This window comes from Sander vitreus, chromosome 5 (assembly GCF_031162955.1).
Source record: "Sander vitreus isolate 19-12246 chromosome 5, sanVit1, whole genome shotgun sequence".
Classification (NCBI taxonomy): Eukaryota; Metazoa; Chordata; class Actinopteri; order Perciformes; family Percidae; genus Sander; species Sander vitreus.
The window spans coordinates 28460901-28524235 of NC_135859.1; the positions used below are offsets into that span (position 1 = coordinate 28460901).

General features: G+C 40.4%; 4 protein-coding genes and 2 long non-coding RNA genes across 6 annotated transcripts in view; 3 read left to right on the top strand and 3 right to left on the bottom strand.

The window, feature by feature from the left end:
• The first annotated feature begins 1205 nt into the window (after window positions 1-1205).
• On the top strand, window positions 1206-23878 carry hs3st1l2 (heparan sulfate (glucosamine) 3-O-sulfotransferase 1-like 2). Its single transcript, XM_078249811.1, has 3 exons — window positions 1206-1304; window positions 21561-21952; window positions 22552-23878. Exons 2-3 carry the CDS (start codon window positions 21695-21697, stop codon window positions 23215-23217), a joined length of 924 nt encoding a protein of 307 aa, XP_078105937.1. The 5' UTR covers window positions 1206-1304; window positions 21561-21694; the 3' UTR covers window positions 23218-23878.
• A 10533-nt stretch (window positions 23879-34411) lies between these two features.
• Window positions 34412-36702, bottom strand: h2az2a (H2A.Z variant histone 2a). Its single transcript, XM_078251382.1, has 5 exons — window positions 36593-36702; window positions 35470-35547; window positions 35234-35347; window positions 34987-35116; window positions 34412-34786 (listed from the first exon to the last, which is right to left on the bottom strand). The coding sequence occupies exons 1-5, from the start codon at window positions 36593-36595 to the stop codon at window positions 34725-34727; spliced, it is 387 nt and encodes a 128-aa protein (XP_078107508.1). The 5' UTR covers window positions 36596-36702; the 3' UTR covers window positions 34412-34724.
• Window positions 36703-37470: 768 nt separating this feature from the next.
• LOC144518590 (transcriptional regulator protein Pur-beta-like) lies at window positions 37471-40346 on the top strand. The gene is made up of 2 exons (XM_078251381.1): window positions 37471-38496; window positions 39049-40346. The coding sequence occupies exon 1, from the start codon at window positions 37557-37559 to the stop codon at window positions 38487-38489; it is 933 nt and encodes a 310-aa protein (XP_078107507.1). The 5' UTR covers window positions 37471-37556; the 3' UTR covers window positions 38490-38496; window positions 39049-40346.
• Window positions 40347-49974: 9628 nt separating this feature from the next.
• Window positions 49975-53766, bottom strand: LOC144518592 (uncharacterized). The gene is made up of 5 exons (XR_013502015.1): window positions 53458-53766; window positions 51519-51650; window positions 51139-51275; window positions 50809-51019; window positions 49975-50714 (listed from the first exon to the last, which is right to left on the bottom strand). It is a non-coding gene; the product is annotated as an uncharacterized LOC144518592 (long non-coding RNA).
• A 2462-nt stretch (window positions 53767-56228) lies between these two features.
• LOC144518593 (uncharacterized) lies at window positions 56229-60427 on the top strand. Its single transcript, XR_013502016.1, has 7 exons — window positions 56229-58452; window positions 58631-58699; window positions 58795-58889; window positions 59283-59409; window positions 59551-59663; window positions 59735-59811; window positions 60054-60427. It is a non-coding gene; the product is annotated as an uncharacterized LOC144518593 (long non-coding RNA).
• Window positions 60428-62694: 2267 nt separating this feature from the next.
• ckap2l (cytoskeleton associated protein 2-like) overlaps window positions 62695-63335 on the bottom strand; it is a 17532-nt gene continuing 16891 nt past the window's right edge. The window contains exon 9 of the mRNA XM_078251384.1: window positions 62695-63301. Coding sequence (XP_078107510.1) covers window positions 62992-63301 — 310 coding nt within the window. The 3' untranslated portion in view covers window positions 62695-62991. The remainder of the gene's footprint in view (window positions 63302-63335) is intronic.

Here is a 63335-nt window from a genome sequence, read left to right on the forward strand (position 1 = left end):
GTCCTTAATCTATTTTATCCTGTTTCTAAAACTTGTGTCTCGAGTATCATATGAAATTGATTACGTTTTTTTTTCTTGATTCTTTTGCAGCAAGCTAAATCGTCTCGTTTCAAGTCTTGTTTCGAAGACAAGAAATGAAAAGTTACTTGTTTAGTTCGTTCAAACTAATAATGCCATCTTTCACAAACACTCAACTTCACGTCATTTAGCAAAAAAATTGTGCTGTTAAATCACATTGTACATCTATTACAGTAATATGCAGTTTGTCCCTGAAAAGATTTGAAAAGTGAAAAGATTCCTTTCTCTCTCCACCTAGTGCCTCACTTTTAAATTAAATGTCTGTGTAGCGTCAAAGTCATGAAAAACAAGGAAAGTGCAAAAATATGTATGTGTAATATGTAGGAGTCAAACAAAAAGCAACAGCTCAGAGAAAGAGAGAGAGAGAGAGAGAGAGAGAGAGAGAGAGAGAGAGAGAGAGAGAGAGAGAGAGAGAGAGAGAGAGAGAGAGAGAGAGAGAGAGAGAGAGAGAGTGAGTGAGCGATAGAGTGAGAGAGACAGAGAGATGAGCCTATCAGAGATATTTGGGTTGTTTTGTTGCCTTTGTGCTGTTATGTGCCAGTTCTCTTTAACTTATTTATGATTCAGGGGACTCACAACAACAGCAAAACTGAAGGGAAGGTATGAGCAAGAAAGACAACAAAAGAGAAGTTAAAAACTGAAAATCAAGCTGGAGTTGTATGGAGCAGAGAATGAGGAGTGAAAATGTCTTTGCTCCACGAGTCCTTCAAGGTGATTAGATGAAAGAAAAGACCTGATGTGAGAGAAATAAAAAAGACAAGAAGGGGGAAAAAGGAGGAAGGAGAAGAGATAGTGGGGTCTTTCCCTGAGGCGAAGATGTTGGTGTACAAATCTCTCTCTCTCTCTCTCTCTCTCTCTCTCTCTCTCTCTCTCTCTCTCTCTCTCGCGCTCTCTGTCAGTTGCAGCAACACGCTCACCGGGGTTGGCAGCACAAAGCAGAGTCGCTCTTTTACCACCTTGCACACACACACACACACACACACACACACACACACACACACACACACACACACACACACACACACACACACACACAGAATCACTCTCACACACACAATGCATTACACACTCCCGAGACACACACCCTCAGACGGGAGCTGAATCAGAACTGACGAGAGGAAGGAAGCAAGGAGGAAAGAAGAGACCGGTAAAGATAAGATAAGAGAAGACTAAGTAAAAGATTTAGAAGAGAAAGTAAAGATACATTTTGGAAAAACATCAATCAAGTAAGACCTCTTTTTTATCTCTTTCATTAACTCACTGCTTGTACTTCATTATGGCACACTATATATAAAAAAAAAACACTACTTGACGTTCAAATAAAAAACTGCGTAAAAAAAGTTAACCTCACTTTCTGGAGGTTTTTGACCTTTCTTCTCTCTGTGTAGCTAGTTCATAAAATCACGTTTTTGGAGGCTTGTTAGTTTATGTTTTACCTTTGAGTGTACAGTGCAGACGTAGAACAGAGAAGAACAGTTGTTTGATGTGCCTTTGAGTCACAAATGCTGACGTGAGGAAATAATGGGGGTCATTCATCAGTGCAGATGAAGTCAAGGAGGTGTTTTTTGTGTGTGCGCATCCAAGCATACACACAAAATCAGAGACGAGGAAAGTGAAAGCAGAAGGAAAATGCTTTCAGAGGAATTTTTGAAATCCAACAAAGAGTCTCTCAAAGACCACTTTGGTAGAGTCGCAGGGACTCATGGTCATCACATAAGAGCCCTTGTTGATGACTTCTGCTTGCTGAGGTTTAATTTAACATGAGCATTTGTTCCTTTTCTTTCGTTGACGCTAGAATAAATTACTTTTGCGCTCTAAAAGAACACCAGTTTTTTTTTATATATATGTTTAGTTCAAAAGGAAGTGAAAACTTGTTCTGCTTGTAGTTTGTATATAAATCTTATGATTTGGACTCTGTATTGATGGTAATCTTCATTTGATTGGTTTGTTGGTAGTATGATGTCAGGATGCCTTTTTAAATCTTAAACAAGTTGTGTTTATGCCCAAATCTAAACAGCCTTAAACATAGCGTCGTCATATCATAAAACTGATTTTAATGTGATTTGTGATGGTTTTGGAAGCAACAGATTAATATCGTTCTGCTGATAGTAGCGTCAGTTAAGAAAATGGGTCGTCCTGGAGGACATGGACGAACAATGTATTTTGGATTTGTTTCGAAGACTAACGTGTAAATAAGTCTTCGATTTTTGCAATCCCTGAACTTTTGTTGTGTTTAATTTAATGTCTCCCTTCTTATGTCATACATGACTAGAGCATGATTTAGCCGAACCTTGTACACGTGAAAGCTAAAACAAGGCAGTAATTCACCACCAGCAACACTTATTGTGACACACCTACATGACTAATTGGTGAGTCTGTACCATTGAGAAGACAATGCCTACTCTGGAGCGTCTAAAGAATTCAAACAGATGAAACACCCGGAGCAGATCCAGGTCAGAGAGGCTGTGAAGGGACAGACATGGTGTGTTTTGTGTTTTTGACCCTCACTGTGTTTATCAAGAGCTGATGTGAGCAAAGGAGGAGGAGAGAAAGAGAGACAGAAGAGAGGGAGAGAGTAAAGGGATGAATGGAGTCATTGTCTGGTCTATGTGTGCTGAATGGGGGGGGGCGTGTTTTGTGTGTCTCAAAACAAACTGTGAGCAATCAGTGTGGAAAAAAGAAATCAGGATATTTAGCTGCTGAATGCTTCATGATATTCCCTTCACTGTCTTGGAGTGTTTGTTGCTGAAAAACGTGTGTCTAACTGCGTGTCAATCACTGCTCATGCACACGCATTAATTCTCCCTTGTGGGGGAGAGGGGCTTAGGAGACTGTTTTGGGCTTTAACAGAAAGGGGGGAGGGACTGAGAAGTTGTTGATGTTCACATTTTTTGGCTAAATCCTGGATCTTTGCAATCCTACCTACGGCACCTTTAATCCATGTTCAATACAAAATACTGATTACGAAAGCTTTGACTTGCTTGTGGTAAGGTACAGGCTTTAAAGCAACAAAAACTAAAACAAGGTAAATCATTGCAGCTAGACTTTTACACTGAAAATCCTTGCTTTCATATAAATGTCAATGTTAAACACCCAAAAAGTTATGTGCACCGTGCACAATAGTGCGAAATGACGTCACAGCTTAAAAAACTTAAAACTTTCAACCAACAGTGGTTGGTATATGTATTTTCTGCTCTGAATGTTGCAATTCAAATGAATAAAACAGCCATTTAAGTGTCTCCTGAAGGAAATTCAAACAATGCCTCATGCATTATTTCTTTTAACAAATATATATGGTAAACGTCAGTTATATTACACTTCAGAAGAGTTAAAGTGCTTCACAAAGAAAAAAAACAAGAGGATCACAAACCGCCAAAGCAATTAAAACGGTAAACAAGCGAATCAATTACAAAGTTATTAGAACATAAAAAACTGTCGATAAAATGCAGACAAGCAAAGCAGCAGGGATAAACATTTTACCTTAAAGCAATTTTATGGGGTTTCATGGCTTCCCTTCCGAATTTAATCAGTTCAATTTCCCCAATAAACTGATTAAGATTACGCATTTAGGAAGCTTCGCTGACAGAGCTTCACAGCTATAGCTTAAGACACAATCCTAATTCTGCAGAAAGCTGGCACCCCGGGGCCATGCAGAGGGAAAGAACAATTGTTTTTTTAGAACGGCACTCAGATGTATTTTCTGTTAAAAAAAAACAAAGAGATACAGACAGTGGGGAGAAGTATGGGGGAGGAGTGGGAGATGGAGACAGTGACGATTGAGAATTAGGGACAAATCAAGCAAAGTTCGATGGAAATATGGCGAGACAGCATGAGCAAGAGCAATTTGGATCAAAAGCTAAATGGATTTTTTGGAGAAAATTAGGAACATGGGACAATTTTAAAGGGATATAAGAGCCTGAGAGCGACACGGACAAAGATGTGTCAAGTCCATGGGTGAAGGTTTGACGTCTGTGTGTGTGTGTGTGTGTGTGTGTGTGTGTGTGTGTGTGTGTGTGTGTGTGTGTGTGTGTAAGGGGGTCTCTGCCACCTTGGTAGCAGAGTACATTATGGCTGTTTGGGCACATTAAAGGGCATTAGCTGGAGGAGCAGGCCTGAATAATGCATGGTCTTTAAATATGAGCAGAGTGCATACGTCCTCCAAAGCGCACTGAACCGGGCTACACACACGCACACACACACACACACACACACACACACACACACACACACACACACACACACACACACACACACACACACACACACACACACACACACAAAGATCTCCTTTTTCAGTCACTCTTACAGCTCAAAATCATAAAATTTGGCAAACTGGAAACGTGCTTATACTTATATTGTGTGTGAGAAAGCACGACTGTGTGCATGTGTGTGTTTAAGCAGCTGAGTGTGTGATTAAAATATATTTAAGACACCTTCAAATCCCTGCATGCTGACATAAAAAGAGGCAGCACACGGTCAGTGCGCTCCATTGAACGATCCTCAGGTCTAACAGGGTAGCCAATGAGCCCATTAACGTCACACACACACACACACACACACACACACACACACACACACACACACACACACACACACACACACACACACACACACACACACACACACACACACACACACACACACAATGCACTTACAAGAGAGTCATATTCAGATGACTTCCGACAGTTTTAAGTGTCTTCTTTACGACTGACTCTTCTCAGAGTTTTATCATGGCGTGCTGAATTTGCAGCCTAATCCGTTACTTAACAGTTTTGTTCCAAAGTGAGATATCATTCGACATCTACTCTCACTGAAATTACTGCAGGCATGAAAGAGAGAGTCACGTCTTCAGCAGGGGTTTATTTTTTAGCAATGTAAAGGTGAAGGTGGATTGGATGATTCTCTACTTTTATATGATTGACAGATTAATACGAGGCAACTTGAGATACTTTTAAAACTTACACTTCTGAAATTCTAGGTTCTTATCATAAGGTTCTACAGGTTTGTTGCTTTTAAACCTAAAATTTGTGAATGGGCCACTGAAAATTACCACTTTTGCAACAATGTTGTGAAAATGAAATCTGTAAGACAGAAAAGAAAACCAAATGATCTTTGTGGAAAGCACAGTCATAGTTTCCCACAAGAAATTAAATGCAAAAAAGAGATTTCCATTCCATCCGTTATTTTAATAGTATAAATTAAAGTTGACTAAATGTTCAGCTTTACTTCCTTTAAGCCTAAAATTTATCACATAAGAGTGCAGCTTCAATGTGGCCTGAAAAAGAAGAGGTCTTAAGTGAATTTCAATCTTCTGCAGGTTGATTTTTTTATAGTGCACTTCCATCAAAACGTCTGCCTGAAAGGTTGGAAACAGGTTTTAGTTTTAGCATGAAACATAAGAAAATCCTGTTATGTTCCTTTATGACAGGATGTAGTGGTGCATAAAGAGCTGGAGCCAGAGGGAGGCCATGCACTCAGGAGGTCAGTGTTAACTGTGTTTGTAAAACCTTGGGGTAGAAGTTCATCAGCCTGGCAGCCGCCCGCGCTGTCAGGGTGAAGGTTCACAGTGACTCCAGCTTAGCAGGGACACACACACGCACATGCACATGCACACATACATGCACACACACAATGGCCGTCACACCTCAGCAGCTCTGAGGTGACAAGAACTCCTGGTGGATGGCAGATGGAGGAAGCCAGCACGACCACGCAATTGTAATATGTGTTATTATGGTCCCACCCTGTTTTCTGGCTAAGACCTGCAGGTGTGGACAGCCAAACCAAACTGTGACTTCACTCCCAGTTTAACCCCAGAGAAAATGAGAGAATCTTAAAATGTTGTCTTAAACTTAAAGCCAAATCTTAGAGTCAATCACCATTTCACATCTTAAGCTGCTCATTTTCAGGCTGTAGCTAGGTTACAATGTTATTTAGGCTGCATCCAAAAACCTGTAGTCTTTCTGCAGTCAACACAACTTGGATAGCTACATTTAATCTTTAAGGTTTTATTTTTAAATAAGCCAATGGGAACATAACGAAGCATCCAGAGACACTTCTCTAACCACTCCGTATGCTCCAAGCGATCCTCACTTAAACAATAAATTGCTATATGTTATGTCTGTCACAGTTTAAAAGCCAAAAAGAAGTGACAGCACAACACACAATATTGTATTAAAGCAGTATGTTTTGAAGAAAACTAGGAATGACAGATCAAAGACAGAGATACATTTGACAAAATACTGTGGATGTTTTAGATGTTTTCGTAATTTTTCACAGTAAAATCTATTGGAATCCAAGTGTTGTGAATCCAAGCTGACTACTGCAGCTAGAGGTGAAGCATTTCTTTTACACTGAACTAGAACCTTGAGAAAGAGGTTACAAGCCTAATCAAACACTGTGAAGGACTACAATGACAACACTTTGAGAAGTTTATTGCAGATCATAGAGTTGAATGGACTCATTTCAGCTTTATTAACAATGTGATACTGCATTGATCCCTGGAGGAAATTTTCCTTTTGTTTGCCCGCCTGCACACAGAGCTCAGAGGTCAGCTACAGAGAAGCTGCCCTGCGGCTGGCTCGGGTTCAGTGTTGAGCTCAAGGGCACAACAGCAGGATTAGTTGTCTGTCGACACAGTGGGCTCGAGCCCAAGTTTTCAGGCCGAGGGATGATCTTCCCACTCACCATGAACGAGGAACATCACTCCACCTGAGTGGAATACTGATACAGTGACAATTATGTACTACATAATTTCATAATATTGGAAAATGTGTTATTTTTAATAGAATAGTAGTTACAGGAGTAGAAAAGTTTGCCGATTTAATGATGTGATGCTTGATCGTAAATTTATGCTGCATTTTAATCAGGTTCCCTGAGGTTTTAAGTGGTTTTCGTGGTGCATTTTAACAACTCAGATGCTTTTCTAAACTACCAAAAATCGGAATTATGGCTGAAACATAACTCTTTTTTGAACAAAAGTGATAAGCAGCCTTCAACCTCTCAAATCCGTCGAAGCCTTGCCTCATCCATACTGATAGTCTGCACCTCCCCCGCCCTGTCAATTAACATCAATACACCCAATCTCCCATATCGACCTCCTCTGTACAGTAACAAAGTCATTACACACGAATCCTGGCTCGCTCCCAATATTTAAGAACAAAAAAATATCCAAGCGAGGTCATGGAGAGCAAACAGAAAGACTCCAGAGGGGGGAGCAGCGCTTTAGATTTGCAGGGTGACCTTGATGGATTCCAGACAGTAGGAGGGAGCTCAAATCGCAAGCTGGGTGGCAATATGTGTTCGTGTGTGAGGCTAGTGATGGCTCTCATTAATTCCCAGTCGAGGAAAACGGCCTGAGGACTGTGTTTTTGTGTGTGTGTGTGTGTGTGTGTGTGTGTGTGTGTGTGTGTGTGGTGTGACAGGGAGAGAGGAGGTGGTGTGTGGGGGTTAAGTACGAAGGCAATGAAGCCATTTAAGAGTCATAAAGTGCTTGGTCAATCAAAACGGCCCCCTGCTAAGCACCTCATGTCCTCCGCTGTGTGCAAGTGTGTGCGTGGATGCAAGAAAAAGAGAGACAGAGTGCATGGCACGTTTCTGCGTTATGTGGGGGATTGAGTTTGTGCATCCATGTGTATGTCTGTGTGTCATTTGTGTGTGTGCTGCTGTGGGGGTGAGCCAGCCAGTCGGGAGAGTCAGTGGGATACTGAGCTCAAAGAGAGAAAGAAAGAAAGAAAAAACGAAAGGATGCACCATCAGTCGAGCTCTGTGGGAAAAAAAGCCATGGAGCGGATGCAGTGATTAGACTGTAATTTGTCCATCTACACTACAATGTGTTTGAGCATGTAAATACATGTGCATGCATTTACACTTACGTCTACGCCTGTGAATCAGACTTTGAAGTCACTGCAGGACTCTGTCCACAATGATCTTCCTGTTTGATTCATAGATACACTTTTGGCAACAGTTAAAACTGTCAAATTAAAAGAAACTAAAGTGACCTGCGAGGTAAACTGTGCAAACAGCATTTAATCACACAGTTAGGCACGAAAGCTCACCCTGTCCTAATGATCCACAGACACAGAAGGGAACTTTCTTTCCTCATCTGTTGATTTTCTTCCTTCTAACACACTTAAAATAGCCTAAAGAAACTGTACTGAATGAGTATGTGATCAAATGATTAAAAAAACACATAGCATGATTTATTGACTGCACATTTCTTGCAATCATCCCAACAAAACTTTGTATTTGTGCTCCAAATCAAAAGCAAAAGAGAAAAATCTAATGTTAATTCCTGCCTTCTCTGATGATTCAGGACTCACCCGTTGCTGTTTTTTTAGTTTAATCTTAAAGCTTAAGATGGTAAATTTGACACAAATGCTCTAAAATTGAGCTGGGACTGCTAAGCAATGACACCATCAGTACCCTGACATGCTATTTACTAATTTCTATTTGTCTCACGGTTACTTCTGCTGAAGTTAAGCGAAATGTAATTTAAACCAACAAGACTGACATGTTTTTCCTAAAGATCTTGACTAGTGCATCTTTAAACAGCCCAAATTATAGCTGCTAGCCAGGGTATCTGTGTCTCTGTGTTTCTGTGTTGCCTTTAGAGATGAACAGTTGAGACACCAATCAGACTAATCGCCCATTTTGGCCAACAAAGCCACCAGCAGCCGGTTTGGTTTATTACTGTCACCGTAGGGCACCGTTTGGCCGTATCACCACACCAACTGTGGTATCATCTGTAAGCACCACCACCCTCCCTCATCCCCTGATTCTCTCACTCTCTTTTTCCATCCTTACTCTCAACCTCCTGGCTTTAATAATCCTCTGTCTCTGGGGTCTTCTGCCCAGGTGAGAGAGTCTAAACAAACGTTGCCATGGTAAGCTAGAAGCAGGAGCTCAAGCACACCTGATAATGCTAGTGCACCATTTCTTCCTCTCTCTCGTCTCTTTCTCTACATCCATCACTCACTTTCCACTCTGCTTTCTCCAACCTCCAAATCCATCCTTTTTTTTATATAAACACCATCTGCTTTTTCTCTCTATTTTAGTCTCTGTTTTGTTTTCCTCTTGCAAGTACAGCAGTTAACCCAGAAAAGCCACAGTTCAGCACGCAGATAATATTAGGGCTCGGTGGCCCGTGATGATATTGACCAGACAACTTGCCCGCACCCATCTGTCAGCTCGCCCTCATTCCAGACGCCCATATGTACTACACACAAAACGTACTGCAAACGGCACTGAATTCAGCTGAAAAAAATAAGTTGATGGTGTCTGCTGCCCCGGAGCTGCTGACCTCGCCAATGTGCCAAGAGGGACAGACCCAAATCCTCCCATCTCTCTTCCCCCCAAATACCACACACACACACACACAAAACAGTCCCCCATCTTCCGATTGTCCCGTCGCTCAGTGACAGTCGGGTTAAATCCACTCTGACGGGTCAGTCTCCTCTCACTGTCAGGCCAAGCTGTCGAGGCCACTGTCACTGTGAGAGAGACCACATATGTTATGTCTGTTAGAGTGGGTATGTGTGTAAACAAAGATGTCGGCTGTGGGGTGACGATAGGGAAGTGAATAAAGAGCGCCTATGAAGCTTCTTAATTTTCACTATTTTTACCTTTTTCACTATTAACACCACTTGTTCACTACTCCTTAACATTTTATTCAGTCCTCCCAAAATCCAATTCATGGTATTTGTAGACTCTATTGTAACCTTAGTTAAACAGTGGGTAAAATATTTTTGCAAGAAGAAGAGCGGAAGACAGAGAGAGAGGATCAAGACATGAATCACAAAAAGTGAAGTAGGGAAAGAAAGACGGCCCCATCATGTACCTGATGACCAAGGATCGCCAGGCAGGCTGCCTCTCTCTCACTCACCTCTCCAAAACCAAATGGCACCTGCTGGGCCCTGTGCCAGGTGGGCCATGTAAACACACACCCAGAGACACACACCCCAGACATTCAGACATATGAGTAGACTGTATGCCCAGACACTCAGGCCAAACCCCCTTTTAATTAGAACAACATTTACACACACACACTGTCAGCATGCTTTTCTTTTCTATTTGTCTCTCTCTCTCTCTCTCTCTCTCTCTCACTCTCACACACACACACACACACACACACACACACACACACACACACACACACACACACAGATTCCTTTGATAAAACTGGATTTCCTAATCAGACGCCCCCTGAGCACCTTCTGATAAAACAGTACTGTAGAACCCCCACTTTTTCTCCTGCACACATACACAGACACACGCTCAGTATTCGTGCTCTACACAAACACACACCAGAGAGGAGAAGGAGCAGGCGCATTTTGGTGTTTGATACGCAATACGCATACGCTTGACCCAGATCTTGGAGCGTGCAGGAGGAAGGGGTATCTGGGTGTTATGCATGTGTGAGTGAATAAGATGATGAGTGGGTGAAAGGGCGGTGGGTGAGGGCCGCTGGGCTGCTCAGAGAGTTTTTTTTTCCAAAGAGTCTAATTCAAAAACCAGCGGGGGGCTGATGGGTAAAAGATGGACAGACCTCAGCAAAGGTCAGAGCGAGCGAGATAAAACACAGAGAGAGAAGTCAACACATAATGAAATGATAAGATTACATGAGGGGTGGTGAGGCTGTCAGCAGTCTGCCAGCCATGTTGGAGGTCCTTGATGGGAAGCTACTGTATTTGTAAACTCACTATATTGATGTTTAACTGGAATTGAAAGGACACGGTTACATTTTTGTGCTGCTTTTAAAGGAACCCGCCGACTTATTGGGACTTAAGCTTATTCACAGTAAGCGCCAGAGTTAGACAAGTCGATACATACCCTTCTCATCTCCGTGCGTGTTGTAACTCTGACGTCCCCAGCACTAGATAAGCCTAGCACAGATCCTGGAGGTAACCGGTTCCAACTAGCCTACTGCTTTGAATAAGTGACAAAATAACGCCAACATGTTACATGTTACTATTTACATGTTGCGATTTGTATAATCACAGGGTGTACAAATAACAAGGTCATGTGAGACACAGCCGTCTTCTAACCGTATACAAACTGGGAACTATATTCTCAGAAAGGCAAAGCACTGCTACTTCTGCTACTTGGGCGGAGTGATTTGCTAGCAGCACCTGAAGCCCCTTGGTGAGGAGCAGAGAGTTCACTCAGAGTTGGAGTAATAGAGTCAACAATTACTAGATAGTAAAAGCATAGTGACCTTGTTATTTGTACACCCTGTGACTATACAAATCACAACATGTAAACAGGAACATGTTGGCGTTATTTTGTCACTTATTCGGAGCAGTAGGCTAGATGGAGCCGATTACCTCCAGGATCTGGGCTAAGCTAGGCTAGCGGTGAGTATCAGACAGAGTTACGACACGCATGGAGATGAGAAGGGTATGTATCGACTTGTCTAACTCTGGGGGTTACAGTGAATAAGCTAAAGTCCCAATAAGTCGGCGCGTTCCTTTAAAGGTGAAATATGTAATACTGACAGCTAGTGTTTAAAATAGTTACTGCAGTACAAATTCAAAATACTGGAGAGAGTCGTCCCCCCCGCAGGCTGAGACCGCAGCATCCACAACAATGCTGCTAGACGCTTGTCTCACATAGCCAGACATTGCTTCACAGCACAGCGGAGTAGCTAACGTTAGATGCTGGCTATATTGACAGTCATAAAAGCCCGTGCTAACGCAGAGCTCTGTACCCAACTGACAGAATTTGAATTACGGTATGAACCGCTAAAAACACCACAACCTGGCTGTCCTCTCCACCCGACGGACAGACACTTCCTAGGCTTAGAATTACGGTAGGAACCGCTAAAAACACAAAAACCTCGCTGTCCTCTCCACTCAACGGACAGACACACTTTCTTGGCTTAGAATTACGGTGAGAACCGCTAGAAATAACACTACCTTGCTGTCCTCTCCACCTGACTGAACACACTTCATTGTCTTAGAGTTACAGCAACAATCGCAAAACACACCGCAAACTCACGGTCTCTTCCCAATTTACAGACCCCCTCTCTTGGCTTAAAATAAGTCACATTGTCGGCTATGGCCGCTGAACAGGCTACACGTTGTAAACAGCTGTGGCCCGCTTGCCCGGTCCTCTGGTAATGTTAGCTAGCAGTTAGCAAGGTTAGCATGGCGGCGTTAGCCAGGACCAGTCAGGATCACTTTACTGGCTGTGTCTCAATTGTTTTTGCGAGTAACCAACTCTAGCTATATAATTCAATGTGAGTACAAAAATGCCCGTCCCTTGTAGTCGGATAAATTAGCCTGAAGCAAAGGCTTACCTGTTAAGGATGAAGTTAGCCAACTCGGCGTCCTTTTGGGCTCTAAACTGTCTCATCTTTCAAATACATCTCCAATATTTACCCGGGGTCACGCAACTGTTAGAAACATGCTGTTTTTTTTAGGTCGGGTACAATCTATCTCTGTTAATCCAGTTTGTTTGTTTGCTGCATTCATGGCTGTACTAACGTTACAGCTGTAGTGCGCTGGGTTTACGTTTTTACAGGTATATCTGGCAACCCGGCCTGGCTGTCAAACTGGGCAGTTGATAACACACAGGCCAAAAGATAAACAGAAAAACGGAGATTTCAAAAGGAGAAAATACTGGCATTAGCATTGTTGTCAGAAAAGATAGTATTTCAACTTACCATGTTTCCATATCTGATGACGCATTGGGGTAATTTTTTGATTTATTACAGTAAATATGTTACATATTGGACCTTCAATTCTATACTTGTTCAATCAGCACATAAACTTAGCATCTAGCTAATGGCAGATGCCCACTACAGGACTTTAGCCCAGATTTTCCGCTCGCCGACACTTTTTGGAGCTCCTTGACAAAAGCCCATTTCGGAGGCAAATTGGCATTGGCTCGGTTTAAACTGTTCAAAAGCCGAGAAGAGAGGATTTCATTTCCAATATGGGACATTAGCCTCTTTTTACACCATGGAAAGCATCCTGACATATGTCCACCTCAAGTTGTATTTTTGCTCTGTAAATGTGAAAAGAGCTGTCATGGCACATGTATGACAAACGGCAGGGTACTGGAGAATATATTTGTTGTTGCAGTTTGTCATTTCAGCCAGTTCCCCTTAAAACAATGTATCTTTACGTTTAAATGTCAAAGCCCTCTAGTGGCCGTAGTAGTTATGACGTTGGGTGATGGTATTATGAATGACAAAGTCCACGTAGGGAGAATGTTGCCGTGGATGGTAGGGAAAACACAATGTTGGTTTCCTTCAGATAGCCAACGTTGGTTTCTTTTGATGATGATCAAGGGCGTCAGAATAGAAAAAGCTTGCATGTGTCGTTTTAGACGGCATGGACAAATAACATATTGCACATGTACCAATATTGCATATTTGGTTCAAGAATATCTCTCTATGCATGTATACTGGTATTAGGTATGTTGCTTGTGCACATATTATTATGGATGCCCATGCATGTTTTTGCAGCAGACAACCTTCTGAGAGAGAGATAAAGAGAGAGGAAGAGGCTCTTGTCAGGACCTACCTTGGTCTTTCGCCCTTTTTATGTATTCTTCTTTACTCTGAATCCCTCTCAGTAAAAGATCAAATCTTCCACTCATGTGGCTCACTAAGCATGTGTCTCCCCAGGCCCCGTACCTGGTGCAGGGTTCCTCGAACTCCTCACACGATAGACAGAGTGCCTGGAAGAGGCTTCAATAGTGACAGGAAAGTGTTTTCACTCTCTTTCATCTTATCTATGAACTTTGAAAGACCTGGCAGCAGATAGGAAGCTTTGTTGGGCTTTAAGGGCTTTAAAGGACTTTTGTAACATATTGTGATGGTAAAAGGAGAAAACTGGACTTGTAGAAACTCTTGAGCATCTTTCTTTATTCATACAACAAAAAACATCTTCGACCACCATCCAAATCCTTACTGTTCATTGTCCTTCATCTTTTCTGTACAATAACTGAGGGACGCAGGAAGAACCCCTGCGGTTGGCCTGATCTAGAAGCATGACTGATTCCCGTCTTTCTTAGATGGCTTCATCTATTTTGATTACAGACCCCCCTCCAAGTGTTGGCCATCTTCTTGCCAGGCGGGTAATGAAAACGGAATGGACAACAAGACCAGCCTTGTTACATTTAGGTTTTTATTCTGAAAGGCAATCACGCCTGTGGATGTATGCCGTAATCAGCAAGCGTGATTGGTCGAGTGGGACATAAGAAGGTATATGGAGAGAGAAAAAGAAAACTGAGAAAGTGCGGCCGAGGTGGAAGTTTGGATGTAAAGAAAGACAAATGGCTGAGGAAATGACCCAACAAATAAAAAGGAATAGGAAGGAGTCCAGAGTGTGAAAGAGAGATGGATGAGGGGGAAATGAATGAAAGAAGAAAGAAAAAGGATGCAGGACAGAGAGAGTTTTATCTGACTCTCACAGCCTTGGTGATATGACAGGCTTGGCAATCCAAGGCGTTTCACCATGCCACCCCCTACCAGGGACAATCTTCCTTGCTGCCACACACACACACACACACACACACACACACACACACACACACACACACACACACACACACACAAAATCCTACCTTACCGCCTGCCTCCTCCTTTCCTGGCTGCCACCCTCCATCTCTCTGTACAGGATAATCCCCCCCGCTCCCCTCCCAAATACCGTCGCTCAGTAAAAAGACATTTCTAAGGGCCAGGATCGGAGACAGTTGCATGCTGCATGCTCGCACAAAAGGCACACATGCAGATGAGAAAATATATATATATATATATATATATATATATATATATATATATATATATATACACACACACACACACACACACACACACACACACACACACACACACACACCAACATGTATAAAATTAAATTAAATTAAATTAAAAAGGTTTTGAAAACAAAATAGTTTGAAAAACAGTGAAGAAAGTCGTACAAAAATGTATATTCATCTCCGTTTCAATTGCAGCAGAACTGTTAGAAAGTGATCCTTGTAGCTGTTTCTCATTTTCAAATCCAATCCTGTCTCATTTCTAATTCGTCAGGATTAAAAGTTCATTCACTCAAAAAAATATTTCAGGGCAGAAATGTGCACTTGTGTTTTATTTATGAGCCCAGCTGAGAGGCTGCTGCAGGGCATCCCCCCATTAGCATGTTGCCAGGATTTGTTGGCGGATCCATAAACAGGGACGGATTCAAACGACTCACAAAGAGAGTCAGGAACAGGCTGAAGAAAACAGAGAACAAAAAGGTGAGGGATGAAGAGGACAAGGAAAGGTGAGAGGGAGGGTGGGAGGAGGTGGAGGAGAGAGAGTGGAAGGTGGAAGCGAAGCGACTTGACAGCAGGGGAAAATTCCAGCTTACAGAGGAGTCACAAGGGACTCACGCAACCACTTAACACAAGGCATGTGTCTCGCTGCGCAACACAAAAACCTCCCAAAAGATATCTCTTTGTTTCAGTTGCTCTCTCATACACACACATAAACTGTACACACTCTACACTGTGATTGGCATCAGCCCACAGTTTGCCACTTCACATCAAAATGATGACTGTAGATGCTCTGAATCTGGCGTTCTCTTTGCTCACTGCCAGCAGCCAATGCACATGAGGCAGAGTTCATTTATAGGACATTTGATGCTGGTCGAATTCTCAGATATCAGATATATCAGTACCGGTGTATATTGTACTGTTTCGGACAATATGTACAAATTGCAGTACATTCACTAGAGAGTACTGACAACTGGAAAATGTCCCTCTCAATATGTATCTTTGTAAACAAAACAAAAATCTAAGGCATCAGTGTCAAGATTGTTAGAAATTATTGAATACATTCTGTCAGGATTATGTTTTTATATATATAAAGGGGAAACGCTATTGAAATGTTAATACCGTTGCATGCAGTACATAAATGTAGCTCGTCCCACACTAGGAAAAGAAATGTGCCTGGATTAATCCAGGCACATTTCTTCCCCTCAAAGTTCATTTTTTCCCCTCAAAGTGCAATTGCAAAACACATGTAGTATATACAGTAAATGTAGTTTCTATGAGACAGGATTGCTCTGAGATAAAATAGAAAAGGGCTGGTGTGACATTTGAACGCACAGCCTGGTTGTTTATGCTGCTGTAGTCTGGTTCATTGTACAAAACAGTGATTGGACACTGCAAGAAACAAAACAAAAATCTAAGGCATCAGTGTCAAGATTGTTAGAAATTATCGAATACATCCTGCCAGGATTATGTTTTTATCAATATAAAGGGGAAACGCTATTGAAATGTAAGTACCGTTGCGTGCAGTACATAAATGTAGGCCTATCATTTTTAATGCCAACTGTGCAAACTCACAAATCCTGCTAATCTATCGGAGGTTGCACAAGGAAAGAAACACATTCTTCAGTTTGGCTGGAACTGGTCAGAGCTTGCACCAAAACACGACATGCATTCTTAGATCCATTGGTTATACAGCCTTCAACTGAAGTGAATGAGACACGGAGACACTTTAGTCTGAAGAAAATATCCACTGAGAATCGGTTGAGCTCTGCAGCTGCCAGCCAGACAAAATCAAGGAACTATGTAGAGCAGTTTAGATGATGACAACAAGCTACCTAGCTGCATATGGAATTTTAATTGGGCACTGTATTTGGTTTTGCCGCACTGATTGATTAAAGGCTATTCCGATAATTTTGGTCTTCACTTGCCAGACCACAGCGAGTGATGACTGTGTGAGGCGAGCATCATTGTGGTGATGTCTTGAAATATTTTGGAAGAAAAATTCAATGGCTTAAAAGTCTGTTAGATGTAGTTTGTCTGAAGTTAAACGACTATTTGGTTTCAGCTTTTTTTTTACAAACTGGGTGACTATTTTCATGCATTTTTTGAGGGATAGCAATGGATTCTGTTAAGTTTTCACATCTTATCTGCATGTGTGACGAAAAATTTTGATGTACTAAAACTCGGGTCATCCAGTGCAGTCTCTAAATAAACTATGACTTTGCAGAAAAAAATCAAAGGGGATAAAACAACATTCAGCTCTTTTCATAATAAAATACAGAAAGTTGGTCTTGATTTTTTTAATATTAAGATCAAAAATATTGGGAGCTTCTTAACTTTAACATCAACTGTCTAACAAAGAAGCACCGAAGAAGGCGAAAAAATATTTTGTACGTCTTAGAATCAATGTGTGGAAACCTATCCTCACTGATAACTGCAACACTGTAGTAAACATTCACCACACCTAACACCTACATCAACAAACCACACACTGCTTTACATTGAAACTCCCATTCACAATCAACGAGGGATGGCAAAGGTTGCAACATCGATGACGACAATGTCACCAAGCCAGGGGATAGCACAGACGGTCGGGGGTGCCGCGATGCTCCCTGAAGGTGCAATTAGCGCTCCACTACAGGAACAACGCTAGACAGGGTTTGTCCTCTGAACCAGAACATTGATACACTAATTAATAACTCAGTCACATCAGGGTGGCTTCAACACAATAACAACAGAAACAACAGGAAAAGCAGAAGAACAGAAGTGGAAGGGTTTAGTGTTTCGCTAACAACTGTGTTTGAAATAAATCCTCACTAAAAGTGTTTAACACTGTTAAAAAGTTGCTGCAAACTATTTAATTTAACCATTTTTATGCTGTGTATTTTGTTATTTACCTGCCAACTACACTGACAAAATACAATATTTCCAGGGCCGCTACAATGCAGTTTTATAACATGATAACAGAAAAAGTCAGATTTTTCTTCAAGTCCTTAAAAGTCAAAGAGCAGGGAGAAGTTAATCACATAAGATTCCAACATACCAATATCTTCCTCCAAAGCAGCTTTAATAGACCAGAAGGCATTGCCAGCCATTCCCACAATGTTGGCAAAATGGAGGAGGAAAATGTTCTATTACTTTATCTTGACTGAAAATGACTCACTCTCCAGCTCTTACTGTACTATAGGTTCACCGCCTAGAGACCTTTCTGACAGTGGACGCATGACAGAAAAAGCACAGGTGTAAGTAGTGACATTAACGATGGCTCTGCACCATAATTTGACTGTGGCCATCGTTAGATTAGTTACACCTGTAATATTAGTTAGAACCTGTTTGATTAGTCAAAATGTATAACAAAAAAAAAGGTCTAGACCTTCAGCTGAATGCAACATGCTCATACAGTAACTCATACTCCACTTTTCACCGCCAAAGGCAGAATATCAGATCTTAAAAAAATTGTTTGACATTTTGGGAAATACACATAAACCCTCCCTTGAAACCACAACTTGTCGTTTTTACACATCGGTTTTTGTACAGATAAAAACAAACAAGAAATAACATGTTAACTGGTGAGCTTTAGAGGTGCTGGTAGGCAGATTCCTTTTGTGAGGTTTCCCAGTTTCCAGTCTTTATGCTAAGCTAAGCTAACCATCACCTGGAGACTTCCCTCCCCTATAAAATGCCCCGATAAGTTGTTGGTTCAAGCAGCAATTAAAACGCATATTTACGTTTATAGTGGCCGCCGCACCCTCTAGTGGTCGTGGTAATTATGACGGGAGCAAAGTAGGAAGTAAGGTGACGAAGTATTTGAGCAACAAAATCCCGTGCAAGGAGGTTACGTTGGGGTGTGGATGGGTCAAACAAACACAGGACTTTCACAACAAACAGAACAAAAGTGGGGGAAAAAATGAACTACGTCATTTTCTGCGTCACATGCATAACCAGAAGTAAAGTGACGTAAAATATGTACTGATTTTAGTCTATATCCACGACCTTCCACTTCCAGGATTGCGCCGGTGTCACAGGAAATTCCGCTGGATGCATGTCTTTTCGCCAATGTCCATTTCCTTCCGCTTTCTTTGTGTTGGAATTTTAAACTCCGGTCCATTCATGAGGACTATGGTTACATGCTCCTCAGATCTCTGCAGGGTAAATCCAGACAGCTAGCTGGACTATCTGTCCAATCTGAGTTTTCTCTTGCATGACTAAAACAACTTTTGAACGTACACGTTCCACCAAAACAAGTTCCTTCCCGAGGCTATTTTGCAGAGGCACCGTGGCTCTGTCCGATGCTTAGCGCCGCCCAAGACAATTGTGATTGGTATAAAGAAATGCCAATAAACCAGAGCATGTTTTTCTCCCATCCCGGAATGCAGTGTGGACTAGCCAGACCTTCCTCCGCAGCGCTTTGGAGGATGGTCTGGCAAAGCGAGACTATTCTGATTTTGACCCAACCACATTCTTTTTCTAAACTTAATAGTTTTTGTGCCTAAACCTAACCAAACTGCAACCGTTTCACAACGTTACCAATGTGTTTAAAGCAAACGTGAAGTTCTCTGGTTTACATATAAGGACGGAAAAGACTCCTGTAGGTCGTATTTCCTGCCACCACTAGAGGCACTAATTTATGAAGCGCTCCTATGGGTCGTGTTAGAGGGTAGGAATACACAACCTAAATAGTTGTATGGTTTGGAGAAATTGTTGGTCTCCTGGCCTGAGATTCATATTATCTGTACAAACACGAGAGTGGTATCGATCCTCTTATCTAACTCTCTGCGTGAAAGCAATTAAGTGTCTTGTGTCGCTCTTCATAGCTTGTCGATCATTTTTGGTTAGGCCCATTGACAGCAATAGTAAGCTCATGCAAAAATAAATCCTGTCATCACTCAGAAACAACAGCCTTTGTTTTATCAAACCTCTGTGTCACACTAATATTCTTTAAAACACTTTCACCTCAAGGTGCTGTGAAGAACAACTTCAGCCTCTGCTCTGTGGTTAAGCAGCTGATCAGTTCTGTTTGAACACATGGGGGTCTATGTACCAAGCTGAAGGGCAAGGCGTTGTTATAAGAAGACTGTCTCTAAATAAATATATTTGCACCTTTTGTGGCCTAAAAAAAGTGTTGATCACAGGTTTGTTTTATTATATTTAATGCTCAGCTGAAAAAAACTGTCTTGGATGAAGGATTGATTGATTCTTTTGATTAAAAGATTGTTTTAATTTAAAATTGTTTTCTTACTTTCTAACATTTTGAAACCTCACCAAATACACAATTAAACTCAACCCCAAAAGACAGCATTCTGACATTCAGGATTTACTGCAACTTGTCTTCTATACTGTAAAATGGTTCAGCTGAACTCAGAGGGGTGTTAATGCTCCTTGGGGATGCCCTAAACCTCATAACAGCATTAATTTGCATCAAATGCATCTCCTCTCTATGTGCTTTAGATGTAGATTAATATTTCAATATCTTCTGTCCATAATCACATCACAGCCCTATATTCTGAGCTGAAACCACCACTGCTTAGACTGGGACTTTGTAAAATGGCACATTAAAGTGCATAGCCGTTTCAGTCAGACATATGGGATCATGAAACAGTCGAGCAAGCATGCGTGCATGGAGCGACTGCTGGAGCTGTGTGAGATGAAAAGAAAGTGATGCAGACACTACATCCTCCCCGGGCTTAAAAGGAAACATTTTTACATTTCTATATTTCTGTGCAGAAGGTTTGGTGACTTTATTCGGTCTTGTGCATCTTCAGAACGCATGCATGTTGTTATGTGATAACAGGGCTGTATTGTATATAAAATATTTTTTTACTTGATCACTTAAATTTGACGTTTATACAATTCAAATTCTTATATAGAAGTCATTAAGATTATGTTCCAGTCTGCCTGTTTTCACGTACATTAAAGGTCCCATGACATGGTGCTCTTTGGATGCTTTTATATAGACCTTAGTGGTCCCCTAATACTGTATCTGAAGTCTCTTTTATATAGACCTTAGTGGTCCCCTAATACTGTATCTGAAGTCTCTTTTATATAGGCCTTAGTGGTCCCCTAATACTGTATCTGAAGTCTCTTTTATATAGGCCTTAGTGGTCCCCTAATACTGTTTCTTTCCCGAAATTCAGCCTTGGTGCAGAATTACAGCCACTAGAGCCAGTCTCACAATGAGCTTTCCTTAGGATGTGCCATTTCTGTGTCTGTAGCTTTAAATGCTATTGAGGAGGAGAGAGGGAGGGGCAAGGTGGAGGGTGGGGGTGTGGCCTTGACCAACTGCCACTTTGCTCGTTTGAAAGCCATGATATCTCTCTCTCATGGGTGGGCCAAATTCTCTGGGCGGGCAAAGCAGAGAAAGGTGAGGTAACCTTCCTCCTTATGACCTCATAAGGAGCAGATTCCAGATCAGCCCATCTGAGCTTTCATTTTCTCAAAGGCAGAGCAGGATACCCAGGGCTCGGTTTACACCTATCGGCATTTCTAGCCACTGGGGGACCATAGACAGGCTGGGGGAACGCATATTAACGTTAAAAAACCTCATAAAGTGACATTTTCATGCCATGGGACCTTTAAAGAGCACCTCATATTGTTTGTTTATCAGCAGCATTTATCACTTTTCCACCTTGTTTTTCTACCACAGGGCCAGTATTACAGAGGAAAGTGGTATAGTGAGACACCAAAAGTGGACAATAACCTTTTTTTTTTTTCTTGGCTCATAGGTTGTCCAATTGAAGAGCTTCCTCCTGAGGCTTCCTGCTGACTGATAACAAGCACAACTCTGTATAAGTGTCGGAGCTTAATGAGTTTGTGCACATAACCTCCACTCCACCTCTGTGTGTGTTTGTGTGGCACCATGCTGTGGACAGTGATACTAGCGCTGCTGCTGCTTCTGCTGCTGCAGACTCAGCTGTCTGTGTGCTTAAGGGAATTACGCAGCGGGGGTTCCAGCTCCCCTGCCTACTCCTCTTCATCATCCTCTTCCTCCTCCACTTACAATGCCACCCAGCAGCGACTGCCCGGAGTGATTATTATTGGCGTGCGAAAAGGTGGCACCAGAGCCCTGCTGGAGATGCTCAACCTGCACCCAAATGTGGAAGTGGCAAAGGCCGAGGTAAAAGACCATCATTGTTGCTTTATGATTGTATTCTCACCAGTGGTGGAAAGTAACTGAGTAGATTTTGATGTAGTATTTCAATCTTCTGTTACTTGGCTCATAATAGTATAAGCGTGGACAGTGTTTTGCCAAGCGGCTGCAACTGTGTCGCTGAACCTGTTTTCAATTAATACATCAAATTCAACCTGTAAAAATGTTTAGGTTAATTTGTGTTCCACTCTCTGTGAACTTTTCCCCTAAAATCTTTATAAATGTAGTGAGGCATACATAAAATGAGAACAAAGTCAGCTCAGCCTATATATGGTTTGCAGTGAACTTACATGATTATGAATGATGACGGGCCTGTCCCGAAGGAGATGCACAGAGAGAAATCCTAATCAGGGTAGTTTGAGGTGAGGACTGCAAAGCTGGAAAGCTGGCGCGAAGGAATACATTGGTTTGGACAAGATGGGGACAAAATCAATAGAACTCAGTGTCTCATAGTAACATTCCTCATCCCTACAGGTTTTCAACACCACTGCACCAAGAAGAGACATCTTATGGACATGTGCTGCTTTCCTTGTCTTCATTAACAACCCCTTCTGTCCCTCTGTCAGGTGCACTACTTCAACGTGGAGGAGCACTACTGCCGAGGCCTGGCCTGGTACCGAGCCCAGATGCCCTTCACCCTCCCTGGTCAGCTGACGGTGGAGAAGACCCCTGGCTACTTCGCAGCCCCTCAGGTTCCTCTACGTGTCTGGGACATGAACCCCGCCGTCCGCTTGTTGCTCATCGTTCGGGACCCAGCCGAGAGGCTGGTCTCTGACTACACCCAGGTCCTCCACAACCGCCTGACCCGTCACAAGCCCTACCAGCCACTAGATGAGCTCCTGATCCACAAGGGCCACATTGACCCTGGGTACAAGGCGCTGCAGAGGAGCCTGTACCACCAGCATCTGGCCCGCTGGCTGGAGGTCTTCCCCAGGGAGCAGTTCCACGTGGTGGACGGCGACGCGCTCATTCGGGATCCCTTCCCTGAGCTGAGGAAGGCTGAGAGGTTTCTGGACCTGCCGCCCAGGATAAGCCCCAGCAACTTCTACTACAACACCACCAAGGGCTTCTATTGCCTTCTGTCTGCTGGACACGACAAGTGCCTGGACGAGTCTAAAGGCAGGCCACATGCGCCGCTGAGCACCAAGGCCTTTAAAAAGCTTTGTCGCTACTTAAGGAAGCCTAACAAGTTGTTCTTTGAAATGGTGGGGAGGTCGTTTTCCTGGTGCTGATCCAGTGGTGAAAAGCAACTGTGAAGAAGACAAAACACCTCCTGCTCGATTCCAACACATTCAGGGACACAGAAGGAGGAAGAAACTGTGGTTTGTGTGTTTTTGTAGGTAGATGAGTGGCAAGATTTTAGTTCAATTAAAGTCATAAACATCTCTTGTTGTTGATACCTACTCAGGTATAAATGTGGCCAACAAAAGCAGCACATCTGTATGTGAAAATATGTGGGGAATTCAAACTGCTCTTGTTGAACATGTTGCCAACACAATCCTTTACCATGACCGATACTGGTGCCTCCTTGGATGGATAGACTCACATGACGAAGCTACGACAACCGTGCCATACGCAGGTTTGAAAGTGAAAACACAACAAAGTGCTCGTTAGTGCTCATTTGTAGGGTGTTAAAAGAAAATGTGCAGACTTTGAAGTGATGTAGAAATAGACAAGTGGTGAAAAGAATGTTGAATGACTGAACTGTTGCACTATGAACTCTGATTGCATTAAAAAAAAAAGTCATCCGAGGTTCAATGTTCAATGTAGACAATTTTTAAACGGAAACTTTCTTGCTTTGATTTCTCTCAACAGTTGTAACATGTTTGTGTGTTTGTAAAAATGTTTTAGTTGAGTCATCGTGATTACTTCATTATTTTGTTATTTTACAAGGCTGACTTTTAGATGTTCAGTAAGAAATATCTTTTTTTAAGCTCTTTTAAAAGTAGCCACCTTGAAAACTTGTTTTTGGCTTCTCTTTACTTTCAAGGCCAATATATCGCTAGTTTGTGTTTTTTTAAGACACTGTTCTAATAAACGTGTTCCGTCCTACAGTCTTTTGCCTTTTAGCAGACTGCATTGAACCCAGTTATGAGGTTTACAACAAAACATCAAACATAAAGACACACTGACAGGTCTCTCTGAAAGCTCCTCTATCTCAAAGTGTGTGACGGTGTTCTCTGTCAGTATCAATCTAACAAGTTCTTTACATCGAGGATCAAAGGACGCCTAGGTTTCTTTTCATCGTGAAGTTAGTCCTGCCAAAGAATCACCTCCAATTTCACCACCACACTAACAAATCACACCTGTAGGTCACCTGAAGGGCTGTTTGAATCCTGTCTTTATATTTAAAGCCAGGATGGATTTCTTAAGTTCATTTAGTTCACCTGGAAGGACTACATCAGACTGACATGTGGCTAAGAAGAAAGTTTAAATTATAGGATTAAAGGATAGGTGGGCTGTCCCTACGATCCACTAGAAAGGGTGTAAGGTTAAACCCAGATGAATGGGGTACCTGTTTAGGCCTTCAAAAAAAGGTATAAATCTAACACGGACTGCAACTAATGATGATTTTCATTACTGATTAAGCAGCCAATTCTTTTCTCATTCAATCAGCTGTTTGGTGTATAAACTGTTGGAAAATACAGTGAACAATGCCCATCACAATTTCCTTAAAGCTCAAATGGACATCTGTACATTTCTTGTTTTGTCTGACCAACAGTCCAAAACCCAAAAGTATTCAATTTAACATAATAGTTTGACATAAAACAGCAAATTCTCAGAATTGTGAAGCTGGAATTAAGGATATTTGTTTGAAAAAAAGACTTAATTGATTAATCAATAATCAATAATAATAATCTGCCACACACCAAAAACACTTTCAGGTATTTTTGGGAATTTACCTAAACAGGAGTCCAAAATGAGGATTTGTTCCAGGTTTTATTACTGATGATTTCATGTTAGGAAGTCAAACATTAAAGGGCGGGTCCATCTTTTTGTTGTTGTTGAGGTTTTCATATCATTCTATAGCTTCCCAATAGTGTTACTTATGTATTCAAATCCAGACGTTCACATTTTGGTCAGAGTAAATATGTTTTAGCGTCAAAATGCTGTTTTCCCAAGCGCTTTGAAAAACTTTTTCCCACGTGACCTGACGTAGGTTTCTGTATAATGGCGTTGCTTTAGTACAGTAGAGTTCAGTAATGGCAGTCGGCACGGCGCCAGTTTGGCAAAGCAGACCGGAAGCTGAGCAATGTACTACTCTGGTGGCTTTGAACAGAGCAATATGTACTGCTGTGGATGGGGATACCAGCAAAAAAACATAACAATATCAGTTTAAGTTTACGCCACATTTAGAATATTTTCAACTGGGAACTGAAGCTGTTATATCGCTCTCTTCAAATCCACCAGGCTCCTTTGACAAAAACAGTAATTTCACCTCACATAACACAGAAGTTACCACTACCGCTCCCTAACGTGGCGTCCACAGCAGTAACTTTACATTGCTAAGCCTCAGTATTGTTATTTCCAAACAATGACTCATTTAGTGCTAGCATTCATATTATTCATAACGCTATTGACCAACTCACTGTGATAACCCTCACATCACTGTTTTTTGCTAAGGCTGAGTGGGCGTTTCCTTTTGAAAAACCTGGAAAAGAACACAGATGGATTAGGCCTTCAAGACTACATCATGAGTTTTCTGTTTTCAAAAACAAGATTTAACATGCCTTATGACAACTCATTCCATTTGTTTCAAGACAATCATTAATGTAGAATGCATCATTATTTGTGCAACACAAGATTTTACCCCCAGAAAAAGATCTACACAATGTGTTTGAAAACAGCAAATGCTTTCAGGAGTTGAGAACATGTTGAATGGTAACTCTTTTTCACCAGCCAGCAATTTAAATCACTTAAAGGAACACGCCGACTTATTGGGACTTTAGCTTATTCACTTCTCAGAAGGCGAAGCACTGCTACTTGGGCGGAGTGATTAGCGCAACACCTGAAAAGCACCGTTGTTACTCTCTGCTCCTCACCACGGGGCTTCTCAGGTGCTGCGAGCAAATCACTCCGCCCATTCTGAGAATATAGTTCCTAGTATGTATATGGTTAGAAGATGGCTGTGTCTCATGTGACCTTGTTATTTGAACACGCTGTGACTATACAAATCACAACATGTAAATAGGAAAATGTTGGCGTTATTTTGTCACTTATTGGGAGCAGTAGGCTAGATGGAGCCGGTTACCTCCAGGATCTGGGCTAAGCTAGGCTAGCAGTGGGTGCATCAGACAGAGTTACAACACGCACAGAGATGAGAAGGGTAGGTATGGACTTATCTAACTCTGGGGGATACCGTGAATAAGCTAAAGTCCCAATAAGTCGGCGTGTTCCTTTAAACAAGCATTTCTGAATTTTTACCTTAAACATTGTCACTGTTGTGGTGCACTTCAAGCATCTCCTGTTTGCTGCAGAAGAGAATGGGAGCTGAAGGCTGACCTCTGGCTGTCACCCTCCCACCGTCCTCAAGAGAGCACTGTAAAGACAGAGACATGTAAGAATAAACAAATGATTCTCACTCTTTGAAGATGTGAGGCAGCTGCTTCTTTCATGTGGTCCCGCTGAGGCTCACACTCATGTGGACAAACATCTCATGTCACATTTGATCAGAGAAATCTTCACTTCATGTGTTGGGGTCCCTGAGTTTGCAGCCGTTTCATAACTAACTTTGTCTCTGAACGATTGTCAGCATCAGCTTTATCTGCAGGATTAGATGTTCTATTTTGGTGTCATATTTTATGCATCCTGGTGTTTCTGCTGCACTTCCCAGAGTCAAACTTTTTGATGTTTTCTTTCTCTGATCAGCCAACATGGCTATCACTGCTCGTAACAGTAATAGTTTGTTTTTAGCCACATGAGTCAGTTGGTCTCCCACTGAAATATCTCAACAACTGTTGGATGGATCAGCATGACATTGTGTACAAGCGTTCATGATTCCCAGACAGCATGCAGTTTGCTACTTACTTTGGCGATCCTCTGACATTTCCTCTACCACCACCAAGAGACTAACATTTGTGGTTTTGAGTAAAATGCAACTTCTATTTGATGGATTGTCAGGACATTTTGTAGAGACCATAGACTGCATTCACATCCACCTCAGTATGAATTGTATAACAACTTTGGTGATCCCTTGACTTTTCATCTAGCTAGGTCAAAATTTGTCCAACTTTGGTTAACAACCAAATTATTAATTATTTTTTCACAGCCACATGCACTAACAGCAGCTCCTTTAACCAAGATGGTGAACATACTGCTAAACATCAGCATGTTAGCATTGTCTGTGTGATACATTCATGGTTTGAACATGTTAGCATGTCGATGTTGGCATTTAGCTTAATGCATCCTATTGCCTAATTACTCACAGAGCCACAAGCTAGCTGTAGACTCTGTGTCTTCTTTACGGCTGCTTTCTTCTTATTCTTATTTTCTTTTTTTATTTGACAGGGACATTGCATATTAATAAACATTTCTGTAAATATGCCAGAATTATATATAGGCTCCCTAAAAAACAATGATAGGCATCTTAACATTAAAAATACAAATATAAATACATGTGCACCAGATAAAATCACATTACATTATTGTCTAGTATACAACAACTAAAATCACATTTCATTATAGTTTAAAAACAACATAAATAAATAAATCTTTCTCCACTAGGATTAGGCAATGGTTATGGTTATGGTTATGGTTAGGGTTAAGGTTAGGGTTAGGTACCTTGAAGTCAATGGTCATCAATGGTTTTCAACTTAAAGTGGCTGTATGTAACTTTCCGTTTGTGTGGATTCTAGCGGCCGCTTTGGACAAAAGCGGTAGTGTTTTTACCACACCTGCTGTCGCAAATGTCTTTTCTTTACGGTGCTTTATTGCCCACTGTATAGACATTTTTCACGGCAGACATGTTGACATGTCATAGTAGGAAAAGCACAGGTGTATTCAAAACCATTAATGATGGCTGCATTCCACTTAGGAGAGACCCTGGTATTGTGCATGCTGACTCACTGAAATAGCTTACTGGGACACTTGATGGAATTGATCCATCGTTAAGGTTATCAATTTCAGCTGTGCTTTTCCTACTATGAAAAGTCAAAATGTCTGCTCTAAAAAAGGTCCATTGCTTAGGTGGAGTTGCGGGGAGGTCAAATAGTCACGATGAATATTTTGTTCAGACAGAAAATCATTTATTTACAATAAGAGAACACGTTACAGACAGGGGCGATTGGCTCAGCCCCTAATGAGAATGTGACACGGATACAGTGCCATGCAACCCCCCTGCTAAATCAGTAATTTCATTAGCCGACTATCTCTGAGCTAGCTCGTGAACAACACCGTCAGCTAACGTTTTTTGACACTATTAACACTATGATGGAACTAAACCTGTCAATAAGTCACAGTAATAATGACCAATTTGACACAATGTTCTAACATTCAGCCATTTTAGTTGCTTATGTTTCAATTTGGGTTCTAATCTGCGCCATGAAATTACCAACTTCTTCTCTGGGGACTACCAACGTTAAACTTCACAACCACACTCCTGCTCTCCCTCTGACATATTAGATAGAGACTCAACCAAAGGCGGGAGTCTGGCACAACCTCCTCCGATTGGCCAAAACTACGTTTCTGTTGACCCTTCACTGGGTTACAGGTGCATAGCATTGGCAACAGCGACACAGGATATTAAACCTGTTTCAAGCCCTTTAAACCTGTAATTATTTGTCCTCTGTCAATAACAGACAAGTTCGCAAACTCTAACTTGAAGCACCAAAATTGATTTCAAAATGATTTTTTTTAAATCAAAACATATTACATATCTGAGGGCCAATTCGCGGACGTTTTTGAATCATTTACAATCCTGTAATTGTCTCCATCTGTTGAAAGCCCGACCGAGTGAGACTCCGTTCACATTCCCTTTTAGCTTTTAGTTGTTCTTCGTTTAATTTTCTTTTTTTTCTGTGATGGTCCTGCCCCAATATCAGCCACAACTACAGCAGATAACTTCTCAAATAAAATTTAAATACAATTAGGTCTATATAATCTCCTGCTACCCTTTACCTATACTTTTTCAGGATATGGCAATGATAAAATGTGAAAGATTTTTCATCTAATATTTTAAGTGCTTGTTTGTCCACTGAACAAGCCCACACATTAGTCTTGCTTTGCCAGACCTTCCACCACAGCGCTGCAGAGGAAGGTCTGGCTAGTCCACGTAGCATGCCGGGACGGAAGAAAAAAGGTGCTCTGGTTTATTGGCATTTTTTAAAACCAATCACAATCGTCTTCCGCACTGAGCCACTGCAAAATAGCCTCGGGAAGGAACTTGTTTTGGTGGAACGTGTACATTCAAAAGTTGTTTTAGTCCTGCGAGAGAAAACTCAGATTGGACAGATAGTCTAGCTAGCTGTCTGGATTTACCCTGCAGAGATCTGAGGAGCAGGTAACCATAGTCCTCATAATTTCCTCAAAGTTTAAAATTCCAACACAAACAAAGCGGAAGGAAACGGACATCGGCGAAAAGACACGAATCCGGCAGAATTTCCTGCGGCACCGAATCAATCCTGGAAGTGGATTGTCCTGGATATAGACAATTATATAACGATTCCAATGACTCCATTGCTGACGCAAATGTAAAACAGCAGTTAGTCTGACTCTTATTTAAAAGATTTTGTGTTCATCCAGTTAAATCTTAAAAATATTTCCCTTTGTGCCTGATAAATGAATAAAAAAAATGTTCAGTGCGATTCCGATCTGAGGTTTTGTCATGTAAAGAAAAAGTCAGACTGTGGGCCTCAGAGCGATAGTGGAGTTATTTCTGCTCTTGCAAAGGTCAGTCCTGTTAGTGTCGTAATAAGATCCTCATTACACCTCTGAGTCAGACATGAGTAAACAAAATGTGTGTTTTAATAAACCACAGTTTTCTGTTACTGTCACCCTCAGAGCTGCTTGTTCTTCTGCAGTCTCATCATCACTCATCTCTTCCTCATCATTTGCAGCTTATATAATTAAGAGCTTTCATAACACTTTAGCAAGTGGGAACTGCAAAGGCAATAATGAGATGAACATGACGCTGATGTGTTGGGATACAAAGTAGTCATAATTAGACTATTTTAAGTTTCTGTCAGAGAATAAAAGTTAATTAGGCTTCTCATAAGCGTTTATGAAAATAGATAATTGCTGCAAGAGTGAGGTTGTCAAAGATATATAAAAAAAAAAGTTTAAAGATTCTTGCTAATTGTTTTGCCTTTAAGGAGTAGTTTGACATTTTGGGAAATATGCTTGTTTGCTTTCTTGCATACGGTTAAATGAGAAGACCAATAGAACTATTTCAATCAATCATGGTATCCATCTTCTCATCTAACTCTCAGTAGCAAAGCGAATAAGCTTGTTTTCCAAAATGTTGAAGAAGCCTTTTAATTAAATTTGTCAATCCCTCTAAAGGCGCTGACACACCAACCCGATTATCGGCCGTCGGACAGTCTGGCGAGGTCAGTGACTCGAGTCTGTTCCGTGTGTTCCGTGCCGTCGTCAGTCGGAGGAGCTGTCGGCCTTCATTTGGGCCGATTTGACTTGTTGAATCGGCCGGTGGGCAGTCAGACTCAATGACCATGAGTGGGATGAGCGGGACGAACACCTCTCAAAATCTGACGAAAATCTTTTAAACTGACCTTTGTCGATCTGAAATGAAGACAGATTCAGAAACTGTATGGTCTATTTCTCGCTTAAAATGTTTTCAGAAACACGTTTCGGTGAACTATTTTAGTACAATATGAGATCGTATTCCAAATGAGCTGCCATTATGGTCGGTTTTGAAATTCAGGAGAAGCCAGACCCACGTGACGCCTTCGTCCAATCAGCTTTCATTTTTTTGGCGACAATACAGATTAGCGCCGCAGAATGTCGCCGTTGCTTCGGTGTGTTCCGAGGCACTTTTTTGACCAACCAACTCGGGGAGACTGATCAGTCCGACTGCCTTTTCTGCCGACGGTCGGTCGTCGGGTTGGTGTGTCAGAGCCTTAAGCAGTGTTATCTTTTCAGAAACTCTGAAAAAGAACGGTTTTCCTCATGTCACAATTTTCATTCACAACAATACTGTTGATACTTTAATAATATAATAATACTTTTTAATACTTTTTTTATTTTGACATTGTTTCACCTTGATGATTGAGATCAACTTTCACATAACTGTAAAGGAGTCATTTTCAATTGGGATTTCAATTCATCTTCATCTTGTTCCCTTACCAAATACTGCCTGAAGCATGAATGTTGTTGAGCTGTGTTGTTAACTAAAGTGAGGTCTTTCAATATTGAAGGTCGAAGTGTTTCCACAAACATCTGAAAGCATCAGCAGCAGCATCAATGCCCTTAAGAAAAATCTCTAGCAACACAAATGCAGCAAAAGGATTAATAAAAGCAAACAACAACACTACTGAAATATTTCAGCTCTGAATAGCAGATATAGGGAATACACTGTGTATGAAGTACATCACATGATTTCCACAACAAGCGGCTGAACTGTCCTTGTTCACGTTGGTAAAACTGCTAGGACATCATGGGAAGTTGTTCAGATGACTGCAATGTTATGTGAGGCCTTTTCTGTACAGTTAAGTGTCAAAGCCCAGTGGAGCTGTAGATCACTCCATGTAAACTCTTTTCATCATCTTGTGAAATTAAATGTGAGATACTTTGTGCACTTGAAAATCAACAGCTGCCCACACATACAACAGCACCCACTCCACAGCACAGTTCATCACAGCCTGCGTGGCTGTGTCAAATTCAGACAATCACAGTTATGTTTGTGTGAAACTCATGTGAAGTAATGCTTAACTGAGAAATGAATATTGACATACGTCTCCATCTTGATAGATAATAGATTATGTCAGGGTTTTTGCTTTAGTATCACTTACCGACTACTGAAGAAACACAGAGTACTGTTGTTCACATGTAATTAGGGCCCGAGCAACGACAGCGTCGGTCGGCGAAGGCCTTATTGGTCTTCAAATGTTTCATACTCTTCTTTGAGGTGCTTGGGCTACTCAAAAACGAAATTGGTACGCATGTCAGACCTGGAGAACGTTGCGATCTGATATGGGTCTGGGCCTTGGCAGTGGCAAATTGGCCCGATAGCGCCCCCTACCAGTTTTCAAAGTTAAAGCCCCCTTCTTTAACTTTCACGTAGAGGCATGCAATTTGGGAGGCATATGTAGCATATTCAGACATACAAAAAAGTCTGTAGGACCCACCCCCTAAACCCAACAGGAAGTCAGCCATTTTTAATTGAAAATCAATGTTTTGGATGATTTTTTCAGGGGTTGTACTGTAACAAACTCCTCCTACAGATTCAACCCGACTGACTTCAGAATTGGTCAGCGCAAACTAAAGACCTTTGCAAAGCAAAATTGAGAAGCTTTTCATTTTTTATCATACGGTGTGGGCGCGGCAAGGCGGAAAATTTCTATGTTCCCTCGTCAAACAGGAACTGGTTTGTAACTAGCCTCTACGTTGTCTAATCTGCCCCAAACTACTCAGGCATAATAAGGGTCCTGGCCTGAAGACAAGTACATATCAATATTGAATTATAATTATAGCGCTCCCCTACTGGCAACAGGAACTTACAGTCGTTACACTTTGACGACTGTACAATTTTTTGTCTAAGAGAAAGTTGTGATAACTTGAACGTACATTGTCCGACCTGCCCCAAACCTTACATATATGATAACAGTCCAGGCCTGAAGACATCTGCATGGGTTTCAGGCTACAAAATTTTAAAGAAGTAGCCCCTGTAGTGTGTTTCACGTAGATGTAAGACATTTGGTAGGTATCGTGACCAGACTTGCAAAAAGCGTATGAAATAGTGTAGCCAATCAAAGTTGGAATCTTGGATTAATTAAATGTCAATTATAAGTGTTCTCCAACTTCAGTGAAGGGTTGGAAGTAGCTAATACAGATTACAATCTGAAGGAGATGAAAAATGTCTTTATATCTTGAGCCATCTCAGTGGAATACTGTAAACACGTGGGGAAAAAAAGATTAGGTTAAAAAAATCCAAACCCTGATCTTGTGTCATGTATGCTACATTTATTTGATTTTATATCCACCTTATGTGTATTTTCTTTGCAGCCTGAAAAACTAATGCCACATGAATTTTAAACATGCTCTTTTTTAGAAAATTGCTGTAACCCACAATATTAACACTACAAACACCACTTAATGTTTTATACCATTTCTGCAAATGTTTTCATCTTTGTACCGTGTGATGGATTTATGGTGCGGATCGGGTTGGCAGAAGACATATTTGAAAGACTGTTATATGCTGTATGCCGCAATGTTAAAAGTACTTATTAATAATTTAGAAAAATATGTTATTGTGAATGTCGGTGCCTCCCTCTGCTGGCAGGCTGTGAACCTGCAGGACAAATCATGTGATGAGATTTATGTTTGGTCAGGAGACCAAAATGTAAATCAAGTTATGACTTACTCAGTCAAACTATGTAGAGGCTACTTTACTAAACTCCACAAAAGAAATGTAAATACACACATAACTGACCTTCCAGCAATACTGTAAAATTCAGAAAACCACTTGGTGCAACTTCTCTTGCGAAATAGCTTCCTAAAATATCTCAAATGTAAATATGTATTTAAAAAACAAACAAAAAAATATTGAAGGTGTTTATGTATTTTTGGACAGTTGTAGCACCTTACATAAGACTTATATTGATAACTGCAAAAAATAATTTCAAGTAGTCATTTCAAACCAAGCCAAGAATAACATACAGTGGGTAGTCATTCAAAGATAAAACACATAATTTCCCTAAACACAGCGTTTAAAAACTCTGAATTCTTTACTTGAAAAACATAATGGACTTAGGGTTGAACATTTCAGTTTGCGCATACATTTAAACTGTGAGTACTTTTTTAAAGCACTGATATTGTTCAGATGTGCTAAATTTTCATGCCAGATCTTTAATCCATCTTCTCCATACATTAGGGTACCAACTATATAGTAGTGATATGTATTTGACATACAGCGCCACTGTGAGGCAGAAACTGCAGGATCAGTGTTGCCTGATCCCTGCAGCTGAGGATCACACTTAAAAGTTGAACACATATGAAGTGCTATAAACACAAAACAGTGTAGCAGAAGGTCGCAATAACTTGTTTTCAATGACTTTTCATTTTGATGTAAAAAACCCAACTTTTAATACATCACTATCCATGTGCAGTTCATAATATTACAGCAAGTCAAAAAGGGGGAAAAGAAGCACCATCTTACATTTAGCAGTTACTTAATTTTCTGCCTGAAAAAAAAAAAAAAAGACTTGTATTATAGTAAATATTGTAACTTCAAGAAAATAACCACAACACAAGTTTTATATATAAAAAACGGTTTTAACAACTTCTTTTTTCAGTATAAAACATTACATAGTCCCAGGCCAATCAAACAAATTCACTGTCACCATTTGAAATAATGATCTCCCCAGTCAAACGTTCTACAATAACATACAAAGGGTTTTGTCGTTAAGGGGTTTTCTGTACTTTTTTCCTAGTTATGGGGAAATATTACAACACAAATTCTAACAATCACTCTTCGTTTGCTATAATATTAATAGTAAAAAAGAACAAATGTGAACTCCTGGTCCATTCAAAGCCCAAGCCCCGAAATTTCTGGTTAACATGACATCTATGCAGTCTTCTGCTGGCCCTTCTTCCCAATGAGGGATTTGTGGATGTGGGGAATGACACCTGAAAACAAAACAATGGTGAGATTAAATGTGTCATGCAAAGTTGGACATAAACATAATTAATACATTTCTAGAGAATCATAGCTTAGATTTAGAACACACAGATACTAGGAAGCAAGTATGATGCATATACATCAAGACTTTTGATGGAACGTGGAAAAAATAAACATAATTGACATCTTTGTGAAGCTTTCCGCTTACCTCCTCCAGCAATTGTTGCCTTGATAAGGGAGTCCAACTCCTCGTCACCACGGATGGCCAGCTGCAAGTGACGGGGAGTGATACGCTTCACCTTCAAGTCTTTGGAGGCATTGCCCGCCAACTCTAGTACCTGAGAACAAACATAAACAGACACTAAGGCAAAAAGCACCATTTCACACAGAAACACTGCACGATGTTGTAAGTGCCACTGTTAATCGCAAACATGCACACAAAGAGAAAGGCTTACTTCAGCGGTGAGGTACTCGAGGATAGCTGCACTGTACACAGCTGCTGTGGCTCCTACGCGACCGTGGCTGGTTGTGCGAGTCTTCAAGTGCCTGTGGATACGACCCACTGGGAACTGTCAGGAAACAGATATGAAACGGTGGTTTGAGAAAAACTCTCTCTGATCAAGGTGGGTGCCGCAAAACATATGCAGTTAGCTAAGCCACAAACAGACATACAAAGATTGAAAGAGATTACCTGCAGCCCAGCCCTCTGGGAGCGAGACACTGCTTTTGCCTTGGCTTTGCCACTGTCTTTTCCTGCCTTGCCACCAGCCTGTAAGGGTGATTTCAGGACATTTTTTTTTAAACAGGAAACAATAAAGGGCATGACATCAGAGTAAAAAGTAAGAGAAGCAAAACTGGGGCAGAAATGTGTGAGGCTGTAGGGTATAGATCATATTTTCAATTTGTTGGCAAGGGAGTTTACAAAAACAAATATAAGCGCATGAAGTGGTTAACGTTAAAGCAGAAAAAGAAAACTCAACAAATGAGAAAGTCAACACTAAACGCACCGTATTAGCGCTACAATGTGTAACGCTAACGTTAATAACGTTTCGCTCTAAAGCTGCCAGTGAAGATGCCCGGTTAAACGGTTACCGCCTTCCCGCCTTTGACAAGTAAAACACAACAAATCAGCGCGGGTGACGATAACGATTATCGGAATTTAAATGCACAACACCTAGAAATAAACCGATTGAGTTGGAAAAAAAATAGAGAAATTCTTACAAAAACATGGGAAGCTGTCAGCAGGATGCTACAGGGACCCCGCGACAAACACAGCTTTTAGATCTTAAGTTGTCCTTATTTTTTTTTTTAAAATAGCTACCTCACAGTCTTCTAACGTTATGCGCATAGATATCACACAGTAGTTTTACGGTATTCTCCTTATTTTTGAAAGACTTACGGGTTAACTAATGGTCAGCTAATAAAACAGCTAGCTAGCTAGCTAGCGTTAAACTTAGCTTGCTAATGGCTGCTAACGTTAATCCACCTTTCAGAGAGGAAGCACTTTGCGTTGAATCCAAGTTTACACTTTTAATTAACCGCTACACTTCTGCAAAATAGGAACTACCTCATACACCGCGTAGTAATGCCACCTTTAACGTAAAAACAACAAAACTCGACTTTTCACGCTGACGTGAATGCTAACGTGTTAGCTGACAGTTAGCTCTTTATCAAGCTTTTTTAACCACACACGTTCTGGTCGAATTTCCTCAGTTCAAATTAAAAACAGCACTTTCTACAGTTGCACATTAATTGTAATACAAATGTACCGACATCCCCGGTAAAGCATTTAGCACTTGCCGAAGCGCACATACCATTTTTCCGTCTCGTTATTTGATTGTAGAACTGAGCAGATAGCAACCAATTTTGGCTCCCGAAAGCAAAGAAACAATAAACCCTTTCGCAAATCGTTTGCATGCGACCCCTCGTGGAAGTCTACACAGCCAATCAGATTGTGTTTTGTTACTTCGAATCTCTGTTTCGACCAATCGCCAAAAGGCTTGCAGAACAATAACCCATCCCCCACCCTACGATCATCGTGCCTGCCTTTGCGCACGAAACCAACAAGTAGGCGGGACGCAACGTTTTTACTTCTTAGGATGGCGAAGTCACGACTCACTCTACTCTCACTCTGATTGGCTAGTAGTCCCTGTCCGCTCTGGGTGGGTTGGTTAGTTGTAGGCAAGAGGAGTGGGATTGGGTAAATTTAGGGTAAAAATGTCAGGTTAAGCCATTAAGATGCGGAGTAGGGCGGGAATTGCCTTCGCCATCCTGGGAAAAAAGATCTTGCAGGCGGGACAGTGAAGTGCCCTCCTTCCAGAGAAGCATCCGTCCCAAAAATGTACTAAATACATAATCAGGGGACCGTATTTGGATTTAACTCTTGACTTTCAGCACAAGGACACTCATAACTTCTTCAAATACTAATAGTTTTGCACTAATCGCATTAGAACTGGTTATGCAAACAGTAAACTCACCAACGGACACATTTTCCGTCGTAGATGTTCATTAAACATTGTTTTAAATACTGACGTGGAGAGCGGTTATGGACTAAATACAATATATACTTGAATGTCATCCAGAAGGCGGATGTGTTTTAATAGACAGGCAAGATACTTGTCCAATAAAAACGCAAGCCCTCTATCTCCTGTTGTAATTGGCAACAACAGCTGCCAATCAGAGCCCAGTAACCAGCGTCCGGTTTCCTCAGCGAGCTCGGCAAGCAAGGGGCGGTGGGGGGTCAAAGATACGCAGAGAAACGGGCTGCTGGTGGCGAAGATGGCGGATGGGGACAGTGGCAGTGAGCGCGGTGGTGGAGGCAGCAGCAGCGGCGGAGGGGGAGGAGGAGGAGGCGGTAGCGGATTTCAGCAATACCAGCGGGAAGTGGAGACCCAGGAGCTGGCCTCGAAGCGGCTGGACATTCAGAACAAACGCTTCTACCTTGATGTAAAGCAGAACGCCAAAGGTCGGTTCATCAAAATCGCCGAGGTTGGCGCTGGGGGCTCGAAAAGTCGGCTGACCCTCTCTATGTCAGTTGCGGCAGAGTTCCGCGACTACCTGGGGGATTTCATAGAGCACTACGCCCAGCTAGGGCCTAGCACCCCGGAGCAGATCGCTCAATCATCCGGTGGGGATGACAGCGGGCCTAGACGGGCCCTAAAGAGCGAGTTCTTGGTGCGTGAGAACCGAAAATACTACCTCGACCTGAAGGAGAACCAGCGGGGTCGGTTTCTCCGGATACGGCAGACCGTCAACCGAGGCCCCGGTTTCGGAGTTGGAGTGGGTGGCATCCCCGGGGCTGGCCTGCAGGCCGGACAAACCATTGCACTACCGGCTCAAGGCTTAATAGAGTTCCGTGACGCTTTGGCCAAGTTGATAGACGACTACGGGGGAGATGAGGAGGAGCTGGCCGGCGGTGGAGGGGCCGGGGGCTACAGCGAGCTTCCGGAGGGCACCTCGATCATGGTGGACTCCAAGCGGTTCTTCTTTGACGTTGGGTCCAACAAGTACGGAGTTTTCTTACGGGTGAGCGAAGTGAAGCCCAGTTACAGAAACTCTATAACAATCCCCTTCAAGGCGTGGAGCAAGTTCGGGGGAGCGTTCAGCCGCTACGCCGAGGAAATGAAAGAGATCCAGGAGCGGCACCGGGATAAGATGTACGAGAGGAGAGCCGGAGAGGAGTCGGAGGGCGACGACGTGGACGACGATTGATGGAGAGGTGGTTACATGTGATGAAGCTGACAACATGATGCAAAGCCTGGCGTTAAACAAAGAGAGATGAACGACTATTCTGTGCATGACGAATCGAACTTTAAAATGCTAAAACAACGGAGTAAAATTACAAATATGTATATTTGACTGATAAATCACTGTCTACATAAGGAATCGTGTCCTAAAGTTTAGGTCGATGTTATAGCTAAATGAGTGCGAACTGCATAGTCAGCTCCTGTATGAGATTCCCCATTGATAGAAAAAAAAATATATATATATATATATATGTGTGTATATATATGTGTGTGTGTGTATGTATATATATATATATATATATATATATATATATATATATATATATATATATATATATTCTTTCTATTTGATAACCTCCCATGTAGCCCAACTAATTAAGTTTGACAGTGCTCAAGATACACCAATAGGTTACCAGACCCACTTCCTGCTTGATATCCCTGCAGAGCTCACCTGGTGCTGACTTGTAGTCTGTGTGATGATAATAAGGATAAGTGTGAAACGTGTGACATATTCATACCAACAGGTGCAGAGTGGGAGTGAGACTGAGCGCCTGCATCACTCACCATGGCTGTGTGTGTTTTTGTCTATAATGACCTGTAACGAACGGCTTGCCCACAGACCCACACCAAGAGTCACTGTCTCAGCTATAGGGGGCATCCTTGGCATCTCAGGACATCCACTCAGCCCAGCGAGGTCCCATAAGGTGATCTTTCCAAGCACATGACTCCTTTGGATTCTCCAGACAATCCAAACGAGTCCAAATGACCTCTTCCCTCCCTCTCTCCTTCCTGGGCATCCCTTAGGTGCTAACCACCTGCTCCGATAGCTGAAACGTGGTGAGGCCTCCTCACACGTGGCTTGTTTTGTCTCAGGGCTGGCTGGTCCAATCTGTATTTTTGGGTATATCAGCATTACCTGTGCCTGTGCATCATCTTTTTAGAGGTTCTGGGTGCAGATCTGGTCAGCCAGTAGCTGCAGTTGAGATGTCTTTGGCAACTGATGACGTCTCATATGATGCAGTAATGACCCTTGTTACCTTTTTGTCAGAGGGGACGGGGCGAGCTCAGGCCTCTAGCACTGGTCACGATTTTTCGAGTTAAAGTTAATATTGCAGAATTTAAGCTATGGTCTTAAGGGAATTGACCTTGTTGGCTTATTTAGGGTGCATACGATGAAAAAAGAAAAAAATATATACTAGAAGAGATTTACTTACTAAAAAGATCAAGTATAGATAGAACTTATTTTTCAAAATAGATATATTGAAACTTGTCTTCGAAATATGAGACATTTATTAGATAATGCTGCCTAAAGTGGCTTATTTAAAACACTAAACTTGGATGCAACTGTCCAAGATGATATTTCATACCTGCTTTTTTTCCTAACATTTCTGTTATTCCTTAGAGGAAATTAAGAAGATTACAACAAATTGATAACAAAGTATGTTATAGCAATTTCTAGAAACAACTTCATTGAAGAAGTTTGTCAGCAAACACTAAGCACTCCAGTTCACTTTACATAGCATCAAGTTGTCCCCTCGTTTCAGTCCACCCGTTACCATTTTTGTCACAAATTGGCTTTCCATCAGTTGCCATACGACGCACACAAACACAATCTGCAATCATCAACATTTTGTCTTTAGTGCTCCTTTTTAAAAAATATGAATTTTTGCATGCTTGCTCTTACGCGGAGCTGCCTTGTGTTCTTTTGTTTTGCATATTCTGATTGCTGTATGATGGTATTTATCCATTTTTGAGAGCGGTTTCAAGTTTTATTTCTTGCAATGGAAAAGGTTTAAAAGTTTACTTCTCAGCCTAATAAAAAGCCACAAAGTTCCCGTGCTTTGAGGAATGTCACATTCAATGTCCCATTTCCTTTGGTGTGTAAACCTCTCGTTGAATTTTACTTTACCCATTTACACAGCAGAAAAATGACATATAAAAAAATAAACACATAGGAGCAATAGTTTTATTTTATTTTCTATTGATATAAATATACTATATATAATATTACACATGAGATTGAACTACATCCTTCTTCCTGTACTATGTTTCGTGAAATGGCAGCTGTTTCATTCATGTGTGTTCTGCTGTAATATACCAAGTTCCTTTCAACAAGAAATAAAAAAGGATTTTGCTCAGGAGCGGTGTGTTTTTTTTGTCCTCCCCACTTCAGGGAGGAGCCCACTATCTTTAGATGATCAGTGCAACAAAGTTGTGATTTTTTTCTTGATATTTTTAAGGTAAAAGTTATTGATTAACCAGCTGGTTGCAATTATTTGATAAATAATGTCCCGAAAATAGTGGAAAATACTCATCACAACGGACAAGGAGACATGTTTAAATTGCTTGATTTGTCTTACCAACAGTCAAAAACAAAATATATTCAATTTACAATCATAGCACAGTCAGTAAACCTTTTTTTTGTATAAAGGTAGCAGCGTAAAAAGTAGGCTACAATATTGCACTTTGAAATGTAATTGAGTAGCAGTATAAAGCAACAGCACCAGTACTAGCACCTCCTACTTAAGTACAGCATCTAAGTAAATGTAATTAGTTACTTTCTACTGCTGGCAAGTAAACATTGGAAGTAGTTTGATTTAAAAAAAAACACCCTTGGGTCAACTTTCAGTATTAGCTTTTTCCAGAGCTTTCAACCACATGAGTTAAGATTTTCTTAATAAAACGACTATGTACAACATCAAGAGTTAACTTTCATGCTCAACTGTTAATAAGATCATGTTTCTTTTCATTTCAGACTTGGACATCTTTTATTTTCTCTACACAAGCTCAATGTTTTCAGGGCTTTTCACAACACTGAGGGTTAAAAGAGGAAGAATGACAGACACCTGTATTTCCAGTGTGCCACTGAAAACAAAGACATTTACGTAAGACAGCATGTAAATCCTAACATTCATCTTATTCAAGTAAAAGATAACAGCTGGCGATATTACAGATAAGATCCTCCTGTCTGGTTTGAAGTGTATCAGTGAAATCACTTGCTGTAATCTTATTTCTGTTGGCCCTCTGTCGCACATTGTTACCTTTCCAAGATTACATGTAAGACACCTTACTGATAAGGTAAAATGCAGAATGGCTCCAATTTTTAAATTAGCTCCACCTTTAACAGCTGCAACATTAAAGTGATGAACACATTAATGCTTTTTGTAATTTTACTAAAGTAACATTTTCAATGCAGGGCTTTTACTTGTAAACTGTAGTATTGCTACTCTTAAGTAAAATTGATAAAAGGCACCTGACAATCTAAAAACCCTTGTCTTAAAGGTCCAATGTGTTGGAATTTCTCCCGTCTAGCTTTGAGATCATATATCGCAATCAACTCTCTCGCGCCACGCAGTTCAAAGTATGTATTACAGCTACGGTAGCCTTCACTCTTTTTTTCTGATGACGCTGGTCTCTTGCTCTTTTCAATATCCATTTTCTTTTTCTGGGTGAAGAAGAAGACTCCTGTTCCTGAAATTTTGATTTTGAATATGTGTGGTCAAACTTGCTACCCATTATATGCCACCCACGATACCCATTAGCAGCATTAGCAGCACCTGTGAGTTTATCATGTGACAGCAAAAACGCGAAAGGTGGAGCAGTATGTCCTGTATGTCCCTTACCAGCTAACGTATTTCAAGATAGCGCATGAACATGACAGTTCATGCCGAATGCAAATGTAAAATTTCAAGCCAAAAGGAATACTTGGAATTGATGGTGGTGGTATAATATAAAATATTCATGAAAAAGGACAAGTTTGTGAACGCGCAACACAAATTTAGATAATGAACAACTAAACACGTTACACACTGAGCCTTTAAATTGAAGAAGTGGAGTATTGCAACACCTACTGCCAATCCATGGAGGTTTGCCTGAAACCTAAAAAAAACCCTGCCATATATAGTAGGCCTACATGGTGCAGGTCAACAGGGCAACATGTGAAAGGCCTGACAGTGCTGGTAACAGTGTGCGGTTTACTTTAAAGTTACTCAAAGTAACCCAGCTGTCTGCAATCTGTCACTCCCCCCCCCCCCCAGATAGAGGAAGGATGAGTCACAGAAAAATCTGCTGACTACACAATTTATTGCATAGTGCACTCTAAATTACCCTGCTCTATCACAAAAAAACAAGTAAAAGACAATTTCAGCTACATTTCTTATGCTCTCACACCCATACATATTTATACTACTGTATATATTTGATCTATATATCATATTCATATCATACCTCCAGCTATTTATTCTCTATGCAATGTAATACTCATACTTATATCTGCACTGTATATTTTGCCTACTGTAACTGCTGCCAAGTACTGTATATATCTAACATATTCACATGTACCCCTTATTGTTTATTCTATACTTTATTTATTCTATATCTTCTATACATTACTATGCACTTGACTGATTGGATGCTAAACTGCATTCAGTTGTCTCTCTCTTGTAGGCCTACCTCAATTATTAAATTTTCTCAATTAACTTTTTTAAAGTAAAAAAATGTAGGACATAGAAGTAAATATATACAAAGTGTCTGTTTCTATGAGCTGGAAATCAGAACATTTATAAGTCCTGTGATGCAATCATGTGGAGTTGCACCACTGACACTCACTGACTTCACTGCCACTGTGGCCTAAATTGACTGTTTTTCTTGGAGATGTTTCAGCAAAATCAGTTTTAGTTGAATGCAGGGCTACCATCATTAAATCCCAAAATGTGTACATAGACTAGTAAAAGCCCTTATGACTGTTGTATTAGTGTCCTGGTGTTAAATGGAACCTTAGTTCTTTATCAAAGGCAAAGCATACCTCAAAATATTTATTTGATTTATATACAAAAATATATGCAATGTTATAGTCTATTATTTAGTCTATTGAGCAGCTAAAGGATTTGTTTCCGGATGACGTCATCTGTACCAGTCTGGATGAAACCACGAGACAGCCCCAAGGCAAACAAAATGAACAGTTGGCCGGTCTGATCTGCAATCAACTGGGCGACACTGGGCAATTAGTCCCGAGTCCCCACTGGTGTGGTTCATCTTTGGATCGAATTCACAAATCAAAACTGAGCATTTTCAATAAAACAAAAAAAACCCTTTAAATTCTGTTCCCTTAGAGAATTTAAACCTTAAACTAATTGGCCACTATGGGGCAGAACAAACTGTCAGCATGCAGCACATCCTTCAAAAACGTTTATTTTGATAAACAACATTTTGCCCATGTCTGCATTCCACATGATGGATATAAATCTAATGTTTCTTGGACTTGGATGATTCCACACAGATTTATATGGAGTGCCATGTTTAAATTTAAATAATCTCCAATATCAATGCATTGCAACTGCACTATGGTTAAGGGTAGAGAGAGATTGTGGTCAAGACTTGGAAATCAATGTAGTGGAGTAAAAAGTACATTTGCCTCCAAAACGTAGTTGAGTATAAAGACCAAGGAATTACTCAAATCAAATTTAAGTACTTCAAAATTGTACTTAAGTACAGTATATGAGTACATGTACTTAGTTACTTTCCACCAGTAGGTGATGCTTATGCAGTAGAGCCATAGCCGTAAGAAAACATTTAGTTGTGCTCAGATTAATGAACTTGCAAACATGCAAATAATGTTCATCGTGCACTATGACACTGTTTCACAATACAGCCTCGCGCAGACAAAAATGAACTGGAAGGATCATGGCCAACATGGGGAAACAGTTGACACCGAGCTGATACCTCAAAAAATCTACAGTTTCACAATTTAGTGTAGAATGATGAAAAACACCCATGCTTTTTACCATGTAAGCAAGTGGCTGCTTTTGGCATCAACAGAAAACTAGGAGCAAATGAATGACCTTCTAGACTCATTAACATGTGTCAACCTTGCAATAAAGCTACAATAGAAAAAGCTACAGGCTAGCTGATAACATGACTGCCTCTCTGACAAAGTGTTGGCATCTTTTTAAAAGGCGTATTGTCTGTATGATGTTTCACCACATGATGATGCTAAATCCTCTGCTGCATACTCCGTTTCCTCTTCTGAGCATTGTGATTCACCTGTACGCTGTTAATTTCACCCTACGTATGTGCACATGCACGCACACACATTTTCATCCATATAAACAAGCACCACCCTCCTCCCTGCGTGTGTGAGTGTGTAGAGAGGACATTGCAAGGGCACATAATACCATGCTGAGCCGGGAGCCAGTGAAAGAGGGGCTTATTTCACATGGGCCTGGTGTCCTGATGGCCATGCTAAGCTGCCAATCCATCATTCTGAAGAGGCGAGGAGTGAGAGGTAGCGAAGGCTGAGGATTGGATCTCTATGAGGTAGTGGGGTGTTGAATGAACCCGGTGCCCAATGCCACACACTTAGCTAAATGCATCCATGCTGCCCCTCAGAATAATGCATGATAATGCAAGATGTTAGTGGGTACGGTAAATGGAGTAAGAAACACATAAAGGCTCATTGTTTTCGGCTTAAACCCATTTTCACATGTTCCAACACATCCAGTCTTTATGTTTCCCACTGCAAGAACACAGTGATCGTCACACTTTACAGTAAATGAGGTCCTCATGTTTTAAGAACAGCTCAGGAAAAGTGACTCTAGGTAAAAATGGGCTGGTAATTATACTACAGGTTACTGCAATGCAGATGTGGGAAAGTGGAAACAGGTGAGTTCTGTGACAGTAGCAGGTGGAAAAGTCTGAGGGCATCTAGCGGAAAGGTTGAGAATGGCAATGAACAGGTTTGGGGAGGTGGAAATTTGGCCCAAATGAGGGACAGAGAGGCAGAATATGACAGAAATCTAGTTTAAAGGAGAGACATAAAACACAACCAACACCAAATGCTGATTTTGTTAAGACCTTTGCTGATAGTTTCATTACCCATCTTTCCCTTTTGAAAAATGGGTAATGTTAAATCTCACATGTAGCACTCCATATATCTCAGAAATAAGACATTTCAAATTGGGACTGTTGTGACAGGATGTTGCTGCTTGTTCCCAACATATTGACTTGTTACAGTACAGTATAAAGTGCTATAATGTAGTATTTGTAACCCTCACAACCAACTCTGCATTCATATAACAATCTTGAAACTCTCACAAGTCCATCCATCCAATATGACTCAAGTGTGGACAAGCGTGGCATTAACCTACAGTATTGTGATCTTTAGCATTGCAGGTTGTTGTTATAAGGTTCAGTCAAACATACCCAAGATGCATCTGTGATTTGGCGCTTGACTAATATGGAATGCTGTTCATCAGAATGTCATATGCTTAAAAAAGATTTCTGGAAATCCAGCACAAAATAATGACGTGCTAAGTGGTGTTTATACAAAGAAAAGTGAAATACTCAGGCGAAAGTAGTGCGTGTTTTCTTTCTAAATTTCACTCAAACCTATCAGGAAAAAAGAACTTCCCTGAGAATGACTCCGACGTGACTCTCTGGGTTGGCGGAAAGGTTTACTGTCTGTGGTTTCCTTCTTAGCCTGCCTGATGAAACCCATCAGCAGCTGGATTGCAAAACCCAAAAGAGAGAGGCAGAAAGGGTCAAAGATGACTGATAATGAGAGGAGGATTGGGGAAGATATATGGACAAGAAAGTGTGAGGTAACCAAGGTTATTGCATACATATCTGGACCAGAGCAGCCTCGGATCCTACGCCTGCTGAGCAAATGACGATGAAAGTGACGATGAAAGTGGTGAATGACGAGCATCTGAGCTATTTTTAGTCTGTGTTGCCATGTATGAGAAATGCTCTCTGCTGCACATTCAGGCAAACTACATTATATACGCACATGACACAGCGTCATCCCAATCCCATGCATGAATGGAGGAAATAATCAGCTCAACTGAACTGCTTAAAGATGCAACACAGTGCGTGATGCACACACAATCACCATTTTCTTGTCTCTTCTCCCTAACATTTCTTCCTCCCTTTCATTCTAGCTATCAATGACAATTCAGTCCTCTATGCTTTTCTGGCATGACAGCTGAAGACAAGTCATTTTGAAGCTAATCTCTATTTGTATTTACATTTTATTTTATTTTATTTAAACAAACATTGAAATGACCATATATTTATTTTACAAAATGATCCTGTATCCATAAGGAAACATATTCCTGTTATTCTGTGATAACACAATAGTTAAGTTGTGGTCTCGAGAGCAAGTTATTTCAACCACGACATGTCAAATTTTTCAGCATCCCCTTCACATCACGATCTATTTTAAACTTGTATATATAGTCAGTAATAACTGGTAATTCATTGCAAAACCCTAGTATGTAACCTCCTTTTTTGCACCCACATTACATTATTTATCAATCATTAGCCAAGTCAAGAGTGGCAATGCCTCATGAATGCCACATGTCAGCAGCAGAGATCAAGTGACTGTGGAGCTAACAGGCAGCTTGCATCACACAACCAGTTCATCTCACCTGCAGTGAGCGAAGCCACTGAAGGTGAGGACTATGATTGATTCAGGGACCTCAGAACCTGTCAGGTGTTTCCACTGTGGAGGCATTCCATGAGAGCACATTGTCTCACATACAGGAGCACGTAGAAGCCAACTCATTTTCATGTCTCTGACGGGAATAAACATTCAATTTCTTTCTGTGGTGTAAACCTGCAACTTTCTCCGTAAATGTTTGTTTTGCTGACCTCAATCACTGATTGATTTCAGACTTTTATCATTTTTAGAAAGATGCACTACAAAGAGCTGGAATAGCCTACATGAACTCCCATCAGCATTTCCCCTCAGGGACAGGGACCTCCAACAGCCTACCACCGTCTGAAAACTTCAAAAGACTTTCAAGACAGGGCGTGTGAACATTAATGCACAATCAAGCGAGTAAATACTTGGACCAGCATCATAGAACAAGAAGTTTGTGAAACTGGAACCTGTTCACTCTGAACAGTAAAATGTCCTCAGGCATAATAAATGAAATACTTCTGAAGTGTTTCAAACACGCCTTTACTGTATTGCCTTTGAAAAGCATTTGGTGGCATGGTTCCATGAAGTGTGTCTGTTTTCTCTCCCAGAATGCACTGTACCCAAAGCACAATTAGAGGTTTTAGACTCATTTAAGTGATTTGTTCATTGTAGTAACTTCCAAATTCAATTAACTCAAGTCATTTCATCGATTAATATAAAAATACGACACAAATAAAGCCATGAAACAAAATTAGTAGGAATAATTATAGGTACTGAGGTGTTAACAATGTTTAGTGTAAATGTCAATCAACACTTCTTGAATCAAACAAATGAGGTTTTCATGTAAGGAGTTGTTATCTGCCTTGATATTAATACAATGATGTTGAGCCAACAGTAGCTGCAGATAGTGCTAAGGTGTGGAGCTCTGGAATTTCGACATCTGTCAACACAGACCAACATTCCAGCAATCGAACTGTAACCTGTAACTAGTGAGTTATTGGGCTGTGATGCTCATATATTTGTATACTAACGGCTTAAAAAGAATATACTATAATGATTAGTATGTAAATACTGTATAAAATCAGTATGAATTTGGTACAGCTGAGGCGGAATGTGTTTAGATTTGCAGGTATTTGTTTATAAACCAAAGTTTTGACCTGATGATTTTTTTTCTTCTTTTTTTTTTCTTTTTACTTAAATGTGACTCACATTCACTGTCCCACACTCCTACCTCCTATTTATCTTTCTCTGCTTCATTTGGCCTATAGGCCACTTTCTAAAGTATAACTCTTCCTTGTTAAGAAAGAAAGAAAGAAAGAGATCATGTTTTCAGTGGAATTTTGTTTACACTTCACAGCAGTGTATTGTGCTAGTCGTCACATTATGTGGAATGCGAACGTGACAAAACAAGATATGAAACATGCACAAGAAAGTATGTTCCACAGCGTAAACACTGAAAAACTTCCAGTGCTCATGTAACATCTTGAATGGTTTCTGTTATCTGTTGCTCATGTTGACTTTTTTCTCTCCATTTGAGGAGGTGTTATGTAACTTGATATTAGAATGAAGGTGAGGCAACAATAGCTGCAGGTGGTGCTGATGTGTGGAGCTCTGGCATTTCGACAGCTGTAACCTGTTGTGTAAAAGCAAAAATAAACTACTGAGCTATAGGGCTGTGACGGTAACCGCATCAACGCAATACCATGGTGACATGATGCTCTCTCTGTAATGACATCATCATTACCATAATCAACACCGCATTTTGATTTTTGGGGATTTCTTTTGTATTGCCGGTGAAAGTTACAGGAGTGCATAAGTGATATGAAATATAATAAACACAAGAACTATTGTTTAGTTATCATCAAGCAGTTAACCGCCAAGGCAGTGATTCATCGAAAGAATGTATTGTCTCCCTTGGATTTATTTTTTTAATTGTTGTTTGGGGTGGAAATGGGACATTAACACTTTAGTTCTGCAGATAGATCCACCACACCTATTCTGTGGCAGAGAGAGCATCATTTCACACAACCTTTAAATAAAAAATAAAGTTGGGCCTGAGTTGTACATGTGTTTCATTTGAATCCAGGCAAAAAGAGGTAAATGGCTCAACAAGTAAAGTGATTGCTTTGTTCACAGATGATTTTTATCCAGCTGTTTTCAGGGAGGAACTAGCACTAAGAGTCTAAGAACACCCCAAGCTGATGTTTAATAATTAAATATACTTGATATGAGTCAGACACAGATAAGCCTCAGTTGATTCAAAAAACTTATCTGCACTACAGTACTGTAGGTGTATTGAATAGAGTATGTGTTTAACCTTCAGTTTAACAGGTCTTACAAGTCTTAAGAAACAAGTGTCAAGTGGTGTTACATGCATTAAGCAATAAAGCTAGGTTAGATTAGATTAGATTCCATACCATAGATTTAACTACATTGTTTCTTACACCTAGTTTACAATTTTTGGGTTTAGTTAAAGGTGCTCTAAGCGATGTCACATGTTTTTTAGGCTACAACATTTTTTTTCACATACAGCAAACATCTCCTCACTGTCCGCTAGCTGACTGTCCCCTGAACACACTGTAAAAAAACACGGTCCCTGTGGACAGCCCAGGCTCCACAAACGGCAACAAAAACAAATTGCGCCAACCTGCACCACCAAACATAACAAACAGTGTTCCAGCCAATAACCGACAAGAAGGATTTGGGGGTGGGGGTTGGGGGGTTAGTGCGCAGAAAGGAGGGGGAGGGGACGGGATGAGGAGGAGGGAGGGGCGAGCTAGCCTCCGTTTAGTTTGACAATACTTCGAACGTCAACAAGAAGTGACATCACCCAACATCGCTTAGAGCACCTTTAACTATAATAACTATGAAAGTGTAGTTTACAAGGCAAATGATTTTGAGATTGCTGTACCTGACGTCTGGAAGGTTTGTCTCCTTGTAATTACAATATATGTTACTTTGACTCTTCAGTGTTTGTGCATTATTTGATGTGTATTTAAGGGCTTTGCAGACAATTTCCACAACATCAATATGTACAATAGTTTATTAAAATGTGTTCTTACATTTACAGTTGCAGTGTTAGTATAAGTAGAGATTAGTCAAAACAAAAGAAATCAATCCGCTTCACACACATACAGTATTAAATAACCCTTTCCCCCTTTAAATAACACATCAAAACCATTTGAAGAACATTTTCACATTGAAGGGAAACACAACCAACATTACACAAAGATAGGTTTACTTGTCATGTGGTCATATTGACAGGGATCTCAGCTTGGGATGGGAGACTTCAAACTTTTAACAGGATGTTACAAACTGGGGCGTCAGCTTTGAAACGGAATTTAGGTTAAAAGGTTAATTTAAAAAAGACAAATTAAGTCAAATTACAGTATAGATAGTTTGGGACCCAGTGTTTTTGGAGTTTGACCCATACTGCTGCCTTAATTTTGAAGTCCCCCACCTTTATTGAAATACAGTACTTAATTGCAAGAGTATCCCTTTAATAAACAAGATAAAAAGAAGACACATAGCCACCCAAGAATGACAAATTATCTTAATAACTCCACTGTTTGCTTGGTCCAAAGGAAGACATCTACCCCAGCAGGGAAATCTTGAGTTACGTGGTAGAAGGAGAAGGTGAGCTGGTGGTTAGAGGAGCGGAGGAGGATAAATCCCAGCTTAATGAATAAATAGAGCTATAACAGTGAATCAGAAATTCAGATAGTGGTTGGATGGATGTAAGAAGAAGTTCTTACAGACTGTCACAATCTAAAGAGATACAGAGAAGAGATAAGTTCAGAGGAAACATCTTCAGAACATGTAAAAGTACAATACAAAATAACTTTGAATAATGAAAAAATACCTCTAAACAATTACTTTTCGGTGTAATTGATCGGAACAAAGTCCGCTAGGTTTGGACGGAGGCAGACTGTAGAATCGTTTATACATGCCAGGTAATACTTGGGGTTTCCCATCGTTTCCAGGCAAAAATAGTTCCCTCCTCCCAGAGCAGTTTTCTTAAACCAATGACCAGTGGTGAATGAATCATTAGTGAAATCTGTAATTAGTTCCACCTGTGAACACACAAAATACATGCTTTGATTCACCACCATTTAATTATTTATACTAAAAACACACACACATATATAAATATCTTTATATACTATTGCTATTGATAAAGGTTTATTTTTACCTCCAGGTCTGTTCCAACCACCTTTATGGAATAGTCAGAACTGTCACACACGAAACGGAAAGCAATCTGTTTTGTTGTTTGTTGTGTTGTGACATTATCAACTGTTGTGTCCTTTTCATGTATGTACACCACAGGTGCTATGGACAGGAGCAAGACAACATATTTACTTTGTGTCAGAGTCAATACATTTGCCATAATAATCCTTCAAATAACAAGCATTCCAAATCAGATTAAAATCAACTGCAAGAGGTCTTAATATGAAGACTTTTAATGGCACAATTAGGATGTGTAACAGATCAATGGGGCATCAAATTAATACATTTGCAAAGCAGTTCATCTTTTACTTTGAAATAGTACTGGTCATTAGAAAACAGTGGTACCTTGGTTTTGTTGAAAGTCTTTAGTAACCAGCTTCAGTCCATTCTTATCTCTAGCGACTGTCACATATTTCCCTTGATTAGTCTTCAGAAGACATTCTTTGCTTTGCACCATGTTGTCTTTTCAGTGGCGTTCTGACAAGTAGGGAAGGATAGAAATATCTTTAATATTAAGAAACACAATCTGCAGTACTTCAGAAACTTTACAAACTCCAGTTTTCCAAGGAAATATAACTGGAAAAAATACTTTTTTCTTTACAATTTGCCTTACATGTATTCTCAGTTGTCACTACACTTCAACTATGTAAATTTGGTCACTTTAATGGTCACTGTGGACCACTGATGGTATAATCTGCTTGCAGTTGAGTGGAGTAGAGTTTTGTTTAAGCACTACAGGTGGCTCAGTGAAATTTTGATGCTCAGTTTGGTAATGGCTTCTGTTTCCACCTGCTCAGTCTGAATTTGATCAGTCTTCTCTTACTGTCAATAATACCATCTGCAGCAGTTTCATTTTAAATTCCTTCATTTTCAGTTGATTTACCTGCAGTCATTACAGAGCAGCAGAAACAATATGTTTCGCTCCAGTATGTTGTATGTACTGTCTTTCTGCTCTTATGACTGGATTGGATGTGATTGCTTGCACATACTCTGTGCATTTCTGCATACCATGCATGGTGTACACATCCACCCCTCTGGACGTCCCCTCTACCCTCCTAGTACAGTATCTGGATCGTGTAACACATATAGGCGTTTATTTTATTGTGTCCACTATAATTGAGTATATGGATTTTTAGCAATGAATCAAAGCATCGACATATATTAAAATACACTTTCTGCCATTACACTTTGTAAATGTTTGACTGTTTAGTCAAAGCTAAATTCAGTGGTTAAATATAACTAAATACATTTTTTTTTTTTTATAGTTTATACGCTTTTAAACTTTTACTCCTTTACATTTTTATGACAGTTTGGACAGCTAAAATTGCTATAAATACTCTAGTATATACTACTGTAGATTAACATTTATACATACAAAACACATTATTAGGGACATCCTAGAGGCCTAGTGATTAAGATGTGTACGTGCAAACACAATATCTCCAGTTCAATTTCAGCTTGGGACCTTTGTTGAATGTAAGGGCAGCAACTATGGGTTATTACTAGTTAATCTTGATTAATTAATTATTCCAATTGTATAAAATGTCATAAAATGGTGGGAAAAGTCCATCACAGTTTTCCAGAATCTATGGCAACGTTTTCAAATGTCTTGTTTTTATCCAACCAACAGTTCAAAACCTGAATATGTTAACATTTCAATGATATAATATATATTAATATATATTAATATATATATATATATATAATAATAATAATAGTTTATTGTTGCACACAGCATGACATTTTATACATCATATTAAGTTTGTAAACCATTTAAATGGCTATTAAGTTGCATTATTATAATGATTATAATACCTTGTTAATGGTTAATAAATACATTGTAAAGCCTCTATAAACATTATTTAGATCGGTATTATCAGTGCACAAATCATCTCTTTACTAGATTACCACAAAAAAAAGATGAGGTATAAGCCACCTATTAAAGATTGGTGCAGCAAAACAAAACACGTTGGAACAACCAACTGAGACATGGGAAAACTTGATAAGTTCAAGGTTAGATGCTTTCTATTTCGCATTAACAAAGTAGATTCCTCACGAAAACCTCTCCTGTAGACTGAAATTATTATGCCTATAACTCTGCTGCAGAATAAAATGTGAGATGCATGCAGGCAACAAGTCGTGCATTAAATCACTTTATAGCCACACTTTATGGCCAGCCACAGTGCTACCCATAACACCTCGCGATGTTAAAGCCTGGATATATCACAGGGAAAAAGAATGCAAAGGGAATGTGAATGTGTGAAACAAAGAAATAGTCACCTACCCTCAGCGATAAAGTCTTGTGCAACTTGCTGTCTGAAGTCTGAGCAGCAGTGCGGTTGGCAGCAGTAGCCTAACTGCAGATACGGGGATCCTTTAAATAGGCGACATGCTGACTGACGCAACGTCCACGTAGATTTGATCCTGTTCGGAACGCCAAGATGGGATGGACGATGTTAGATCATACCTTATATCAGACCTTTGTAAGCTTTACAAAATATTTTTATGAATTGTTTTGCTTTTTTTGGTTTTGGTTTCCTTTAGTAACCCCCTGGCTCGTCTAGAACATAGACTGTTAAGATGTACAGAAGACGTTCCTTCCTACTGTATGTCAACATTCTTCAATAAAGTTAAAAAAAAAAAAGATGGGATGGACAAAAGCACATACTTCTCGGAACGAAACTTAATCCTTCTGCTGTATTCCACTGCACCATGAATTTGTCGTCCTCCTGTGCCAAAACCAAAAAATCCACACTTTTTCTGACGTTTTTGTCCCTCTTTTTCGACACTTTTGGTGCTTTTTTGGGTTGCCGTCTTACATAGTTTTACACTTACTTTTGGAATTCATGGTCAATAAACCTCATTTATAGGAAATGATACTACCTAAGTAGTAACTTGAGTTAAAAAAGCAGAAATTATGAATTATTTAGACTAATATTAAAGGAAGGATAATCACAGACCGGTGTGTCAACGAAATTAGTGACAAACTACAGTGAAATTAGAGAGCCGATCTTTTGTTTTACTTGCAAAGTGCGTTGTATGGAATCATACATGTTATTTTTGGTTAATTAAAATTAGGAAGTTAAAAAGAAACCCGTATTTCTGATATAGACATTTAGAAAATGGGTCAAATTTGACCCGAAGACAACACAAGGGTTAAAGCACAAATCAGCTTAGCCTATCCACAACCTAGGCTAAGCTGAATCGTATTTTCCATGAAGATGCATTAAATCGGTGTTTTGTAGTTTATTTACTTTCCCTTTTCTTGTATTTTAATTTATTAGATTAGACATTTAGCCTAATGTATGGACAGCGATTTATTGGCAGTCCAAACAAGTTCTCCATTTTATGCACCGCATTGGCCTAAGGTATAGGTCTGGTTAAAAGACTCAATACATCTTGTATTGTAGCCTTAAATTGACCCAAGATTATCAGTACCAGATATGAAGAGTGAAGTGGCTGTAAACTGATAAGTATTCCACAGTTTGCTCCGGATAGTCAACAGACAGAGCTGGATTAACAAGGGTGTTCTGGGGCAGAAAATGTTGGCCCAAATATCCCCACTCTCTGTGCACTGTGTATGGATCATGTTGTTTTTAGCACCTATTCAGTTCAGTGCACACAGCACATTACACATGACAATGACTATTTTTATGCCCTGGAATTTAGTCTACATATAGCCTATATTCCGCAGATTTATTTATTTTAGACAACACACACAGATGAAAGATGAAGTTGAAGTTTGAACTTTCCTTCTAAAAAACACATAGGTTCAAACTATTGGAACATCTAGTTGTGTACATTATGTCTGTAAGTGGCCAAACATTCTTAGTGTTCCATAGACTGTTTCCACCATCACAAAAACGCTACGCAACAAATACCATTCTGATGCAAAAGATAAAGGGAAGTCCAAAGACATGGCTGCCAAGTGGGTGGCTCTTTCAAGTCCCTGACCTCCGTGCAGCTCATGAGTGAGCTCTTGGTCACTCTTAACTTTGAGCAGTCCTGTTCAGAGTTTGACTGCAGGGTTTTAAAAAACAGCTACTCAGTGTTGCAAGTAGTGATAATAAATAAAAGGAAGTAACACACAGAGACGGAGCTGTTGACCTTGGTCTCCTGCTCCATAAATAAAGAAAACTTTATTGAACTGATGACTGTTCGTGGGAGAGTCATGTTCAAGAAAGATAGATGTTAAGATAAGATATACTTTATTTTCCCGAAGGGAAATTTGTTTTGGACTCTCTAAAAAGAGAAGAAGGAATGTTAAACTGTTTCATAAATTGTTATTTGCACACCCAGAATTTGTGTTGGGGTTCTTTCATTTTTGGAGAAACAGGACACATAAAGGACCTTAAAATATGAAAACTCATGTTGTGGTGGCACAAGGAGCATCACCATCCTGAGATGTAATTTTTTTTAACGATTAATTCCTTTGTAAAAGTCCATCTGTTCTCTTGCACTATATTTTTTCGAGTATCAAAGCATTTGTTTAATTTATAAATAAGAATTAATGGATCACTTAAGTTAATTTCCTGAAGTTTAAGGTAATTTGTTACAGTGTAACAGAGTAATGTGCTTTTCATCATGCATACATTAATATGTGCATATGCCTGTATCTGCCTTTGTACTAAGGTTTTGTGTTTACATAATTATTATTTATTGAAAGTCTGTATGTTTATTATGCGCTGTTAAATGTGAGTAGTATATAGGCAATATATGTTTCGCGTCTCACTTTTTTCCAAAAGTCTAATTTATTGTGGTCTCTCTGTCACACTTTATGTAATGGCTTATGTATGATGCTATGACAATACACCACTAGAGAAGCCTGTCAGTAATGTCTATACCAATAGGAGTTTATAACTAAGAAGTTAGCCATTGAACTTATTTCTTATGTCTGTTATAAAGCATGGGACTCTCTGGGAAGTATGCCAAAGTGTGTCTGGCTAGTCCACACAGCATTCCAGAATGGGAGAAAAACATGCTCTGGTTTATTGGCATTTCTTTAAACCAATCACAATCGTCTTGGGCGGCGCTAAACTCCGCACGGAGCCACCGTGCAGCTGCAAAATAGCCTCGGGAAAAGAAAGCTTGAGGAAACGTACATCAGCTGAAAACACATGCATCCAGTGGAGCAATCCCGGAAGTGGAACGTTGTGGATATAGACCACCGACCTCCAAAAGGAGACAGTCCTGAAACAAGACATTGCCTTATCCTGCAGCTGTCTACACTTCTTGAATCTCTGGAGAGACAAACATAGCCTAAATAGGCTACACATGAAGAGGATTGTTTATTAGAGTAAGCTATGATTCCTTTAGTTTCATCACAACATGGTGTTTCTGGAATTTCACAACCGCCACTGGCAATGTGGGTGTTTTCATTTGTGCGTAGGCCTAATCGCAATGAGACAATCATGAGATTGTTTTATTTCTCTGATTCACGGTTTTGCTTGGCGCTCCCTTTCATTGAATCACTTTCTCTTCCTCGAGCAGTGCTGCACGCGCGCTCGCTCTCTCTGGCTGCAGACTTTGAACTTTTACCACCGTGTTTACAATAGTAAACCAAGACTCATTACATATAGCCTACTACCTTTAATGCCACTTTCTTAAACTCAGTGGGGTTAAGTCATGTTGGATTGGCTCACACAATATCTGTATTTGATTTACATATGTTTTAGTAAATTATCATCACATCCGTTTTAAATTAAAAGCATTTTCACTTTCAGTTCCAATTAATTAGGGCGTTTTCACACCGACAGCCTTTAGTTCGGTTGAATCGAACTAGAGTTCGTTTGCCCCGCTGGTGCGGTTCGTTTCACTGCGGTCACGCCATCTGTGCTTCGGAGAAGCGCGGTCACGCCATCTACGCTTAAAAATATATTGCGCGTCTACACGAGGTTGCGTGGTAGGCTCAACGTGTATGCGCTTGGTGTCGGCAGACTTTAAAAAAAATATTCATAATAAAATAAATAAAATCAAATTGTTTTCTGCAAACTCCACCAGATTCTTGTTCTACATCTCACAGACTACCCAGATTTTCATGTTGCTTTACTGTTTAATTATTTAATAATTGCCTGCCAAAGTCCTATATTGGAGGTGCCATAACAAGACTTTGGTCCATAGTTCCAGGCAATGACTGACATATTTGAGTACAGTGCATCACTTAATTAATTAAAAAATTAAACATTTTTACTGTACAAGTTTTGATAGTTTTTAAAGTACATTCACACATTTCAACAGTGAAATAGCTACATTCCTGAAACTGGAGTTGCTGTAAAAAACGTTGCTCCATAGTTCCAGTCAATGACTGACATATTTGAGTTAAGGACATCTGGGAACTAAACCCAAACCAAACATTTGTACTGCTTAAAATGATTTGCTACAGAACTTTGAGAAAATGTCATGACCGAAAGAACAAGATCCAGGGTACAAGCGGCCGAAATGGGTTTCCTCAGGAGGGTAGCTGGCGTCTCCCTTAGAGATAGGGTGAGAAGCTCAGTTATTCGTGAGGAGCTCGGAGTAGAGCCGCTGCTCCTTTGCGTCGAAAGGAGCCAGTTGAGGTGGTTCGGGCATCTGGTAAGGATGCCCCCTGGGCGCCTCCCTAGGGAGGTGTTCCAGGCACGTCCAGCTGGGAGGAGGCCTCGGGGGAGACCCAGGACTAGGTGGAGGGATTATATCTCTAACCTGGCCTGGGAATGCCTCGGGATCCCCCAGTCGGAGCTGGTTAATGTGGCCCAGGAAAGGGAAGTTTGGGGTCCCCTGCTGGAGCTGCTACCCCCGCGACCCGACCCCGGATAAGCGGATGAAGATGGATGGATGGATGGAACTTTGAGAAAGTCATAACACTGCTCCATAATTCAAGGAATGATATATTTGATTAAATGACATCTCATTAGTTGTGATTCTCTGAAAATGTGTATAAAATATCTTTATCTGAACTGCAATCTGCATCTCTTTCTAGCATTATAGGCTGGTTATCCGCATTTGCAAATATGAAAGCTGTTAATTGAACTAAATGAATAAAGACTGCTGTCTGTGAGTTCTGGTTTTATTTAAAGTTAGAGGAAAGGTACAACAACACTCTGTTGGAACATATTTGTGTCTCAGATGAAATTATTTAACCTTCTAAATAAGAATTTCTCTCAAGATCACCCAGAGTCTCTTTCATCACACTGCCAACGACTTGAATTTGGGAAGTAGAATTTATATTCTCAATCACTATATAGCTGGTGTGATCCTCTTTGGGAAGAGAGAAGTGGTCAGAAGGAACAGTTTATCCAGGGTAAGTAGTAGTCTTTTTTTTGTCGCGTCGACGTACAGATGTTTGATTGTTTCAATGTTAGCTGATAAAACATGTTTGTGTGACTGTGTGTACAATATGAAAAAGCAGATACAATTTAATAAATCAGTTTTTTTTAAATAAAAACATTTTAAAATGTAAATTTTTGGATGTGTTACAGACCAACTTTGACAACTACGAAGCAATAGTGTCTTTTGTGAACGTACACAATGTACACTGGAAGTTTCTGGTTAGTATTAACTTTGTTGGTATTTATTATGAATTTTTTTCATGAGGTTGGGAATGATTTGTGAATAATACTTAATGTGTTTCCTGTGTTTTCAGTACATCAGTACAGCAACAAGCTGCGTGTATTTGGTTGATCCAGAACGCAGCTCCACAGAGCTGACAGACTCCAACCATGCTGCAAAAAGATTGAAGTATGCAATTACAGTTTTTTTTTCCTAACTAGATTTAATCCATTCCCTCATCAAGTTATGTCACAATATTAGTCAAGGTAGTGAAAGGAACATTAGTATAGAAACAATGGTCAGTAACAGACTAACAATAATTGGCCGCTGGTCATAAAACACAGTTAAGTAAGTTATTAAGAGTGTCATTGTTTCTTTTTGGGAGTATGACAATGATCTGACTGTATCATGTGCTATAGCCTTGACAGTGACTGGATGCCAACCTCAGGGAATATGTTGTTAACATGTCTTAACCGTTTTGTGATACATAATGCTGTTGATTTTTTATATTTTATACACATTGTATGTGTATGTCTAAGTGCATATAGAACATTCTTAATCTCATAAATAATTTTCACACAGTGAGTACTTCAAAATGAGGAGGACCTCCCTTGGCAGGACTGACTGAGTTGACATTAAATGGAAAGGAGGTGTTATGCAACACCCAGTGCAGCAGGATGGAAATAGCTGTGGGGTACTTGTTATCATGGTAAGATTAATATTGTAATATATTACCAGATTTTTGAATGATCTCCATTAATTCAGCATTTTGGATTTAATTCTGTTTTCCAGCATTTACAATCCCAAATATTTTTATCAAAAGTACATCACATATTGTGTCATTGTTTAGATGGCAAAGGCAGTCATGGAGGCCTTTCCCAAAATTCCAAAAATGGAATTTGGTAAAGAGAGAGATGGCACAGCAGCGTCAACATTTTGCTCTGGAAATACTTAAAGCCTCAGGTGGGTGAGACCTTTTCATAGTTATGTGATATTGTAGTACTACAGATCTAAAATAATCTTTTGCACATTAGTGTTTGACACAGAGAGCAACTGTGCCATGTGCGCAACAACAAAACCACCCAGCCACGGACCTCCCATCACTGACTGGGTAAGTTATTGTATGAGTCTTTTAATTTTTAGTTTTTATTGTGAATTTTTTTTGGAAAATCAAAAGATAGATGACAGGAAGCAAAGGTTAGAAAAATAGACAATGACATGCAACAAAGGTCTATGGTCAGAATCACTTCAGGGATGTTGTAGTTCAACCATCACCCACCATGGCGTCCTCTGAATGCAAAGATAATGGTATGTCTTTTTAAGTAAAAGTGGTTATATATTTACCTTTTACAGATTCAGTGTGACAGCTGTTCCCGGTGGTTTCATGCCCAGTGCCTACAGATGGACACAGCACAGCTTGATGCTGTGAAGACAGGTCATTGGGATTGCTGTCTGTGTCGGAAATGATGCCACATACAGTATGTGCTGTGTCATAAGCTAACAGTGTTGTAAATACAGTGCATGTGTCTTGATTTACGGAGCAACATTTTTTATAGCACCTACAGTTTTCAGGAATGTAGTGTGAATGTACTTTAAAAATTCTCAAAACTTGTACAGTAAAAATGTTTTTCACTGTGTGTGTTGTCAGATATGTCCTTAACTCAAATATGTCAATCATTGCCTGGAACTATGGACCAAAGTCTTTTTATGGCACCTCCAGTATAGGACTTTGGCAGGCAATTATTAAATAAACAGTAGAACATGAAAATCACCACAGTGGTAGTCTGTGAGATGAAGAACAATAATCTGGTGGCGTTTGCAGAAAACAATTTGATTTTATTATGAATATTTTTTTAAAAGTCTGCCGACACCAAGCGCATACACCTTGAGCCTACCACGCAACCTCGTGTAGACGCGCAATATATTTTTAAGCGTAGATGGCGTGACCGCGCTTCTCCGAAGCAAAGATGGCGTGACCGCAGTGTTCGTTTGGGCAGGTGAGAACGTGGCAATTGAACTCTGGTGCGCATCAAAAGCGGACCAAACAAGCGTACCGAGACTTGCTTGAAGAGGTGGTCTCGGTACGCTTTCAATCGAACTCTGGAGCGGTTCGTTTGTGGTGAGAACGTGATCTGTACTCGAACCGCACCAACTATACGTAGCATACTCCGCAAGTCTGAGCTAATGTCTCCTGTAGTCAGGTGTGTTTAGCAATCTGCGATGCAGCAGAGCAGCAAACTGTAGCAGTTTGCAGTGCTTCTATCACAGAAATAGACTGCAGTCAAGCTTGCCGTCCGTCACACGTATCTCCTAGGTCAAACCAGCTGCCGCTAAAATTGGAGACAGACACCGGCAGAGCAGAGTGTCACGTCTCTTGCGAAACAATGTGTGAAACCAAACCGGCCGAGGACAAATCTCTCCAAGATGACTTCTGCACGTAATTTATGGGTGTGCCGAAGTTTTTCATGAATAATCATATAGACAGCAACATGTACGTCACTACCAACTCGATGTGGTTTTTAAGAGTGAGCAGACGTCTGTGTAGCCTACTTTGTGACACTACCTCAAGTCATCTGTCAATTTCTTCCCATATACTAGACATGCAGAGGAATCAAAAGTTCGTTTCTCACCATCCCACTGTGAAGAAGAGAAAATGCACAACAGATAAGACAAGACATAAAAAAGTAAAAAAAAAAAGAAAAAAAAAGTGCTCAACAGATAGGGACATTTTTCCTAACACTAAAACAAAAAACAATAAAAGGCAACATCACAAGACAAAAAACACAAGAATGTCAAAAGCAGCAAACATTGTTATATGATGTGGTCTGGTAGTGCAGAAAGGTGTGCAAAAATGCAACAGTAGCAACTCAAGAGTTTTATGCAAAAATATGCTACAGAGTCCAGAGGTTTTTTTTTTTTGGGGGGGGGGGGGGGAGAGAGAGAGGGGAGAGAGTTCAGTTTCCTGACAGCCTGGTGGATAAAGCCGTTTGCTAGTCTGGTGGAGCGGGCACTGACTATATCTCCTCCCAGAGGGTAGGAGGCTGAGAAGACTGTGTGCGGGCGGCTGTCATCGCTCACAATCATGGCCGCTTTTCGGGTGAGGCGGTGTTGTATATGTCTTGGGGCCCCAATGATCTTTCCAGCTGTGTTCACTATGCGCTGTAGGGCATTTCTGTTGTAGTCAGTGCAGCTACCACCCCACACCGTGATGCAGCTGGTGACAATGCTCTCAATGGTGCCCCTGTAGAAAGTGGCCATGATGGGTGAGGGGGGCTCTTGCTCGCTTGAGTTTGCGGGTTTTTTTTGTTGTTTTTTGTTTTTTGTTGATGGTCCAGGAGAGGTCCTGGACCATCTGCTGTTCAGGGCAGATGTTCCCAATCTATTTCCAGCCAGGGAACCCTAACCAGATAGAAAATATACAGTACCAAGGACTCCCTCATGTTTGTCGCTTGGAATAAAATAATTTGATGGAGCCTTTTTTATACACTTCTATAGTCTTAGTTATGTGAAAGAACACAAGAGAAATGTATTGGAAAGGTATGTAGTTAAAAATATTTGCAGATACTAGGAGTATAGATTTGTTAGATTAGAACAAATACATTTACTATTAGATTTTAAAATTAAAATACATACATTATGAAGATTTTAAAAAAAAGTAGATATCCTGATCATTTAAATGAATGAATCTGAAAACTTTTCAGGGAGCCCTGGCAAAGCACCACAGACCCTACTTTGAGTATCACATACGTGTGTGTGAATTAATAAAGCACATATACACATATATATACACATATATACACAAATATATATATATATACACATACATATATACATACATATATATACATACATACATACATACATACATACACACACACACATATATATACACACATATATACATACATACATGCATATATACACATACACACATACACACACACACATATATATATATACACACACACACACACACACACACATATATATATATAAAAAAAAACAGCCATTTATTTTACATTACTATGTACACATTTAATGTAATAAAATACAGGGACTAAAATGATCAACCCAGAAACTTTATGAAATACTTAAACTTAATTCATCATATATCAGGTTCTACCTTTACAAGGATAAAACTCAAATTTTTTAGTGAACAGGATGAGCTCTTAAAACACCAAAGTATGCACATACATTTGACTTTGTTCTCCCTGCCATGTGAACAGTGAATCCTGCACATCTAAATTTGGTGTCAACTACAAACTGGTGGGGATGATGTCGGCACAGACAGCTAAACACCTTCATCGTAGACGAGCTGGACGAACACTTTGTCTTGAAGTGCTTCGTTTTGTCTGTAGACGTACATGGGCGTGTTGTTAGCAGACAGGCTGGTTTCCTCGTGCTTCCGCTCTTCAGTTCTCTGGTCATCCTCCTCAGCGATCAGGTCATTGTAGGAGGCCACACAGAGATCGTGGTCCTGGAGGGACACGGGGTATCGGAGTGAGGATCTCTCGATTCGCACAGAGCGTCTGACTGGTGTAAAGAAGCGAACCTCCTGGCCATTGACCCGCACCGGTTCTGTCTGTTGGCTTGGCGGGCCACTGAGGAAAAACAAGGAATAAAAAAATAAAAAAA

Coding starts and splice junctions, on each gene's coding strand:
- hs3st1l2 (XM_078249811.1), top strand. CDS start 21,695: ATGCTGTGGACAGTGATACTAGCGCTGCTGCTGCTTCTGCTGCTGCAG. Junction 21,953..22,551: donor TGGAAGTGGCAAAGGCCGAG/GTAAAAGACCAT, acceptor TCCCTCTGTCAG/GTGCACTACTTCAACGTGGA.
- h2az2a (XM_078251382.1), bottom strand. Junction 35,348..35,469: donor CCCAGAGGGCTGGGCTGCAG/GTAATCTCTTTC, acceptor GTTTCCTGACAG/TTCCCAGTGGGTCGTATCCA. Junction 34,787..34,986: donor GGCAACAATTGCTGGAGGAG/GTAAGCGGAAAG, acceptor TTTTGTTTTCAG/GTGTCATTCCCCACATCCAC.
- LOC144518590 (XM_078251381.1), top strand. CDS start 37,557: ATGGCGGATGGGGACAGTGGCAGTGAGCGCGGTGGTGGAGGCAGCAGC.